This window comes from Pristiophorus japonicus, chromosome 20, assembly GCF_044704955.1.
Source record: "Pristiophorus japonicus isolate sPriJap1 chromosome 20, sPriJap1.hap1, whole genome shotgun sequence".
NCBI lineage: Eukaryota > Metazoa > Chordata > Chondrichthyes > Pristiophoridae > Pristiophorus > Pristiophorus japonicus.
Genome location: NC_091996.1, coordinates 76218088 through 76290176, shown reverse-complemented (window position 1 = coordinate 76290176; position 72089 = coordinate 76218088). Strand labels below are relative to the sequence as shown.

Below are 72089 nucleotides of genomic sequence, written 5' to 3'. Positions count from 1 at the left end.
CTCTTTCTAATTAAATTCTCACTGTGTTCCCCTAAATTCCCCAGTCCTCTATTTCTAATTAAATACTCACTATGTTCCCCTAAATTCCCCAGTCCTCTATTTCTAATTAAATACTCACTGTGTTCACCTAAATTCCCCAGTCCTCTCTTTCTAATTAAATACTCACTATGTTCCCCTAAATTCCCCAGTCCTCTATTTCTAATTAAATACTCACTGTGTTCCCTGTAAATTCCCCAGTCCTCTATTTCTAATTAAACTCTTACTGTGTTCCCCTAAATTCCCCAGTTCTCAATTTCTAATTAAACTGTCACTGTGTTCCCCTAAATTCCCCAGTTCTCTATTTCTAATGAAACTCTCACTGTGTTCCCCTAAATTCCCCAGTCCTCTATTTCTAATCAAACTCTCACTGTGTTCACCTAAATTCCCCAGTCCTCTATTTCTAATTAAATACTCACTGTGTTCCCCTAAATTCCCCAGTCCTCTATTTCTAATTAAATACTCACTGTGTTCCCCTAAATTCCCCAGTCCTCTCTTTCTAATTAAATACTCACTGTGTTCCCCTAAATTCCCCAGTCCTCTCTTTCAAATTAAATACTCACTGTGTTCCCCGAAATTCCCCAGTCCTCTATTTCTAATTAAACTCTCACTGTGTTCCCCTAAATTCCCCAGTCCTCTCTTTCTAATTAAACACTCACTGTGTTCACCTCAATTCCCCAGTCCTCTATTTCTAATTAAATACTCACTGTGTTCCCCTAATTTCCCCAGTCCTCTATTTCTAATTAAATACTCACTGTGTTCCCCTAAATTCCCCAGTCCTCCATTTCTAATTAAATACTCACTGTGTTCCCCTAAATTCCCCAGTCCTCTCTTTCTAATCAAACACTCACTATGTTCCCCTAAATTCCCCAGTGCTCTCTATAATTAAACTCTCACTGTGTTTCCCTAAATTCCCCAGTCCTCTATTTCTAATTAAATACTCAATTTGTTCCCCTAAATTCCCCAGTCCTCTATTTCTAATTAAATACTCACTGTGTTCCTCTAAATTCCCCAGACCTCTCTTTCTAATGAAATACTCACTGTGTTCCCCTAAATTCCCCAGTCCTCTCTTTCGAATTAAACTCTCACTGTGTTCCCCTAAACTCCCCAGTTCTCTATTTCTAATTAAACACTCAGTGTTCCCCTAAATTCCCCAGTCCTCTATTTGTAATTAAACTCTCACTGTGCTCCCCTAAATTCCCCAGTTCTCTATTTCTAATTAAACTCTCACTGTGTTCCCCTAAATTCCCCGGTTCTCTATTTCTAATTAAACAGTCATCGTGTTCCCCTATATTCCCCAGTCATCTCTTTCTAATTAAACTCTCACTGTGTTCCCCTAAATTCCCCAGTCCTCTCTTTCTAATTAAACACTCATTGTGTTCCCCTAAATTCCCCAGTCCTCTCTTTCTAATTGAATACTCACTGTGTTCCCCTAAATTCCCCAGTTCTCTATTTCTAATTAAACTCTCACTGTGTTCCCCTAAATTCCCCAGTCCTCTCTTTCTAATTAAACTCTCACTGTGTTCCCCTAAATTACCCAGTCCTCTATTTGTAATTAAACTCTCACTGTGTTCACCTAAATTCCCCCGTTCTCTATTTCTAATTAAACTCTCACTGTGTTCCCCTAAATTCCCCAGTCCTCTCTTTCTAATTAAACACTCACTGTGTTCCCCTAAATTCACCAGTTCTCTATTTCTAATTAAACTCTCACTGTGTTCCCCTAAATTCCCCAGTCCTCTCTATCTAATTAAACACTCACTGTGTTCCCCTAAATTCCCCAGTCCTCCCTTACTAATTAAACACTCACTGTGTTCCCCTAAATTCCCCAGTTCTCTATTTCCAATTAAATACTCACTGCGTTCCCCTAAATTCCCCAGTCCTCTATTTCTAATTAAACACTCACTTTGTTCCCCTAAATTCCCCAGTCCTCTATTTCTAATTAAACACTCACTGTGTTCCCCTAAATTCCCCAGTCCTCTCTTTCTAATTAAACACTCACTGTGTTCACCTAAATTCCCCAGTCCTCTAATTCTAATTAAATACTCACTGTGTTCCCCTAAATTCCCCAGTCCTCTAGTTCTAATTAAATACTCACTGTGTTCCCCTAAATTCCCCAGTCCTCTATTTCTAATTAAATACTCACTGTGTTCCCTGTAAATTCCCCAGTCCTCTATTTCTAATTAAACTCTCACTGTGTTCCCCTAAATTCCCCAGTTCTCAATTTCTAATTAAACTGTCACTGTGTTCCCCTAAATTCCCCAGTTCTCTATTTCTAATGAAACTCTCACTGTGTTCCCCTAAATTCCCCAGTCCTCTATTTCTAATCAAACTCTCACTGTGTTCACCTAAATTCCCCAGTCCTCTATTTCTAATTAAATACTCACTGTGTTCCCCTAAATTCCCCAGTCCTCTATTTCTAATTAAATACTCACTGTGTTCCCCTAAATTCCCCAGTCCTCTCTTTCTAATTAAATACTCACTGTGTTCCCCTAAATTCCCCAGTCCTCTCTTTCAAATTAAATACTCACTGTGTTCCCCTAAATTCCCCAGTCCTCTCTTTCAAATTAAATACTCACTGTGTTCCCCTAAATTCCCCAGTCCTCTATTTCTAATTAAACACTCACTGTGTTCACCTCAATTCCCCAGTCCTCTATTTCTAATTAAATACTCACTGTGTTCCCCTAATTTCCCCAGTCCTCTATTTCTAATTAAATACTCACTGTGTTCCCCTAAATTCCCCAGTCCTCTATTTCTAATTAAATACTCACTGTGTTCCCCTAAATTCCCCAGTCCTCTCTTTCTAATTAAACTCTCACTGTGCTCCCCTAAATTCCCCAGTCCTCTATTTCTAATTAAATTCTCACTGTGTTCCCCTAAATTCCCCAGTCCTCTATTTCTAATTAAATACTCACTATGTTCCCCTAAATTCCCCAGTCCTCTATTTCGAATTAAATACTCACTGTGTTCCCCTAAATTCCCCAGTCCTCTCTTTCTAATTAAATTCTCACTGTGTTCCCCTAAATTCCCCAGTCCTCTATTTCTAATTAAATACTCACTATGTTCCCCGAAATTCCCCAGTCCTCTATTTCTAATTTAATACTCACTGTGTTCCCTGTAAATTCCCCAGTCCTCTATTTCTAATTAAACTCTCACTGTGTTCCCCTAAATTCCCCAGTCCTCAATTTCTAATTAAACTGTCACTGTGTTCCCCTAAATTCCCCAGTCCTCTATTTCTAATTAAATACTCACTGTGTTCCCCTAAATTCCCCAGTCCTCTATTTCTAATTAAATACTCACTGTGTTCCCCTAAATTCCCCAGTCCTCTCTTTCTAATTAAACTCTCACTGTGCTCCCCTAAATTCCCCAGTCCTCTATTTCTAATTAAATTCTCACTGTGTTCCCCTAAATTCCCCAGTCCTCTATTTCTAATTAAATACTCACTATGTTCCCCTAAATTCCCCAGTCCTCTATTTCGAATTAAATACTCACTGTGTTCCCCTAAATTCCCCAGTCCTCTCTTTCTAATTAAATTCTCACTGTGTTCCCCTAAATTCCCCAGTCCTCTCTTTCTAATTAAATACTCACTATGTTCCCCTAAATTCCCCAGTCCTCTATTTCTAATTAAATACTCACTGTGTTCCCTGTAAATTCCCCAGTCCTCTATTCCTAATTAAACTCTCACTGTGTTCCCCTAAATTCCCCAGTTCTCAATTTCTAATTAAACTGTCACTGTGTTCCCCTAAATTCCCCAGTTCTCTATTTCTAATGAAAATCTCACTGTGTTCCCCTAAATTCCCCAGTCCTCTATTTCTAATCAAACTCTCACTGTGTTCACCTAAATTCCCCAGTCCTCTATTTCTAATTAAATACTCACTGTGTTCCCCTAAATTCCCCAGTCCTCTATTTCTAATTAAATACTCACTGTGTTCCCCTAAATTCCCCAGTCCTCTCTTTCTAATTAAATACTCACTGTGTTCCCCTAAATTCCCCAGTCCTCTCTTTCAAATTAAATACTCACTGTGTTCCCCTAAATTCCCCAGTCCTCTATTTCTAATTAAACTCTCACTGTGTTCCCCTAAATTCCCCAGTCCTCTCTTTCTAATTAAACACTCACTGTGTTCACCTCAATTCCCCAGTCCTCTATTTCTAATTAAATACTCACTGTGTTCCCCTAAATTTCCCAGTCCTCTATTTCTAATTAAATACTCACTGTGTTCCCCTAAATTCCCCAGTCCTCTCTTTCTAATTAAACTCTCACTGTGTTCCCCTAAATTCCCCAGTCCTCCCTTTCTCATTAAACACTCACTGTGTTCCCCTAAATTCCCCAGTTCTCTATTTCCAATTAAATACTCACTGTGTTCCCCTAAATTCCCCAGTCCTCTCTCTCTCATTAAACTCTCACTGTGTTCCCCTAAATTCCCCAGTCCTCCCTTTCTAATTAAACACTCACTGTGTTCCCCTAAATTCCCCAGTCCTCTCTTTCTAATTAAATACTCACTGTGTTCCCCTAAATTCCCCAGTTCTCTATTTCCAATTAAATACTCACTGTGTTCCCCTAAATTCCCCAGTCCTCTCTTTCTAATTAAACTCTCACTGTGTTCCCCTAAATTCCCCAGTCCTCCCTTTCTAATTAAACACTCACTGTGTTCACCTCAATTCCCCAGTCCTCTATTTCTAATTAAATACTCACTGTGTTCCCCTAAACTCCCCAGTTCTCTATTTCTAATTAAACACTCAGTGTTCCCCTAAATTCCACAGTCCTCTATTTGTAATTAAACTCTCACTGTGCTCCCCTGAATTCCCCAGTTCTCTATTTCTAATTAAACACTCACTGTGTTCCCCTAAATTCCCAAGTTCTCTATTTCTAATTAAACACTCACTGTGTTCCCCTAAATTCCCCGGTTCTCTATTTCTAATTAAACAGTCATCGTGTTCCCCTAAATTCCCCAGTTATCTCTTTCTAATTAAACTCTCACTGTGTTCCCCAAAATTCCGCAGTTCTCTATTTCTAATTAAACTCTCACTGTGTTCCCCTAAATTCCCCAGTCCTCTTTTTCTAATTAAACACTCACTGTGTTCACCTAAATTCCCCCGTTCTCTATTTCTAATTAAACTCTCACTGTGTTCCCCTAAATTCCCCAGTCCTCTCTTTCTAATTAAACACTCACTGTGTTCCCCTAAATTCCCCAGTCCTCCCTTACTAATTAAACACTCACTGTGTTCCCCTAAATTCCCCAGTTCTCTATTTCCAATTAAATACTCACTGTGTTCCCCTAAATTCCCCAGTCCTCAATTTCTAATCAAACTCTCACTGTGTTCCCCTAAATTCCCCAGTCCTCTATTACTAATTACACTCACTGTGTTCCCCTAAATTCCCCTGTCCTCTATTTCTAATTAAATACTCACTGTGTTCCCCTAAATTCCCCAGTCCTCTCTTTCTAATTAAATACTCACTGTGTTCCCCTAAATTCCCCAGTCCTCTCTTTCAAATTAAATACTCACTGTGTTCCCCTACATTCCCCAGTCCTCTCTTTCTAATTAAACTCTCACTGTGTTCCCCTAAACTCCCCAGTTCTCTATTTCTAATTAAACACTCAGTGTTCCCCTAAATTCCACAGTCCTCTATTTGTAATTAAATTCTCACTGTGCTCCCCTAAATTCCCCAGTTCTCTATTTCTAATTAAACACTCACTGTGTTCCCCTAAATTACCAAGTTCTCTATTTCTAATTAAACTCTCACTGTGTTCCCCTAAATTCCCCGGTTCTCTATTTCTAATTAAACAGTCATCGCGTTCCCCTATATTCCCCAGTCATCTCTTTCTAATTAAACTCTCACTGTGTTCCCCAAAATTCCGCAGTTCTCTATTTCTAATTAAACTCTCACTGTGTTCCCCTAAATTCCCCAGTCCTCTTTTTCTAATTAAACACTCACTGTGTTCCCCTAAATTCCCCAGTCCTCTATTTCTAATGAAACACTCACTGTGTTCCCCTAAATTCCCCAGTCCTCTATTTCTAATTAAATACTCACTATGTTCCCCTAAATTCCCCAGTCCTCTATTTCTAATTAAATACTCACTATGTTCCCCTAAATTCCCCAGTCCTCTATTTCTAATTAAATACTCACTGTGTTCACCTAAATTCCCCAGTCCTCTCTTTCTAATTAAATACTCACTATGTTCCCCTAAATTCCCCAGTCCTCTATTTCTAATTAAATACTCACTGTGTTCCCTGTAAATTCCCCAGTCCTCTATTTCTAATTAAACTCTTACTGTGTTCCCCTAAATTCCCCAGTTCTCAATTTCTAATTAAACTGTCACTGTGTTCCCCTAAATTCCCCAGTTCTCTATTTCTAATGAAACTCTCACTGTGTTCCCCTAAATTCCCCAGTCCTCTATTTCTAATCAAACTCTCACTGTGTTCACCTAAATTCCCCAGTCCTCTATTTCTAATTAAATACTCACTGTGTTCCCCTAAATTCCCCAGTCCTCTATTTCTAATTAAATACTCACTGTGTTCCCCTAAATTCCCCAGTCCTCTCTTTCTAATTAAATACTCACTGTGTTCCCCTAAATTCCCCAGTCCTCTCTTTCAAATTAAATACTCACTGTGTTCCCCGAAATTCCCCAGTCCTCTATTTCTAATTAAACTCTCACTGTGTTCCCCTAAATTCCCCAGTCCTCTCTTTCTAATTAAACACTCACTGTGTTCACCTCAATTCCCCAGTCCTCTATTTCTAATTAAATACTCACTGTGTTCCCCTAATTTCCCCAGTCCTCTATTTCTAATTAAATACTCACTGTGTTCCCCTAAATTCCCCAGTCCTCCATTTCTAATTAAATACTCACTGTGTTCCCCTAAATTCCCCAGTCCTCTCTTTCTAATCAAACACTCACTATGTTCCCCTAAATTCCCCAGTGCTCTCTATAATTAAACTCTCACTGTGTTTCCCTAAATTCCCCAGTCCTCTATTTCTAATTAAATACTCAATTTGTTCCCCTAAATTCCCCAGTCCTCTATTTCTAATTAAATACTCACTGTGTTCCTCTAAATTCCCCAGACCTCTCTTTCTAATGAAATACTCACTGTGTTCCCCTAAATTCCCCAGTCCTCTCTTTCGAATTAAACTCTCACTGTGTTCCCCTAAACTCCCCAGTTCTCTATTTCTAATTAAACACTCAGTGTTCCCCTAAATTCCCCAGTCCTCTATTTGTAATTAAACTCTCACTGTGCTCCCCTAAATTCCCCAGTTCTCTATTTCTAATTAAACTCTCACTGTGTTCCCCTAAATTCCCCGGTTCTCTATTTCTAATTAAACAGTCATCGTGTTCCCCTATATTCCCCAGTCATCTCTTTCTAATTAAACTCTCACTGTGTTCCCCTAAATTCCCCAGTTCTCTATTTCTAATTAAACTCTCACTGTGTTCCCCTAAATTCCCCAGTCCTCTCTTTCTAATTAAACTCTCACTGTGTTCCCCTAAATTACCCAGTCCTCTATTTGTAATTAAACTCTCACTGTGTTCACCTAAATTCCCCCGTTCTCTATTTCTAATTAAACTCTCACTGTGTTCCCCTAAATTCCCCAGTCCTCTCTTTCTAATTAAACACTCACTGTGTTCCCCTAAATTCACCAGTTCTCTATTTCTAATTAAACTCTCACTGTGTTCCCCTAAATTCCCCAGTCCTCTCTTTCTAATTAAACACTCACTGTGTTCCCCTAAATTCCCCAGTCCTCCCTTACTAATTAAACACTCACTGTGTTCCCCTAAATTCCCCAGTTCTCTATTTCCAATTAAATACTCACTGCGTTCCCCTAAATTCCCCAGTCCTCTATTTCTAATTAAACACTCACTTTGTTCCCCTAAATTCCCCAGTCCTCTATTTCTAATTAAACACTCACTGTGTTCCCCTAAATTCCCCAGTCCTCTCTTTCTAATTAAACACTCACTGTGTTCACCTAAATTCCCCAGTCCTCTAATTCTAATTAAATACTCACTGTGTTCCCCTAAATTCCCCAGTCCTCTAGTTCTAATTAAATACTCACTGTGTTCCCCTAAATTCCCCAGTCCTCTATTTCTAATTAAATACTCACTGTGTTCCCTGTAAATTCCCCAGTCCTCTATTTCTAATTAAACTCTCACTGTGTTCCCCTAAATTCCCCAGTTCTCAATTTCTAATTAAACTGTCACTGTGTTCCCCTAAATTCCCCAGTCCTCTCTTTCTAATTAAACACTCACTGTGTTCACCTAAATTCCCCAGTCCTCTAATTCTAATTAAATACTCACTGTGTTCCCCTAAATTCCCCAGTCCTCTAGTTCTAATTAAATACTCACTGTGTTCCCCTAAATTCCCCAGTCCTCTATTTCTAATTAAATACTCACTGTGTTCCCTGTAAATTCCCCAGTCCTCTATTTCTAATTAAACTCTCACTGTGTTCCCCTAAATTCCCCAGTTCTCAATTTCTAATGAAACTCTCACTGTGTTCCCCTAAATTCCCCAGTCCTCTATTTCTAATCAAACTCTCACTGTGTTCACCTAAATTCCCCAGTCCTCTATTTCTAATTAAATACTCACTGTGTTCCCCTAAATTCCCCAGTCCTCTATTTCTAATTAAATACTCACTGTGTTCCCCTAAATTCCCCAGTCCTCTCTTTCTAATTAAATACTCACTGTGTTCCCCTAAATTCCCCAGTCCTCTCTTTCAAATTAAATACTCACTGTGTTCCCCTAAATTCCCCAGTCCTCTCTTTCAAATTAAATACTCACTGTGTTCCCCTAAATTCCCCAGTCCTCTATTTCTAATTAAACACTCACTGTGTTCACCTCAATTCCCCAGTCCTCTATTTCTAATTAAATACTCACTGTGTTCCCCTAATTTCCCCAGTCCTCTATTTCTAATTAAATACTCACTGTGTTCCCCTAAATTCCCCAGTCCTCTATTTCTAATTAAATACTCACTGTGTTCCCCTAAATTCCCCAGTCCTCTCTTTCTAATTAAACTCTCACTGTGCTCCCCTAAATTCCCCAGTCCTCTATTTCTAATTAAATTCTCACTGTGTTCCCCTAAATTCCCCAGTCCTCTATTTCTAATTAAATACTCACTATGTTCCCCTAAATTCCCCAGTCCTCTATTTCGAATTAAATACTCACTGTGTTCACCTAAATTCCCCAGTCCTCTCTTTCTACTTAAATACTCACTATGTTCCCCTAAATTCCCCAGTCCTCTATTTCTAATTAAATACTCACTGTGTTCCCTGTAAATTCCCCAGTCCTCTATTTCTAATTAAACTCTCACTGTGTTCCCCTAAATTCCCCAGTTCTCTATTTCTAATTAAACTGTCACTGTGTTCCCCTAAATTCCGCAGTTCTCTATTTCTAATTAAATACTCAGTGTTCCCCTAAATTCCCCAGTCCTCTATTTCTAATTAAGTACTCACTGTGTTCCCCTAAATTCCCCAGTCCTCTCTTTCTAATTATACTCTCACTGTGTTTCCCGAAATTCCCCAGTCCTCTATTTCTAATTAAACTCTCACTATGTTCGCCTAAATTCCCCAGTCCTCTATTTCTAATTACACTCACAGTGTTCCCCTAAATTCCCCAGTCCTCTATTTCTAATTAAATACTCACTGTGTTCCCCTAAATTCCCCAGTCCTCTATTTCTAATTAAACTCTCACTGTGTTTCCCTAAATTCCCCAGTCCTCTATTTCTAATTAAATACTCACTGTGCTCCCCTAAAGTCCCCAGTCCTCTATTTCTAATTAAATACTCACTGTGTTCCTCTAAATTCCCCAGACCTCTCTTTCTAATTAAATACTCACTGTGTTCCCCTAAATTCCCCTGTCCTCTCTTTCTAATTAAATACTCACTGTGTTCCCCTAAATTCCCCAGTCCTCTCTTTCCAATTAAATACTCACTGTGTTCCCCTAAATTCCCCAGTCCTCTCTTTCTAATTAAACTCTCACTGTGTTCCCCTAAACTCCCCAGTTCTCTATTTCTAATTAAACACTCAGTGTTCCCCTCAATTCCCCAGTCCTCTATTTCTAATTAAATACTCACTATGTTCCCCTAAATTCCCCAGTCCTCTATTTCTAATTAAATACTCACTGTGTTCACCAAAATTCCCCAGTCCTCACTTTGTACTTAAATACTCACTATGTTCCCCTAAATTCCCCAGTTCTCTATTTCTAATTAAATACTCACTGTGTTCCCTGTAAATTCCCCAGTCCTCTATTTCTAATTAAACTCTCACTGTGTTCCCCTAAATTCCCCAGTTCTCTATTTCTAATTAAACTGTCACTGTGTTCCCCTAAATTCCCCAGTCCTCTATTTCTAATTAAATACTCACTGTGTTCCCCTAAATTCCCCAGTCCTCTATTTCTAATTACACTCACAGTGTTCCCCTAAATTCCCCAGTCCTCTATTTCTAATTAAATACTCACTGTGTTCCCCTAAATTCCCCAGTCCTCTATTTCTAATTAAATACTCACTGTGTTCCTCTAAATTCCCCAGACCTCTCTTTCTAATTAAATACTCACTGTGTTCCCCTAAATTCCCCTGTCCTCTCTTTCTAATTAAATACTCACTGTGTTCCCCTAAATTCCCCAGTCCTCTCTTTCCAATTAAATACTCACTGTGTTCCCCTAAATTCCCCAGTCCTCTCTTTCTAATTAAACAGTCATCGTGTTCCCCTATATTCCCCAGTCATCTCTTTCTAATTAAACTCTCACTGTGTTCCCCAAAATTCCGCAGTTCTCTATATCAAATTAAACTCTCACTGTGCTCCCCTAAATTCCCCAGTTCTCCATTTCTAATTAAACACTCACTTTGTTCCCCTAAATTCCCCAGTCCTCTATTTCTAATTAAAAACTCACTGTGTTCACCTAAATTCCCCAGTCCTCTCTTTCTAATTAAACACTCACTGTGTTCCCCTAAATTCCCCAGTTCTCTATTTCCAATTAAATACTCACTGTGTTCCCTGTAAATTCCCCAGTTCTCCATTTCTAATTAAACTGTCACTGTGTTCCCCTAAATTCCACAGTCCTCTATTTCTAATTAAACACTCACTGTGTTCCCCTAAATTCCCCAGTCCTCTCTTTCTAATTAAATACTCACTGTGTTCCCCTAAATTCCCCAGTCCTCTCTTTCCAATTAAATACTCACTGTGTTCCCCTAAATTCCCCAGTTCTCTATTTCTAATTAAACACTCAGTGTTCCCCTAAATTCCCCAGTCCTCTATTTCTAATTAAACAGTCATCGTGTTCCCCTATATTCCCCAGTCATCTCTTTCTAATTAAACTCTCACTGTGTTCCCCAAAATTCCGCAGTTCTCTATTTCAAATTAAACTCTCACTGTGCTCCCCTAAATTCCCCAGTTCTCCATTTCTAATTAAACACTCACTTTGTTCCCCTAAATTCCCCAGTCCTCTATTTCTAATTAAACACTCACTGTGTTCACCTAAATTCCCCAGTCCTCTCTTTCTAATTAAACACTCACTGTGTTCCCCTAAATTCCCCAGTTCTCTATTTCCAATTAAATACTCACTGTGTTCCCTGTAAATTCCCCAGTTCTCCATTTCTAATTAAACTGTCACTGTGTTCCCCTAAATTCCCCAGTCCTCTATTTCTAATTAAAGACTCACTGTGTTCCCCTAAATTCCCCAGTCCTCTCTTTCTAATTAAACACTCATTGTGTTCCCCTAAATTCCCCAGTCCTCTCTTTCTAATTGAATACTCACTGTGTTCCCCTAAATTCCCCAGTTCTCTATTTCTAATTAAACTCTCACTGTGTTCCCCTAAATTCCCCAGTCCTCTCTTTCTAATTAAACTCTCACTGTGTTCTCCTAAATTACCCAGTCCTCTATTTGTAATTAAACTCTCACTGTGTTCCCCTAAATTACCCAGTCCTCTATTTCCAATTAAATACTCACTGCGTTCCCCTAAATTCCCCAGTTCTCTATTTCCAATTAAACACTCACTGTATTCCCCTAAATTCCCCAGTCCTCTATTTCCAATTAAATACTCACTGTGTTCCCCTAAATTCCCCAGTTCTCTATTTCTAATTAAACACTCACTGTGTTCCCCTAAATTCCCCAGTCCTCTCTTTCTAATTAAATACTCACTGTGTTCCCCTAAATTCCCCAGTTCTCTATTTCTAATCAAACTCTCACTGTGTTCCCCTAAATTCCCCAGTCCTCTATTTCTAATTAAATACTGACTGTGTTCCCTGTAAATTCCCCAGTCCTCTATTTCTAATTAAACTCTCACTGTGTTCCCCTAAATTCCCCAGTTCTCTATTTCTAATTAAACTGTCACTGTGTTCCCCTAAATTCCCCAGTTCTCTATTTCTAATTAAATACTCACTGTGTTCCCCTAAATTCTCCAGTCCTCTATTTCTAATTAAATACTCACTGTGTTCCCCTAAATTCCCCAGTCCTCTCTTTCTAATTATACTCTCACTGTGTTTCCCTAAATTCCCCAGTCCTCTATTTCTTATTAAACTCTCACTATGTTCGCCTAAATTCCCCAGTCCTCTATTTCTAATTACACTCACAGTGTTCCCCTAAATTCCCCAGTCCTCTATTTCTAATTAAATACTCACTGTGTTCCCCTAAATTCCCCAGTCCTCTCTTTCTAATCAAACTCTCACTGTGTTCCCCTAAATTCCCCAGTCCTCTATTTCTAATTAAATACTCACTGTGTTCCCCTAAATTCCCCAGTCCTCTATTTCTAATTAAATACTCACTGTGTTCCCCTAAATTCCCCAGACCTCTCTTTCTAATTAAACTCTCACTGTGTTTCCCTAAATTCCCCAGTCCTCTATTTCTAATTAAATACTCACTGTGTTCCCCTAAATTCCCCAGTCCTCTATTTCTAATTAAATACTCACTGTGTTCCTCTAAATTCCCCAGACCTCTCTTTCTAATTAAATACTCACTGTGTTCCCCTAAATTCCCCAGTCCTCTCTTTCTAATTAAATACTCACTGTGTTCCCCTAAACTCCCCAGTTCTCTATTTCTAATTAAACACTCAATGTTCCCCTAAATTCCACAGTCCTCTATTTCTAATGAAACTCTCACTGTGTTCCCTGTAAATTCCCCAGTTCTCCATTTCTAATTAAACTGTCACTGTGTTCCCCTAAATTCCCCGGTTCTCTATTTCTAATTAAACAGTCATCGTGTTCCCCTAAATTCCCCAGTCCTCTCTTTCTAATTAAACTCTCACTGTGTTCCCCTAAATTCCCCAGTCCTCCCTTTCTAATTAAACACTCACTGTGTTCCGCTAAATTCCCCAGTTCTCTATTTCCAATTAAATACTCACTGCGTTCCCCTAAATTCCCCAGTCCTCTCTTTCTAATTAAACACTCACTGTGTTCCCCTAAATTCCCCAGTTCTCTATTTCCAATTAAATACTCACTGTGTTCCCCTAAATTCCCCAGTCCTCTCTTTCTAATTAAACACTCATTGTGTTCCCCTAAATTCCCCAGTTCTCCATTTCTAATTAAACTGTCACTCTGTTCCCCTAAATTCCCCAGTTCTCTATTTCTAATTAAACACTCACTGTGTTCCCCTAAATTCCCCAGTCCTCTCTTTCTAATTAAACACTCATTGTGTTCCCCTAAATTCCCCAGTTCTCTATTTTTAATTAAACTCTCACTGTGTTCCCCTAAATTCCCCAGTCCTCCCTTTCTAATTAAACACTCACTGTGTTCCCTAAATTCCCCAGTTCTCTATTTCCAATTAAATACTCACTGCGTTCGCCTAAATTCCCCAGACCTCTATTTCTAACTAAACACTCACTTTGTTCCCCTAAATTCCCCAGTCCTCTATTTCTAATTAAACACTCACTGTGTTCACCTAAATTCCCCAGTCCTCTCTTTCTAATTAAACACTCACTGTGTTCCCCTAAATTCCCCAGTTCTCTATTTCCAATTAAATACTCACTGTGTTCCCCTAAATTCCCCAGTCTTCTATTTCTAATTAAACACTCACTGTGTTCCCCTAAATTCAACCAGTCCTCTCTTTCTAATCAAACACTCACTATGTTCCCCTAAATTCCCCAGTCCTCTCTCTAATTAAACTCTCACTGTGTTTCCCTAAATTCCCCAGTCCTCTATTTCTAATTAAACACTCAGTGTTCCCCTAAATTCCACATTCCCTATTTGTAATTAAACTCTCACTGTGCTCCACTAAATTCCCCAGTTCTCTATTTCTAATTAAACACTCACTGTGTTCCCCTAAATTCCCAATTTCTCTATTTCTAATTAAACTCTCACTGTGTTCCCCTAAATTCCCCGGTTCTCTATTTCTAATTAAACAGTCATCGTGTTCCCCTATATTCCCCAGTCATCTCTTTCTAATTAAACTCTCACTGTGTTCCCCAAAATTCCGCAGTTCTCTATTTCTAATTAAACTCACACTGTGTTCCCCTAAATTCCCCAGTCCTCTTTTTCTAATTAAACACTCAGTGTTCCCCTAAATTCCCCAGTCCTCTATTTCTAATGAAACACTCACTGTGTTCCCCTAAATTCCCCAGTCCTCTTTTTCTAATTAAACTCTCACTGTGTTCCCCTAAATTCCCCAGTTCTCCATTTCTAATTAAACACTCACTGTGTTCCCCTAAATTCCCCAGTCCTCTTTTTCTAATTAAACACTCACTGTGTTCCCCTAAATTCCCCAGTCCTCTCTTTCTAATTAAACACTCATTGTGTTCCCCTAAATTCCCCAGTCCTCTCTTTCTAATTGAATACTCACTGTGTTCCCCGAAATTCCCCAGTTCTCTATTTCTAATTAAACTCTCACTGTGTTCCCCTAAATTCCCCAGTCCTCTCTTTCTAATTAAACTCTCACTGTGTTCACCTAAATTCCCCCGTTCTCTATTTCTAATTAAACTCTCACTGTGTTCCCCTAAATTCCCCAGTCCTCTCTTTCTAATTAAACACTCACTGTGTTCCCCTAAATTCACCAGTTCTCTATTTCTAATTAAACTCTCACTGTGTTCCCCTAAATTCCCCAGTCCTCTCTTTCTAATTAAACACTCACTGTGTTCCCCTAAATTCCCCAGTCCTCCCTTACTAATTAAACACTCACTGTGTTCCCCTAAATTCCCCAGTTCTCTATTTCCAATTAAATACTCACTGCGTTCCCCTAAATTCCCCAGTCCTCTATTTCTAATTAAACACTCACTTTGTTCCCCTAAATTCCCCAGTCCTCTATTTCTAATTAAACACTCACTGTGTTCCCCTAAATTCCCCAGTCCTCTCTTTCTAATTAAACACTCACTGTGTTCACCTAAATTCCCCAGTCCTCTAATTCTAATTAAATACTCACTGTGTTCCCCTAAATTCCCCAGTCCTCTAGTTCTAATTAAATACTCACTGTGTTCCCCTAAATTCCCCAGTCCTCTATTTCTAATTAAATACTCACTGTGTTCCCTGTAAATTCCCCAGTCCTCTATTTCTAATTAAACTCTCACTGTGTTCCCCTAAATTCCCCAGTTCTCAATTTCTAATTAAACTGTCACTGTGTTCCCCTAAATTCCCCAGTTCTCTATTTCTAATGAAACTCTCACTGTGTTCCCCTAAATTCCCCAGTCCTCTATTTCTAATCAAACTCTCACTGTGTTCCCCTAAATTCCCCAGTCCTCTCTTTCAAATTAAATACTCACTGTGTTCCCCTAAATTCCCCAGTCCTCTCTTTCAAATTAAATACTCACTGTGTTCCCCTAAATTCCCCAGTTCTCTATTTCTAATTAAACACTCACTGTGTTCACCTCAATTCCCCAGTCCTCTATTTCTAATTAAATACTCACTGTGTTCCCCTAATTTCCCCAGTCCTCTATTTCTAATTAAATACTCACTGTGTTCCCCTAAATTCCCCAGTCCTCTATTTCTAATTAAATACTCACTGTGTTCCCCTAAATTCCCCAGTCCTCTCTTTCTAATTAAACTCTCACTGTGCTCCCCTAAATTCCCCAGTCCTCTATTTCTAATTAAATTCTCACTGTGTTCCCCTAAATTCCCCAGTCCTCTATTTCTAATTAAATACTCACTATGTTCCCCTAAATTCCCCAGTCCTCTATTTCGAATTAAATACTCACTGTGTTCACCTAAATTCCCCAGTCCTCTCTTTCTACTTAAATACTCACTATGTTCCCCTAAATTCCCCAGTCCTCTATTTCTAATTAAATACTCACTGTGTTCCCTGTAAATTCCCCAGTCCTCTATTTCTAATTAAACTCTCACTGTGTTCCCCTAAATTCCCCAGTTCTCTATTTCTAATTAAACTGTCACTGTGTTCCCCTAAATTCCGCAGTTCTCTATTTCTAATTAAATACTCAGTGTTCCCCTAAATTCCCCAGTCCTCTATTTCTAATCAAACTCTCACTGTGTTCCCCTAAATTCCCCAGTCCTCTCTTTCAAATTAAATACTCACTGTGTTCCCCTAAATTCCCCAGTCCTCTCTTTCAAATTAAATACTCACTGTGTTCCCCTAAATTCCCCAGTTCTCTATTTCTAATTAAACACTCACTGTGTTCACCTCAATTCCCCAGTCCTCTATTTCTAATTAAATACTCACTGTGTTCCCCTAATTTCCCCAGTCCTCTATTTCTAATTAAATACTCACTGTGTTCCCCTAAATTCCCCAGTCCTCTATTTCTAATTAAATACTCACTGTGTTCCCCTAAATTCCCCAGTCCTCTCTTTCTAATTAAACTCTCACTGTGCTCCCCTAAATTCCCCAGTCCTCTATTTCTAATTAAATTCTCACTGTGTTCCCCTAAATTCCCCAGTCCTCTATTTCTAATTAAATACTCACTATGTTCCCCTAAATTCCCCAGTCCTCTATTTCGAATTAAATACTCACTGTGTTCACCTAAATTCCCCAGTCCTCTCTTTCTACTTAAATACTCACTATGTTCCCCTAAATTCCCCAGTCCTCTATTTCTAATTAAATACTCACTGTGTTCCCTGTAAATTCCCCAGTCCTCTATTTCTAATTAAACTCTCACTGTGTTCCCCTAAATTCCCCAGTTCTCTATTTCTAATTAAACTGTCACTGTGTTCCCCTAAATTCCGCAGTTCTCTATTTCTAATTAAATACTCAGTGTTCCCCTAAATTCCCCAGTCCTCTATTTCTAATTAAGTACTCACTGTGTTCCCCTAAATTCCCCAGTCCTCTCTTTCTAATTATACTCTCACTGTGTTTCCCGAAATTCCCCAGTCCTCTATTTCTAATTAAACTCTCACTATGTTCGCCTAAATTCCCCAGTCCTCTATTTCTAATTAAATACTCACTGTGTTCCCCTAAATTCCCCAGTCCTCTATTTCTAATTAAACTCTCACTGTGTTTCCCTAAATTCCCCAGTCCTCTATTTCTAATTAAATACTCACTGTGCTCCCCTAAAGTCCCCAGTCCTCTATTTCTAATTAAATACTCACTGTGTTCCTCTAAATTCCCCAGACCTCTCTTTCTAATTAAATACTCACTGTGTTCCCCTAAATTCCCCTGTCCTCTCTTTCTAATTAAATACTCACTGTGTTCCCCTAAATTCCCCAGTCCTCTCTTTCCAATTAAATACTCACTGTGTTCCCCTAAATTCCCCAGTCCTCTCTTTCTAATTAAACTCTCACTGTGTTCCCCTAAACTCCCCAGTTCTCTATTTCTAATTAAACACTCAGTGTTCCCCTAAATTCCCCAGTCCTCTATTTCTAATTAAATACTCACTATGTTCCCCTAAATTCCCCAGTCCTCTATTTCTAATTAAATACTCACTGTGTTCACCAAAATTCCCCAGTCCTCACTTTGTACTTAAATACTCACTATGTTCCCCTAAATTCCCCAGTTCTCTATTTCTAATTAAATACTCACTGTGTTCCCTGTAAATTCCCCAGTCCTCTATTTCTAATTAAACTCTCACTGTGTTCCCCTAAATTCCCCAGTTCTCTATTTCTAATTAAACTGTCACTGTGTTCCCCTAAATTCCCCAGTCCTCTATTTCTAATTAAATACTCACTGTGTTCCCCTAAATTCCCCAGTCCTCTATTTCTAATTACACTCACAGTGTTCCCCTAAATTCCCCAGTCCTCTATTTCTAATTAAATACTCACTGTGTTCCCCTAAATTCCCCAGTCCTCTCTTTCTAATTAAACTCTCACTGTGTTCCCCTAAATTCCCCAGTCCTCCCTTTCTAATTAAACACTCACTGTGTTCCGCTAAATTCCCCAGTTCTCTATTTCCAATTAAATACTCACTGCGTTCCCCTAAATTCCCCAGTCCTCTCTTTCTAATTAAACACTCACTGTGTTCCCCTAAATTCCCCAGTTCTCTATTTCCAATTAAATACTCAGTGTTCCCCTAAATTCCCCAGTCCTCTCTTTCTAATTAAACACTCATTGTGTTCCCCTAAATTCCCCAGTTCTCCATTTCTAATTAAACTGTCACTCTGTTCCCCTAAATTCCCCAGTTCTCTATTTCTAATTAAACACTCACTGTGTTCCCCTAAATTCCCCAGTCCTCTCTTTCTAATTAAACACTCATTGTGTTCCCCTAAATTCCCCAGTTCTCTATTTTTAATTAAACTCTCACTGTGTTCCCCTAAATTCCCCAGTCCTCCCTTTCTAATTAAACACTCACTGTGTTCCCCTAAATTCCCCAGTTCTCTATTTCTAATTAAACTCTCACTGTGTTCCCCTAAATTCCCCAGTCCTCTCTTTCTAATTAAACTCTCACTGTGTTCCCCTAAATTACCCAGTCCTCTCTTTCTAATTAAACACTCACTGTGTTCCCCTAAATTCCCCAGTCCTCCCTTTCTAATTAAACACTCACTGTGTTCCCTAAATTCCCCAGTTCTCTATTTCCAATTAAATACTCACTGCGTTCCCCTAAATTCCCCAGACCTCTATTTCTAACTAAACACTCACTTTGTTCCCCTAAATTCCCCAGTCCTCTATTTCTAATTAAACACTCACTGTGTTCACCTAAATTCCCCAGTCCTCTCTTTCTAATTAAACACTCACTGTGTTCCCCTAAATTCCCCAGTTCTCTATTTCCAATTAAATACTCACTGTGTTCCCCTAAATTCCCCAGTCTTCTATTTCTAATTAAACACTCACTGTGTTCCCCTAAATTCAACCAGTCCTCTCTTTCTAATCAAACACTCACTATGTTCCCCTAAATTCCCCAGTCCTCTCTCTAATTAAACTCTCACTGTGTTTCCCTAAATTCCCCAGTCCTCTATTTCTAATTAAACACTCAGTGTTCCCCTAAATTCCACATTCCCTATTTGTAATTAAACTCTCACTGTGCTCCACTAAATTCCCCAGTTCTCTATTTCTAATTAAACACTCACTGTGTTCCCCTAAATTCCCAATTTCTCTATTTCTAATTAAACTCTCACTGTGTTCCCCTAAATTCCCCGGTTCTCTATTTCTAATTAAACAGTCATCGTGTTCCCCTATATTCCCCAGTCATCTCTTTCTAATTAAACTCTCACTGTGTTCCCCAAAATTCCGCAGTTCTCTATTTCTAATTAAACTCACACTGTGTTCCCCTAAATTCCCCAGTCCTCTTTTTCTAATTAAACACTCAGTGTTCCCCTAAATTCCCCAGTCCTCTATTTCTAATGAAACACTCACTGTGTTCCCCTAAATTCCCCAGTCCTCTTTTTCTAATTAAACTCTCACTGTGTTCCCCTAAATTCCCCAGTTCTCCATTTCTAATTAAACACTCACTGTGTTCCCCTAAATTCCCCAGTCCTCTTTTTCTAATTAAACACTCACTGTGTTCCCCTAAATTCCCCAGTCCTCTCTTTCTAATTAAACACTCATTGTGTTCCCCTAAATTCCCCAGTCCTCTCTTTCTAATTGAATACTCACTGTGTTCCCCGAAATTCCCCAGTTCTCTATTTCTAATTAAACTCTCACTGTGTTCCCCTAAATTCCCCAGTCCTCTCTTTCTAATTAAACTCTCACTGTGTTCACCTAAATTCCCCCGTTCTCTATTTCTAATTAAACTCTCACTGTGTTCCCCTAAATTCCCCAGTCCTCTCTTTCTAATTAAACACTCATTGTGTTCCCCTAAATTCCCCAGTCCTCTCTTTCTAATTGAATACTCACTGTGTTCCCCTAAATTCCCCAGTCCTCTCTTTCTAATTAAACTCTCACTGTGTTCCCCTAAATTACCCAGTCCTCTATTTGTAATTAAACTCTCACTGTGTTCACCTAAATTCCCCCGTTCTCTATTTCTAATTAAACTCTCACTGTGTTCCCCTAAATTCCCCAGTCCTCTCTTTCTAATTAAACACTCACTGTGTTCCCCTAAATTCACCAGTTCTCTATTTCTAATTAAACTCTCACTGTGTTCCCCTAAATTCCCCAGTCCTCTCTTTCTAATTAAACACTCACTGTGTTCCCCTAAATTCCCCAGTCCTCCCTTACTAATTAAACACTCACTGTGTTCCCCTAAATTCCCCAGTTCTCTATTTCCAATTAAATACTCACTGCGTTCCCCTAAATTCCCCAGTCCTCTATTTCTAATTAAACACTCACTTTGTTCCCCTAAATTCCCCAGTCCTCTATTTCTAATTAAACACTCACTGTGTTCCCCTAAATTCCCCAGTCCTCTCTTTCTAATTAAACACTCACTGTGTTCACCTAAATTCCCCAGTCCTCTAATTCTAATTAAATACTCACTGTGTTCCCCTAAATTCCCCAGTCCTCTAGTTCTAATTAAATACTCACTGTGTTCCCCTAAATTCCCCAGTCCTCTATTTCTAATTAAATACTCACTGTGTTCCCTGTAAATTCCCCAGTCCTCTATTTCTAATTAAACTCTCACTGTGTTCCCCTAAATTCCCCAGTTCTCAATTTCTAATTAAACTGTCACTGTGTTCCCCTAAATTCCCCAGTTCTCTATTTCTAATGAAACTCTCACTGTGTTCCCCTAAATTCCCCAGTCCTCTATTTCTAATCAAACTCTCACTGTGTTCACCTAAATTCCCCAGTCCTCTATTTCTAATTAAATACTCACTGTGTTCCCCTAAATTCCCCAGTCCTCTATTTCTAATTAAATACTCACTGTGTTCCCCTAAATTCCCCAGTCCTCTCTTTCTAATTAAATACTCACTGTGTTCCCCTAAATTCCCCAGTCCTCTCTTTCAAATTAAATACTCACTGTGTTCCCCTAAATTCCCCAGTCCTCTCTTTCAAATTAAATACTCACTGTGTTCCCCTAAATTCCCCAGTCCTCTATTTCTAATTAAACACTCACTGTGTTCACCTCAATTCCCCAGTCCTCTATTTCTAATTAAATACTCACTGTGTTCCCCTAATTTCCCCAGTCCTCTATTTCTAATTAAATACTCACTGTGTTCCCCTAAATTCCCCAGTCCTCTATTTCTAATTAAATACTCACTGTGTTCCCCTAAATTCCCCAGTCCTCTCTTTCTAATTAAACTCTCACTGTGCTCCCCTAAATTCCCCAGTCCTCTATTTCTAATTAAATTCTCACTGTGTTCCCCTAAATTCCCCAGTCCTCTATTTCTAATTAAATACTCACTATGTTCCCCTAAATTCCCCAGTCCTCTATTTCGAATTAAATACTCACTGTGTTCACCTAAATTCCCCAGTCCTCTCTTTCTACTTAAATACTCACTATGTTCCCCTAAATTCCCCAGTCCTCTATTTCTAATTAAATACTCACTGTGTTCCCCTAAATTCCCCAGTTCTCTATTTCTAATTAAACTCTCACTGTGTTCCCCTAAATTCCCCAGTCCTCTCTTTCTAATTAAACTCTCACTGTGTTCTCCTAAATTACCCAGTCCTCTATTTGTAATTAAACTCTCACTGTGTTCCCCTAAATTACCCAGTCCTCTATTTCCAATTAAATACTCACTGCGTTCCCCTAAATTCCCCAGTTCTCTATTTCCAATTAAACACTCACTGTATTCCCCTAAATTCCCCAGTCCTCTATTTCCAATTAAATACTCACTGTGTTCCCCTAAATTCCCCAGTTCTCTATTTCTAATTAAACACTCACTGTGTTCCCCTAAATTCCCCAGTCCTCTCTTTCTAATTAAATACTCACTGTGTTCCCCTAAATTCCCCAGTTCTCTATTTCTAATCAAACTCTCACTGTGTTCCCCTAAATTCCCCAGTCCTCTATTTCTAATTAAATACTGACTGTGTTCCCTGTAAATTCCCCAGTCCTCTATTTCTAATTAAACTCTCACTGTGTTCCCCTAAATTCCCCAGTTCTCTATTTCTAATTAAACTGTCACTGTGTTCCCCTAAATTCCCCAGTTCTCTATTTCTAATTAAATACTCACTGTGTTCCCCTAAATTCTCCAGTCCTCTATTTCTAATTAAATACTCACTGTGTTCCCCTAAATTCCCCAGTCCTCTCTTTCTAATTATACTCTCACTGTGTTTCCCTAAATTCCCCAGTCCTCTATTTCTTATTAAACTCTCACTATGTTCGCCTAAATTCCCCAGTCCTCTATTTCTAATTACACTCACAGTGTTCCCCTAAATTCCCCAGTCCTCTATTTCTAATTAAATACTCACTGTGTTCCCCTAAATTCCCCAGTCCTCTCTTTCTAATCAAACTCTCACTGTGTTCCCCTAAATTCCCCAGTCCTCTATTTCTAATTAAATACTCACTGTGTTCCCCTAAATTCCCCAGTCCTCTATTTCTAATTAAATACTCACTGTGTTCCCCTAAATTCCCCAGACCTCTCTTTCTAATTAAACTCTCACTGTGTTTCCCTAAATTCCCCAGTCCTCTATTTCTAATTAAATACTCACTGTGTTCCCCTAAATTCCCCAGTCCTCTATTTCTAATTAAATACTCACTGTGTTCCTCTAAATTCCCCAGACCTCTCTTTCTAATTAAATACTCACTGTGTTCCCCTAAATTCCCCAGTCCTCTCTTTCTAATTAAATACTCACTGTGTTCCCCTAAACTCCCCAGTTCTCTATTTCTAATTAAACACTCAATGTTCCCCTAAATTCCACAGTCCTCTATTTCTAATGAAACTCTCACTGTGTTCCCTGTAAATTCCCCAGTTCTCCATTTCTAATTAAACTGTCACTGTGTTCCCCTAAATTCCCCGGTTCTCTATTTCTAATTAAACAGTCATCGTGTTCCCCTAAATTCCCCAGTCCTCTCTTTCTAATTAAACTCTCACTGTGTTCCCCTAAATTCCCCAGTCCTCCCTTTCTAATTAAACACTCACTGTGTTCCGCTAAATTCCCCAGTTCTCTATTTCCAATTAAATACTCACTGCGTTCCCCTAAATTCCCCAGTCCTCTCTTTCTAATTAAACACTCACTGTGTTCCCCTAAATTCCCCAGTTCTCTATTTCCAATTAAATACTCACTGTGTTCCCCTAAATTCCCCAGTCCTCTCTTTCTAATTAAACACTCATTGTGTTCCCCTAAATTCCCCAGTTCTCCATTTCTAATTAAACTGTCACTCTGTTCCCCTAAATTCCCCAGTTCTCTATTTCTAATTAAACACTCACTGTGTTCCCCTAAATTCCCCAGTCCTCTCTTTCTAATTAAACACTCATTGTGTTCCCCTAAATTCCCCAGTTCTCTATTTTTAATTAAACTCTCACTGTGTTCCCCTAAATTCCCCAGTCCTCCCTTTCTAATTAAACACTCACTGTGTTCCCCTAAATTCCCCAGTTCTCTATTTCTAATTAAACTCTCACTGTGTTCCCCTAAATTCCCCAGTCCTCTCTTTCTAATTAAACTCTCACTGTGTTCCCCTAAATTACCCAGTCCTCTCTTTCTAATTAAACACTCACTGTGTTCCCCTAAATTCCCCAGTCCTCCCTTTCTAATTAAACACTCACTGTGTTCCCTAAATTCCCCAGTTCTCTATTTCCAATTAAATACTCACTGCGTTCCCCTAAATTCCCCAGACCTCTATTTCTAACTAAACACTCACTTTGTTCCCCTAAATTCCCCAGTCCTCTATTTCTAATTAAACACTCACTGTGTTCACCTAAATTCCCCAGTCCTCTCTTTCTAATTAAACACTCACTGTGTTCCCCTAAATTCCCCAGTTCTCTATTTCCAATTAAATACTCACTGTGTTCCCCTAAATTCCCCAGTCTTCTATTTCTAATTAAACACTCACTGTGTTCCCCTAAATTCAACCAGTCCTCTCTTTCTAATCAAACACTCACTATGTTCCCCTAAATTCCCCAGTCCTCTCTCTAATTAAACTCTCACTGTGTTTCCCTAAATTCCCCAGTCCTCTATTTCTAATTAAACACTCAGTGTTCCCCTAAATTCCACATTCCCTATTTGTAATTAAACTCTCACTGTGCTCCACTAAATTCCCCAGTTCTCTATTTCTAATTAAACACTCACTGTGTTCCCCTAAATTCCCAATTTCTCTATTTCTAATTAAACTCTCACTGTGTTCCCCTAAATTCCCCGGTTCTCTATTTCTAATTAAACAGTCATCGTGTTCCCCTATATTCCCCAGTCATCTCTTTCTAATTAAACTCTCACTGTGTTCCCCAAAATTCCGCAGTTCTCTATTTCTAATTAAACTCACACTGTGTTCCCCTAAATTCCCCAGTCCTCTTTTTCTAATTAAACACTCAGTGTTCCCCTAAATTCCCCAGTCCTCTATTTCTAATGAAACACTCACTGTGTTCCCCTAAATTCCCCAGTCCTCTTTTTCTAATTAAACTCTCACTGTGTTCCCCTAAATTCCCCAGTTCTCCATTTCTAATTAAACACTCACTGTGTTCCCCTAAATTCCCCAGTCCTCTTTTTCTAATTAAACACTCACTGTGTTCCCCTAAATTCCCCAGTCCTCTCTTTCTAATTAAACACTCATTGTGTTCCCCTAAATTCCCCAGTCCTCTCTTTCTAATTGAATACTCACTGTGTTCCCCGAAATTCCCCAGTTCTCTATTTCTAATTAAACTCTCACTGTGTTCCCCTAAATTCCCCAGTCCTCTCTTTCTAATTAAACTCTCACTGTGTTCCCCTAAATTACCCAGTCCTCTATTTGTAATTAAACTCTCACTGTGTTCACCTAAATTCCCCCGTTCTCTATTTCTAATTAAACTCTCACTGTGTTCCCCTAAATTCCCCAGTCCTCTCTTTCTAATTAAACACTCACTGTGTTCCCCTAAATTCCCCAGTTCTCTATTTCTAATTAAACTCTCACTGTGTTCCCCTAAATTCCCCAGTCCTCTCTTTCTAATTAAACACTCACTGTGTTCCCCTAAATTCCCCAGTCCTCCCTTACTAATTAAACACTCACTGTGTTCCCCTAAATTCCCCAGTTCTCTATTTCCAATTAAATACTCACTGCGTTCCCCTAAATTCCTCAGTCCTCTATTTCTAATTAAACACTCACTTTGTTCCCCTAAATTCCCCAGTCATCTATTTCTAATTAAATACTCACTGTGTTCCCCTAAATTCCCCAGTCCTCTCTTTCTAATTAAATACTCACTGTATTCACCTAAATTCCCCAGTCCTCTCTTTCTACTTAAATACTCACTATGTTCCCCTAAATTCCCCAGTCATCTATTTCTAATTAAATACTCACTGTGCTCCCTGTAAATTCCCCAGTCCTCTTGTTCTAATTAAATACTCACTGTGTTCCCCTAAATTCCCCAGTCCTCTATTTCTAATTAAATACTCACTGTGTTCCCCTAAATTCCCCAGTCCTCTCTTTCTAATTAAACTGTCACTGTGTTCCCCTAAATTCCCCAGTCCTCTATTTCTAATTAAATACTCACTGTGTTCCCCTAAATTCCCCAGTCCTCTATTTCTAATTAAATACTCACTGTGTTCACCTAAATTCCCCAGTCCTCTCTTTCTAATTAAATTCTCACTGTGTTCCCCTAAATTCCCCAGTCCTCTATTTCTAATTAAATACTCACTGTGTTCACCTAAATTCCCCAGTCCTCTCTTTCTAATTAAATACTCACTATGTTCCCCTAAATTCCCCAGTCCTCTATTTCTAATTAAATTCTCACTGTGTTCCCCTAAATTCCCCTGTCCTCTATTTCTAATTAAATACTCACTATGTTCCCCTAAATTCCCCAGTCCTCTATTTCTAATTAAATACTCACTGTGTTCACCTAAATTCCCCAGTCCTCTCTTTCTAATTAAATACTCACTGTGTTCCCTGTAAATTCCCCAGTCCTCTATTTCTAATTAAACTCTCACTGTGTTCCCCTAAATTCCCCAGTCCTCTATTTCTAATTAAACTCTCACTGTGTTCCCCTAAATTCCCCAGTTCTCTATTTCTAATTAAACTGTCACTGTGTTCCCCTAAATTCCCCAGTTCTCTATTTCCAATTAAATACTCACTGTGTTCACCTAAATTCCCCAGTCCTCTCTTTCTAATTAAACTCTCACTGTGTTCCCCTAAATTCCCCAGTCCTCTATTTCTAATCAAACTCTCACTGTGTTCACCTAAATTCCCCAGTCCTCTATTACTAATTAAATACTCACTGTGTTCCCCTAAATTCCCCAGTCCTCTATTTCTAATTAAATACTCACTGTGTTCCCCTAAATTCCCCAGTCCTCTCTTTCTAATTAAACTCTCACTGTGTTCCCCTAAATTCCCCAGTCCTCTATTTCTAATCAAACTCTCACTGTGTTCACCTAAATTCCCCAGTCCTCTATTACTAATTAAATACTCACTGTGTTCCCCGAAATTCCCCAGTCCTCTATTTCTAATTAAATACTCTGTGTTCCCCTAAATTCCCCAGTCCTCTCTTTCTAATTATACTCTCACTGTGTTTCCCTGAATGCCCCAGTCCTCTATTTCTAATTAAACTCTCACTATGTTCGCCTAAATTCCCCAGTCCTCTATTTCTAATTACACTCACTGTGTTCCCCTAAATTCCCCTGTCCTCTATTTCTAATTAAATACTCACTGTGTTCCCCTAAATTCCCCAGTCCTCTCTTTCGAATTAAATACTCACTGTGTTCCCCTAAATTCCCCAGTCCTCTCTTTCTAATTACACTCTCACTGTGTTCCCCTAAATTCCCCAGTCCTCTCTTTCTAATTAAATACTCACTATGTTCCCCTAAATTCCCCAGTCCTCTATTTCTAATTAAATACTCACTATGTTCCCCTAAATTCCCCAGTCCTCTATTTCTAATTAAATACTCACTGTGTTCACCTAAATTCCCCAGTCCTCTCTTTCTACTTAAATACTCACGCTGTTCCCCTAAATTCCCCAGTCCTCTATTTCTAATTAAATACTCACTGTGTTCCCTGTAAATTCCCCAGTCCTCTAGTTCTAATTAAATACTCATTGTATTCCCCTGAATTCCCCAGTCCTCTATTTCTAATTAAATACTCACTGTGTTCCCCTAAATTCCCCAGTCCTCTCTTTCTAATTAAACTCTCACTGTGTTCCCCTAAATTCCCCAGTCCTCTATTTCTAATTAAATACTCACTGTGTTCCCCTAAATTCCCCAGTCCTCTATTTCTAATTAAATACTCACTGTGTTCACCTAAATTCCCCAGTCCTCTCTTTCTAATTAAATTCTCACTGTGTTCCCCTAAATTCCCCAGTCCTCTATTTCTAATTAAATACTCACTATGTTCCCCTAAATTCCCCAGTCCTCTATTTCTAATTAAATACTCAGTGTTCACCTAAATTCCCCAGTCCTCTCTTTCTAATTAAATACTCACTATGTTCCCCTAAATTCCCCAGTCCTCTATTTCTAATTAAATACTCACTGTGTTCCATGTAAATTCCCCAGTCCTCTATTTCTAATGAAACACTCACTGTGTTCCCCTAAATTCCCCAGTCCTCTTTTTCTAATTAAACTTTCACTGTGTTCCCCTAAATTCCCCAGTTCTCTATTTCTAATGAAACTCTCACTGTGTTCCCCTAAATTCCCCAGTCCTCTCTTTCTAATTAAACACTCACTGTGTTCCCCTAAATTCCCCAGTCCTCCCTTACTAATTAAACACTCACTGTGTTCCCCTAAATTCCCCAGTCCTCTCTTTCTAATTGAATACTCACTGTGTTCCCCTAAATTCCCAAGTTCTCTATTTCTAATTAAACTCTCACTGTGTTCCCCTAAATTCCCCAGTCCTCTATTTCTTATTAAACTCTCACTGTGTTCCCCTAAATTACCCAGTCCTCTATTTGTAATTAAAGTCTCACTGTGTTCCCCTAAATTCCCCAGTTCTCTATTTCTAATTAAACTCTCACTGTGTTCCCCTAAATTCCCCAGTCCTCCCTTTCTAATTAAACACTCACTGTGTTCCCCGAAATTCCCCAGTTCTCTATTTCCAATTAAATACTCACTGCATTTCCCCTAAATTCCCCAGTCCTCTCTTTCTAATTAAACACTCACTGTGTTCCCATAAATTCCCCAGTTCTCTATTTCCAATTAAATGCTCACTGTGTTCCCCTAAATTCCCCAGTCCTCTCTTTCTAATTAAACACTCATTGTGTTCCCCTAAATTCCCCAGTTCTCTATTTCTAATTAAACTGTCACTCTGTTCCCCTAAATTCCCCAGTTCTCTATTTCTAATTAAACACTCACTGTGTTCCCCTAAATTCCCCAGTCCTCTCTTTCTAATTAAACACTCATTGTGTTCCCCTAAATTCCCCAGTTCTCTATTTCTAATTAAACTCTCACTGTGTTCCCGTAAATTCCCCAGTCCTCCCTTTCTAATTAAACACTCACTGTGTTCCCCTAAATTCCCCAGTTCTCTATTTCTAATTAAACTCTCACTGTGTTCCCCTAAATTCCCCAGTCCTCTCTTTCTAATTAAACTCTCACTGTGTTCCCCTAAATTCCCCAGTCCTCTCTTTCTAATTAAATACTCACTGTGTTCCCCTAAATTCCCCAGTCCTCTATTTCTAATTAAATACTCACTGTGTTCCCCTAAATTCCCCAGTCCTCTCTTTCTAATTAAACTCTCACTGTGTTCCCCTACATTCCCCAGTCCTCTATTTCTAATCAAACTCTCACTGTGTTCACCTAAATTCCCCAGTCCTCTATTACTAATTAAATACTCACTGTGTTCCCCGAAATTCCCCAGTCCTCTATTTCTAATTAAATACTCACTGTGTTCCCCTAAATTCCCCAGTCCTCTCTTTCTAATTATACTCCCACTGTGTTTCCCTGAATGCCCCAGTCCTCTATTTCTAATTAAACTCTCACTATGTTCGCCTAAATTCCCCAGTCCTCTATTTCTAATTAAACACTCACTGTGTTCTCCTAAATTCCCCTGTCCTCCATTTCTAATTAAATACTCACTGTGTTCCCCTAAATTCCCCAGTCCTCTCTTTCTAATTAAATACTCACTGTGTTCCCCTAAATTCCCCAGTCCTCTCTTTCAAATTAAATACTCACTGTGTTCCCCTAATTTCCCCAGTCCTCTATTTCTAATTAAATACTCACTGTGTTCACCTAAATTCCCCAGTCCTCTCTTTCTAATTAAATACTCACTATGTTCCCCTAAATTCCCCAGTCCTCTATTTCTAATTAAATACTCACTGTGTTCCCTGTAAATTCCCCAGTCCTCTATTTCTAATTAAACTCTCACTGTGTTCCCCTAAATTCCCCAGTCCTCTATTTCTAATTAAACTCTCACTGTGTTCCCCTAAATTACCCATTCCTCTATTTGTAATTAAACTCTCACTGTGTTCCCCTAAATTCCCCAGTTCTCTATTTCTAATTAAACTCTCACTGTGTTCCCCTAAATTCCCCAGTCCTCCCTTTCTAATTAAACACTCACTGTGTTCCCCGAAATTCCCCAGTTCTCTATTTCCAATTAAATATTCACTGCATTTCCCCTAAATTCCCCAGTCCTCTCTTTCTCATTAAACACTCACTGTGTTCCCCTAAATTCCCCAGTTCTCTATTTCCAATTAAATACTCACTGTGTTCCCCTAAATTCCCCAGTCCTCTCTTTCTAATTAAACACTCATTGTGTTCCCCTAAATTCCCCAGTTCTCTATTTCTAATTAAACTGTCACTCTGTTCCCCTAAATTCCCCAGTTCTCTATTTCTAATTAAACACTCACTGTGTTCCCCTAAATTCCCCAGTCCTCTCTTTCTAATTAAACACTCATTGTGTTCCCCTAAATTCCCCAGTTCTCTATTTCTAATTAAACTCTCACTGTGTTCCCCTAAATTCCCCAGTCCTCCCTTTCTAATTAAACACTCACTGTGTTCCCCTAAATTCCCCAGTTCTCTACTTCTAATTAAACTCTCACTGTGTTCCCCTAAATTCCCCAGTACTCTCTTTCTAATTAAACTCTCACTGTGTTCCCCTAAATTACCCAGTCCTCTCTTTCTAATTAAACTCTCACTATGTTCGCCTAAATTCCCCAGTCCTCTATTTCTAATTAAACACTCACTGTGTTCTCCTAAATTCCCCAGTCCTCCCTTTCTAATTAAACACTCACTGTGTTCCCCTAAATTCCCCAGTCCTCTCTTTCTAATTAAATACTCACTGTGTTCCCCTAAATTCCCCAGTCCTCTCTTTCAAATTAAATACTCACTGTGTTCCCCTAAATTCCCCAGTCCTCTCTTTCTAATTAAACTCTCACTGTGTTCCCCTAAATTCCCCAGTCCTCTCTTTCTAATTAAACACTCACTGTGTTCACCTAAATTCCCCAGTCCTCTATTTCTAATTAAATACTCACTGTGTTCCCCTAAATTCCCCAGTCCTCTAGTTCTAATTAAACTCTCACTGTGTTCCCCTAAATTCCCCAGTCCTCTATTTCTAATTAAATACTCACTGTGTTCCCCTAAATTCCCCAGTCCTCTATTTCTAATTAAATACTCACTGTGTTCACCTAAATTCCCCAGTCCTCTCTTTCTAATTAAATTCTCACTGTGTTCCCCTAAATTCCCCAGTCCTCTATTTCTAATTAAATACTCACTATGTTCCCCTAAATTCCCCAGTCCTCTATTTCTAATTAAATACTCACTGTGTTCACCTAAATTCCCCAGTCCTCTCTTTCTAATTAAATACTCACTATGTTCCCCTAAATTCCCCAGACCTCTATTTCTAATTAAATACTCACTGTGTTCCCTGTAAATTCCCCAGTCCTCTCTTTCCAATTAAATACTCTCTGTGTTCCCCTAAATTCCCCAGTCCTCTCTTTCTAATTAAACTCTCACTGTGTTCCCCTAAACACCCCAGTTCTCTATTTCTAATTAAACACTCACTGTGTTCCCCTAAATTCCCAAGTTCTCTATTTCTAATTAAACTCTCACTGTGTTCCCCTAAATTCCCCGGTTCTCTATTTCTAATTAAACAGTCATCGTGTTCCCCTATATTCCCCAGTCATCTCTTTCTAATTAAACTCTCACTGTGTTCCCCAAAATTCCGCAGTTCTCTATTTATAATTAAACTCACACTGTGTTCCCCTAAATTCCCCAGTCCTCTTTTTCAAATTAAACACTCACTGTGTTCCCCTTAATTCCCCAGTCCTCTATTTCTAATGAAACACTCACTGTGTTCCCCTAAATTCCCCAGTCCTCTTTTTCTAATTAAACTCTCACTGTGTTCCCCTAAATTCCCAATCCTCTATTTCTAATTAAACACTCACTGTGTTCACCTAAATTCCCCAGTCCTCTCTTTCTAATTAAATACTCACTGTGTTCCCCGAAATTCACCAGTCCTCTATTTCTAATTAAATACTCACTGTGTTCCCCTAAATTCCCCAGTCCTCTCTTTCTAATTATATTCTCACTGTGTTTCCCTAAATTCCCCAGTCCTCTCTTTCTAATTAAACTCTCACTGTGTTCCCCTAAATTCCCCAGTCCTCACTTTCTAATTTAACACTCACTGTGTTCACCTAAATTCCCCAGTCCTCTCTTTCTAATTAAATACTCACTGTGTTCCCCTAAATTCCCCAGTCCTCTAGTTCTAATTAAATACTCACTGTGTTCCCCTAAATTCCCCAGTCCTCTATTTCTAATTAAATACTCACTGTGTTCCCCTAAATTCCCCAGTCCTCTCTTTCTAATTAAACTCTCACTGTGTTCCCCTAAATTCCCCAGTCCTCTATTTCTAATTAAATACTCACTGTGTTCCCCTAAATTCCCCAGTCCTCTATTTCTAATTAAATACTCACTGTGTTCACCTGAATTCCCCAGTCCTCTCTTTCTAATTAAATTCTCACTGTGTTCCCCTAAATTCCCCAGTCCTCTATTTCTAATTAAATACTCACTATGTTCCCCTAAATTCCCCAGTCCTCTATTTCTAATTAAATACTCACTGTGTTCACCTAAATTCCCCAGTCATCTCTTTCTAATTAAATACTCACTATGTTCCCCTAAATTCCCCAGTCCTCTATTTCTAATTAAATACTCACTGTGTTCCCTGTAAATTCCCCAGTCCTCTATTTCTAATTAAACTCTCACTGTGTTCCCCTAAATTCCCCAGTTCTCTATTTCTAATTAAACTGTCACTGTGTTCCCCTAAATTCCCCAGATCTCTATTTCTAATGAAACTCTCACTGTGTTCCCCTAAATTCCCCAGTCCTCTCTTTCTAATTAAACACTCACTGTGTTCCCCTAAATTCCCCAGTCCTCCCTTACTAATTAAACACTCACTGTGTTCCCCTAAATTCCCCAGTTCTCTATTTCCAATTAAATACTCACTGCGTTCCCCTAAATTCCCCAGTCCTCTATTTCTAATTAAACACTCACTTTGTTCCCCTAAATTCCCCAGTCCTCTATTTCTAATTAAACACTCACTGTGTTCACCTAAATTCCCCAGTCCTCTATTTCTAATTAAACTCTCACTGTGTTCCCCTAAATTCCCCAGTCCTCTTTTTCTAATTAAACACTCACTGTGTTCCCCTAAATTCCCCAGTCCTCTATTTCTAATGAAACACTCACTGTGTTCCCCTAAATTCCCCAGTCCTCTTTTTCTAATTAAACTCTCACTGTGTTCCCCTAAATTCCCCAGTTCTCCATTTCTAATTAAACACTCACTGTGTTCCCCTAAATTCCCCAGTCCTCTCTTTCTAATTAAATACTCACTGTGTTCCCCTAAATTCCCCAGTCCTCTCTTTCAAATTAAATACTCACTGTGTTCCCCTAAATTCCCCAGTCCTCTCTTTCTAATTAAACTCTCACTGTGTTCCCCTAAATTCCCCAGTCCTCTCTTTCTAATTAAACACTCACTGTGTTCACCTAAATTCTCCAGTCCTCTATTTCTAATTAAATACTAACTGTGTTCCCCTAAATTCCCCAGTCCTCTCTTTCTAATTAAATACTCACTGTGTTCCCCTAAATTCCCCAGTCCTCTCTTTCAAATTAAATACTCACTGTGTTCCCCTAAATTCCCCAGTCCTCTCTTTCTAATTAAACTCTCACTGTGTTCCCCTAAATTCCCCAGTCCTCTCTTTCTAATTCAACTCTCACTGTGTTCACCTAAATTCCCCAGTCCTCTATTTCTAATTAAATACTCACTGTGTTCCCCTAAATTCCCCAGTCCTCTATTTCTAATTAAATACTCACTGTGTTCCCCTAAATTCCCCAGTCCTCTATTTCTAATTAAATACTCACTGTGTTCCCCTAAATTCCCCAGTCCTCTATTTCTAATTAAATACTCACTGTGTTCCCCTAAATTCCCCAGTCCTCTCTTTCTAATTAAACTCTCACTGTGTTCCCCTAAATTCCCCAGTCCTCTATTTCTAATTAAATACTCACTGTGTTCCCCTAAATTCCCCAGTCCACTATTTCTAATTAAATACTCACTGTGTTCCCCTAAATTCCCCAGTCCTCTCTTTCTAATTAAATTCTCACTGTGTTCCCCTAAATTCCCCAGTCCTCTATTTCTAATTAAATACTCACTATGTTCCCCTAAATTCCCCAGTCGTCTATTTCTAATTAAATACTCACTGTGTTCACCTAAATTCCCCAGTCCTCTCTTTCTAATTGAATACTCACTATGTTCCCCTAAATTCCCCAGTCCTCTATTTCTAATTAAATACTCACTGTGTTCCCTGTAAATTCCCCAGTCCTCTATTTCTAATTAAACTCTCACTGTGTTCCCCTAAATTCCCCAGTTCTCTATTTCTAATTAAACTGTCACTGTGTTCCCCTAAATTCCCCAGTTCTCTATTTCTAATGAAACTCTCACTGTGTTCCCCTAAATTCCCCAGTCCTCTCTTTCTAATTAAACACTCACTGTGTTCCCCTAAATTCCCCAGTCCTCCCTTACTAATTAAACACTCACTGTGTTCCCCTAAATTCCCCAGTCCTCTATTTCTAATGAAACACTCACTGTGTTCCCCTAAATTCCCCAGTCCTCTATTTCTAATTAAATACTCACTATGTTCCCCTAAATTCCCCAGTCCTCTATTTCTAATTAAATACTCACTGTGTTCACCTAAATTCCCCAGTCCTCTCTTTCTAATTGAATACTCACTATGTTCCCCTAAATTCCCCAGTCCTCTATTTCTAATTAAACACTCACTGTGTTCCCCTAAATTCCCCAGTTCTCTATTTCTAATTAAACTGTCACTGTGTTCCCCTAAATTCCCCAGTTCTCTATTTCTAATGAAACTCTCACTGTGTTCCCCTAAATTCCCCAGTCCTCTCTTTCTAATTAAACACTCACTGTGTTCCCCTAAATTCCCCAGTCCTCCCTTACTATGAAGAATAACATGCCATTTGCCATCTTCACTGTCTGTTGTTACCTGCATGCCAACTTTCAATGACTGCTGTACCATGACACCCAGGACTCATTCCACCTCCCATTTTCCTAATATGTCACCATTCAGATAATATTCTGCCTTCCTGTTTTTGCCACTAAAGTGGATAACCTCACATTTATCTACATTATATTGCATCTGCCATGTATTTGACAACTCACCTAACCTATCCAAGTCACCCTGCAGCCTCTTGAAGTTGTTGAAGTCTGCCCTTGTTGGCAGTAGTCTCACGAGGTATGGAAAATGGTCCACGTTGTCCAAAGCCTCGTGATGGATCTTGACAACGGGGGGGCAGTGCTGTGTGTTGGGGGCAGGTTGGTATTGGATCTTTATCCTACGGATGTTTAGTGTAAGGCCCATGCTCTCGTACACCTCGGTGATGGTGTTGATGATGGCTTCGTGTTCGGCCAACAAATATGCACAGACACGGGCGTCAGCGTCGTACTGTCATCCCATGAAGGAGGTTGGAATGAACTTGCCTCTGCCGGGAGACGGCTGATGTTGAACAGATTCCCGTTTGTCCTGTAATTTAGCGCCTCTCCAGAGGGGAGCTTGCTGAATGTGAGATGGAGCATAGCAGCAAGGACGATCTAGAAGAGCGTGGTGTGATGACACAGTCTTGCTTGACCACGGTCCGTAGGTGGAATGGTTCTGTGGTGGATGCCTTGATCTGGAGCACGGCTAGCATTTCATCCTGCAGAAGGCGGAGCATGGTGACAAACCTTTAAGTGCAGCCGAATCAGAGGAGGACGTTCCATAATCCCTCAGGGTCGACAGTGTTGGAGGCCTTCATGAGATCAAAGAAGGCGATGCACAAATGTTGGTGTTATTCCATGCATTTCTCTTGTATCTGCCGCTTGGTGAAGATCCATTGTACCAATTAGTGGGCAGAATCCGCATTGGGAATCTGGGAGGAGTTCTTCAGCCACAGGGAGAAGGTGCTGGAGGAGAATTATTGCGATTACTTTGCCGTTGGACGAGGGCAGCAAGATTCCTCTGTAGTCGGACTCGTCACCTTTCTTCAAAATAATCACAATTAAAGCTATTCTGAGATCTCCTGGCAAGACCTCCTCCTTCCAGATAAGACAGATGAGGTCATGAATCCGTGCCAGTAGTGCTTCACCGCTAAGCTTCAGTACTTCCGAGGGGATTCCATCTGCTCCTGAGGCCTTGTTGTTTTTAGTTGTCGGATGGCCTTTTCAAACTCGTGCCGAGCTGTGGTTGTGCCAAGGAGGTGATGGGTAGCATGCTGTGGGATGCAGTCAACGACACTCACATCGAAGACAGATTGTTGGTGGCAAAGATCCTCGAAGTGTTCTTTCCAGCGGGCACTGACAGCCTCACTTCCCTTGATCAGCACCTTTTAGTGGATTAGGACCTTGGGCCACAGGTTCTACCGCACTGAAAAATCTACCCACGTGATTGTCGGGTAGATGCTAAATCTCCTGCGCTATTAATTATCTACTAGTTGCAGTTTCTTTATTAAATTCACGTTCTCTATTAGTATGAGGTTCTATAATACTTTGGGGGGCTGTATTAATTTGAGTTCCTCTAATAGTTTGAGATGGATTATTTTAGGTGTCTGTATTTGTTTGAGGTTCTCATATTGGTTTGAGTTTCTCTCATAGCTTAAGGTTCTATTTTAGCTTGAGTTTCGCTAAATGGTTGTAAGTGTTATATCATTTTACGCTGCTGTATTTATTTGAGATTCTGTATTAATTTAAGGGTTTTTATCAGTTTGAGGGGCTATAGTAATTGGAGGTTCTCTAGTAGTTTGCGGTTATCTATTAGTTTGAGGATCTTTATTGTTTTAGGGGCTGTATTTGTTTCACGTTCTCTGTTAGTTCTAGGGGCTGTATCAGTTTGAGAGGATATTTTATCGGAAATGCTGTGTTAGTTGCAATGGCTGTATGAATATAACTGGCTGTGTGTGGTGAAGTTGCTGTATTAGTTTTAGATCCTCTACTAGCTTGAGGATCTCTGCTAGTTTTACGTTCTCTATTTATTGTATTACTTTGAGGTTCTCTATTAATTTTAGGATCCGCATTAATTCGAATTTCTGTATTAGTTTGAGGAGCTGTATTAGTTTGAGGTTTTGTATCAGTTTGAGGTCCTGTCGTGGATTGAGATTCTCTATTAGTTTGCGGTTCTCTGTCAGTTTGATAGGCTGTAATATTTTGAGCTTCTCTGTAAGTTATATGTTCTCAATTAGTTTGAGTTTCTCTATTAGTTTGAGGTTATCCAATAGTTTATGGATCTCTGTTATTTGATGGGCTGCACTAGTTTGAGGGGCTGTATTAGTTTGAGGTTCTCTATTAATTTGAGGAAATATATTAATTTGAGTTTCTCAAAGTTTGTATTGTTGTTCTATTTTAAGCGGCTGCAATTGCCTTGGGTCCTCTACGGGTATTAGGATATCTATTAATTTGAGGTTCTTTATTAGTTTGAGGGGATGTATTAGTTTGAGGGGCTGTATTAGTTTGAGGGGATGTATTAGTTTGAGGGGCTGTATTAGTTTGAGGGGATGTATTAGTTTGAGGGGATGTATTAGTTTGAGGGGCTGTATTAGTTTGAGGGGATGTATTAGTTTGAGGGGATGTATTAGTTTGAGGGGCTGTATTAGTTTGAGGGGATATATTAGTTTGAGGGACTGTATTAGTTTGAGGGGATGAATTAGTTTGAGGGGCTGTATTAGTTTGAGGGGATGTATTAGTTTGAGGGGATGTATTAGTTTGAGGGGCTGTATTAGTTTGAGGGTCTGTATTAGTTTGAGGGGATGTATTAGTTTGAGGGGATGTATTAGTTTGAGGGGATGTATTAGTTAGAGGGTCTGTATTAGTTTGAGGGGATGTATTAGTTTGAGGGATGTATTAGTTTGAGGGGATGGATTAGTTAGAGGGGATGTATTAGTTTGAGGGGATGTATTAGTTTGAGGGGATGGATTAGTTTGAGGGAATATATTATTTTGAGGGGATGTATTAGTTTGAGGGGCTGTATTAGTTTGAGGGGATGGATTAGTTTGAGGGGATGGATTAGTTAGAGGGGATGTATTAGTTTGAGGGGCTGTATTAGTTAGAAGGTCTGTATTAGTTTGAGGGGATGTATTAGTTTGAGGGTCTGTATTAGTTTGAGGGGATGTATTAGTTTGAGGGGCTGTATTAGTTTGAGGGGCTGTATTAGTTTGAGGGGATGTATTAGTTTGAGGGGCTGTATTAGTTTGAGGGGCTGTATTAGTTTGAGGGGCTGTATTAGTTTGAGGGGATGTATTAGTTTGAGGGGATGTATTAGTTTGAGGGGATGTATTAGTTTGAGGGGATGTATTAGTTAGAGGGTCTGTATTAGTTTGACATTTTCCGTTACAAGGCTGGGGGGAGGCACTGTCGTACCTTTGATCCAAGGGACACGGGCGAGTTCAAGACCCTATGGATAGGGTTGGACATGAGTTGGAAGCAGGCGGGTGTCTTCAAGAAGCAGGTACTCTTGGCAGGAACTGTGAGAAATTGTGGAGGGACGCGATCGGGGCCCAGAGGAAGCGTGAGTTCGGGGCCAGGGGCCCAGGGGCAGCACGGGCCAGCCCACACTGCAACATGTGTGCGCACTGCGTCCATGCAGCAGAGCAGGTCTCCAGTTGTCTTGGGTAATCCTTGCCACTGGACCCAAACCTACCTCTGTCAAGCCCATGTGGTGGCTGGTGTGCAATGGCCAATACACGTTAAAAAATCCACGCACAGGCGTCTTCCACCCTTGAGGATGAAGTTCGGGTTTTTCAGTCGAAACCTGTGAACTCGGCCTTTTTTTTGACGTGGAAGCAAGTCATCCTCGTTTCGAGGGACTGCCTATGATGCTATTAGTTTGAGTTTCTCTAATAGTTTAAGGGAGTGCATTAGATTGATGGGCTGTATTAGGTTAAATTTCTCTGTTAGTCTAAGGGGCTGTCTTTGATTGGGCTGTATTATTTTGACGTTTGGTATTAGTTTCATGTTCTTTATTACTTTGAGGGGCTGTATTAGTTTGATTTTCTCTATTAGTTTGAGTGGATTATTTTGAGGGTCCCTATTATTTTGAGTTTATTGGTTTCAGGTTCTCTCTTGGTTTGAATTTCAATATTAGTGTGAGTTTCTTTAATAATTTGAGTGTCTCTGTTAGTTTGAGGGTCTGTATTAGTTTTAATTTCTTTATTATGTTGAGGGTCCATATTATTTTGAGGTTCACTATAGATTTATTAATTAGTTTGATATTCTTTATTAGTTTGAGGCTCTCTATTACTTTGAGGTTCTCTTTTAGTTTGAGGTTATCTTTTAGTTTGAGGGGTTGTATTGGTTTTAGTTTTAGTTTGAGGTACTTTGTAATATTAAAGGGTTGTTTTAGTTTGAGGTTCTCTTGGTTTGAGGGGCTGTACTAGTTTGAGGTTCTCTATTACTTTGATGTGCTGTATGATTTTGAGTGTCTGTATGATGAGAAGTGCTGTATTAGTTTGCATTGTTTTTGCTGTATGAGTTTGATGTGTTGTATTGCTTTTAGGTAATCTACGAGTATGAGGCATCACATGTGTATGAGGTGCTGTATGGGTATGAGAGGCTTAATGAATATGAGGGCCTGTATTAGTTTGAGGACTATCATAGACATTCCCCACTTTAATTGTTTAACTGGATTTCCGTAGTTAAAGAGATCAGCCACTTCCTAGACCACAGTAGAACAGCCTTGAGAAGGACATTCTAACATTTGTAATTAAGTACTGAATGACTGCATTTAAAAGGGCAGCCCCGACCCCCTTTGTAGTACAGCAGTCTTGAGAGGGAAACTCTAACATTGGGAATGTAATTACTGAATAGCTACAGTTAAAGAAGGCAGCCACGTCACAGAGTGCAGTAGAGCAGCCCTGAGAGGGAAATTCTAACATTGGGAATGTAATTACTGAATGGCCACAGCAGAGTAAAGGACATCACCTGAAACAATATGCGATCTCCAGTTTGGCCTGATGGTTTTTGAAACAACAACCCAATTGCTGGGAGAATAAACCTGGAAACTTTCATGCGTTAATTAATGTGAGCAGAATTGTCAGTCTTTGGGGTTTCCAATTTGAATCTCTGCAGTAAATATATTTGTTCACAACAGGGACTTAAATCGGCTGTCGTAATCTGTTTGTTCAAGTTTAAAAGTAACTATTTTGATCGATGTTGCAACCTCAATGTCCCCGTGGAGAGACCGCAGAGTATAACTTAAAGGCGCTGGACTTGTACCGCCTCAGAGTATAATTCAGGGAGATTGCCTGCAGTACGAAGGGGCACATTATTTCACACAGAATATGCTTCCAATTCAATATGCCCAGAGAATATGCTACATGATCATTGCCATCATTGGTGTTCCTGGTAAGTGACTATATCCATTGAAATTGTGAAAATCTGTGTGTGAGCTGGTCTCTGGTTTTGCTCTGTGACTGATAATGTTACATCCTGGACTAGTGCTCACCGGTATAGATACCTGATTGGTGATATCATTGCGTTCAGTCAAATGGCCTGAATTACCACTACGGTTGATTCCATTTATACATCTGAACATAAACTTGCGTTTGTAACTAACAGGCTGATTGAATTATCAAGCTAATGTCTTTCATGGAATAGTGTATGCTTTTGAAACAGTCCTTACTCCGCGCAAATGTCTGAGAGAAGGTATTAGTGGGAGTGTGTGTCACTGTAGGATATACTGTGTGTGGGTCACTAACCGGTGTGGAACACTGTACCCCAGTGACCATGTATTACTGGGAGAGTGTGTCACTGTAGGATATACTGAGTGTGGGGCACTAACCGGTGTGGAACACTGTACCCCAGTGACCATATACTACTGGTCGTGTCTGTTACTGTAGGATATACTCAATGTGGGTCACTAACCGGTGTGGAACACTGTACCCCAGTGACCATGTATTATTGGGAGTGTCTGTCACTGTAGGATATACTGAGTGTGGGTCACTAACCGGTGTGGAACACCATACCCCGGTGACTATGTATTACTGGGAGTGTCTGTCACTGTAGGATATACTGAGTGTGGGTCACTAACCATTGGGGAAACTGTACCCCAGTGACCATGTATTACTGGGAGTGCGTGTCACTGTAGCATACACTGAGTATGGGTCACTAACCGGTGTGGAACACTGTACCCCAGTGACCATGTATTATTGGGAGTGTCTGTCACTGTAGCATACACTGAGTGTATGGGTCACTAACCGGTGTGGAACACTGTATTCCAGTGACCATGTATTATTGGGAGTGTCTGTCACTGTAGGATATATTGAGTGTGGATCACTAACCGGTGTGGAGCATCATACACCAGTGACTATGTATTACTGGGAGTGTGTGTCACTGTAGGATATACTGAGTGTGTGCCACTAACCAGTGTGGAACACTGTACCCCAGTGACCATGTATTACTGGGAGTGTCTGTCACTGTAGGAAATACTCAGTGTGGGTCACTAACCAGTGTGGAACACTGTACCCCAGTGACCATGTATTACTGGGAGTGTCTGTCACTGTAGGATATACTGAGTGTGGGTCACTAACTGGTGTGGAACACTGTACCCCAGTGACCATGTATTACTGGGACTGTGGGCCACTGTAGGAAATAAATCAGTGTGGGTCACTATTTCTTCTACTTCCGCTTCTGAGGCATACCCTCGGAATCGAGGGTGACTCGAATCCACACTAAAAATTATTTCACAGAGTGCTGAAGAGTCCATTGCATGACCTACATCCTCTGTCACAGGTGGGGCAGACGGTGCTTGAATGAACGGGAGTGTGGGGTGCCTGAGTTTCTGCGCGCTCCTTCCGCTATCTACGCATGGCTTCAGCTTGCTCTGGGGGATAAGACTCGAGGTGCTCTGTGCTGTGCGGATGCTTTTCCTCCACTTTGTGCTGGCTTGGACCAAGGTTGCCAGGTGTAGGTGGGGACGTTGCAATTCTTCAAGGAGGTTTGAGTGTGTCATGGTACATTTCCTCTGCCCTCCTGTGACTCGCTTGCAATAATGAATCACCGAGCAGACCGTTTGATTTTTGAATCTCATGTCAGGCATGCCGACAATGTGGCCGGACAATGGAGCTGATCAACTGTGGTCAATGCTTCGATGCTGGGGATGTTGGACTGACCGAGAACACTGATGTTGGTGCGCCACTCCGGCCAATTAATTTGCTGGAAATTGCGGAGGCAGCATTGGTACTTCTCCAGTGCTTTGAGGTGCTTGCTGTAAATATTCCATATCTCTGAAGCATATAGGAGGGCGGGTATCACTACTGCCCTGTGGACCATGAGCTAGGTCCGGGCTTTGAGATCCTTGTCTGCAAACACTTCCTTCCTCAGGCGTCTGAAGGCTGCACTGACACACTGAAGGCAGTGTTGGAATTTGCCATCAAAGTCTGCCCTTGTTGACAGTCGGCTCCAGAGGTATGGAAACTGCTCCTCATTGCACAGTGTATAACCCACTAAACCCGAGCTCCCCTGAAACGCGCAGCAGATGGTGAGTGTCCCTCCACCTATCCCTGCTGATTCTGAGTCCCCCATTTACAATTTAATGCACTCGCCATTCACTCTGGAAGTCCTCTCGCCCTCACCGGCTTTGGGCTGGGAATGAAAACCCTTGCCGGTTGCTGATCCTGATCCTGACCCCAGTGCACTGCCCCTGCTGAAAGTACAAATGCTGGACCTCTGGTCTGAACAATGTTCTATCCCCACACTCCAATGGTGCCGGGATGGGAGTTCGGATGGTTCCTAGCTATGCTGCCTTTTCTTGGGATACAGGGAACCTTCGATGTTCCAATTCTACTCCGGTCCCCTCCTTCACATATTGTTCAGGTACATTGATAACTGTGTTCGCGCAATTTCCTTTTCTAGCCATGAACTGGAAAAAGTCCTAACTCGCACAAAGTCATGGGGATCACCTTACCCCTATGCTTTCTGACCTATATTGGCTCCCGGTTAAAGAACGCTTCGATTTTGAAAATTCTCATCCTGGTTTACAAATCTCTCCATGGCCTTGTACCTCCCTACCTCTGTAATCTTTTTCAGCCTCATAACCCATCAAAGAGTACTTAAGAGTACTTAAGGAGGTGGCCTTGGAAATAGTGGATGCATTGACAGTCATTTTCCAACATTCCATTGACTCTGGATCAGTTCCTATGGAGTGGAGGGTAGCCAATGTAACCCCACTTTTTAAAAAAGGAGGGAGAGAGAAAACAGGGAATTATAGACCGGTCAGCCTGACATCGGTAGTGGGTAAAATGATGGAATCAATTATTAAGGATGTCATAGCAGTGCATTTGGAAAGAGGTAATATGATAGGTCCAAGTCAGCATGGATTTGTGAAAGGGAAATCATGCTTGACAAATCTTCTGGAATTTTTTGAGGATGTTTCCAGTAGAGTGGACAAGGGAGAACCAGTTGATGTGGTATATTTGGACTTTCAGAAGGCTTTCGACAAGGTCCCACACAAGAGATTAATGTGCAAAGTTAAAGCACATGGGATTGGGGGTAGTGTGCTGACATGGATTGAGAACTGGTTGTCAGACAGGAAGCAAAGAGTAGGAGTAAATGGGGACTTTTCAGAATGGCAGGCAGTGACTAGTGGGGTACCGCAAGGTTCTGTGCTGGGGCCCCAGCTGTTTACACTGTACATTAATGATTTAGACAAGGGGATTAAATGTAGTATCTCCAAATTTGCGGATGACACTAAGTTGGGTGGCAGTGTGAGCTGCAAGGAGGATTCTATGAGGCTGCAGAGCGACTTGGATAGGTTAGGTGAGTGGGCAAATGCATGGCAGATGAAGTATAATGTGGATAAATGTGAGGTTATCCACTTTGGTGGTAAAAACAGAGAGACAGACTATTATCTGAATGGTGACAGATTAGGAAAAGGGGAGGTGCAAAGAGAGCTGGGTGTCATGGTACATCAGTCATTGAAGGTTGGCATGCAGGTACAGCAGGCGGTTAAGAAAGCAAATGGCATGTTGGCCTTCATAGCGAGGGGATTTGAGTACAGGGGCAGGGGCAGGGAGGTGTTGCTACAGTTGTACAGGGCCTTGGTGAGGCCACACCTGGAGTATTGTGTACAGTTTTGGTCTCCTAACCTGAGGAAGGACATTCTTGCTATTGAGGGATGGTGGGACTGACCTATCAAGAAAGACTGGATCAACTGGGCTTGTATTCACTGGAGTTCAGAAGAATGAGAGGGGACCTCATAGAAACATTTAAAATTCTGACGGGGTTCGACAGGTTAGATGCAGGAAGAATGTTCCCAATGTTGGGGAAGTCCAGAACCAGGGGACACAGTCTAAGGATAAGGGGGAAGCCATTTAGGACCGAGATGAGGAGGAATTTCTTCACCCAGAGAGTGGTGAACCTGTGGAATTCTCCACCACAGAAAGTTGTTGAGGCCAATTCACTAAATATATTCAAAAAGGAGTTAGATGAAGTCCTTACTACTAGGGGAATCAAGGGGTATGGTGAGAAAGCAGGAATGGGGTACTGAAGTTGCATGTTCAGCCATGAACTCATTGAATGGCGGTGCAGGCTAGAAGGGCCGAATGGCCTACTCCTGCACCTATTTTCTATGTTTCTATGTTTCTAAAATATCTCCGCTCATCAAATTCTGCCCTCTCGAAAATTCTTCATTATACTACTCAACTATCGGTGGCCTTACCTTCAGCCGTTTGGGCCCTAAACCCGGGAAGTCCCTCTCTAAACCTCTCTGCTTCTCTAACCATCTTTCCATTTTAAAGATATCCTGAAAATCAACCTCTTTTACCAAGCTTTTGGTCATATGCCTTAATTTCTTCTTTTTTATCTCGGTGTCATATGTTCTCCTGTTAACACTGCTTTGAAGCACCTTGGGACGTTTAACTACATTAAAGGCTTGATATAAATAAAAGTTATTGTTATTATCATTAATAATATTAGTTATTATTAATATTATTAATAATTATTATTATAATTATAATGATGTAGTTAACCTTGCTTCTAATTTACACCCCTCTCTTTCCTTCATATGCTCCGTCTGACACTACCCTTCCCTTCCTCGACATCTCTAAGTCCATTTCCGAGGATAGGCTCTCTACAAATAGCGACCATAATCTGGCCGACTCCTACAGCTAGCTTGATTATATGACCTCACACCCAGCTTGCTGGAAGAACTCGATTACATTCTGAGTGTCGCTGGCTGCGTTGCATCTGTTCCGATGATGCCACCTCCCACACCAGTGCTTACAACATGTCTTCCTTTTTCTGAGCTGAGGATACCCGTCCTCTGTGGTTCTGATCCTGTGGGCCTGTAACCTCGTGTGGAGTGGGTAGGAGATGAGGGACGAGGCAGTGTCATGAAGACAGTGACTAGTTGTGTCAATAACTCGGGCTGAGAGGCTACAGTAGTGGGGTGGTTCCCCGGTCCCCGACCCCCTCTGGTTGATTATCTTCCTGCAGTGACCATGCCCTGTTCAGAGAAGGTTCACCAGACTGGTTCCTGAGATGAAGGTGTTGTCTTATGAGGAAATGTTGAGCAAGCTGGGCCTATAATCGTTGGAGTTTAGAAGAATCAGCGGTGATCTTATTGAAACGTATAAGATTCTGAGGCGGCTCGACAGGGTAGATGCAGAGAGGGTGTTGCCCCTTGTGGGGGAATCTAGAACTAGGGAACATAGTTTCAGAATGTTCCCGATGTTGGGGAAGTCCAGAACCAGGGGACACAGTCTAAGGATAAGGGGTAAGCCATTTAGGACCAAGATGAGGAGAAACTTTTTCTCTCAGAGAGTTATTAACCTGTGGCATTCCCTGCCGCAGAGAGTTGTTGATGCCAGTTCATTGGATATATTTAAGAGGGATATGGCCCTTACGGCTAAAGGGATCAAGGGGTATGGCGAGAAAGCAGGAATGGGGTACTGAGGGAATGATCAGGCATGATCTTATTGAATGGTGGTGCAGGCTCGAAGGGCCGGATGGCTTACTCCTGCACCTATTTTCTATGTTTCTATGTTTCTATTAATATTGCCCACCCGCCCGCTGGGATGGCTCGGCTTCCCTCCCACTGCCCCGTCTCTGCTAAACTGGGAAGCAGCGGGTTGGAGGTAGGTTGGGTTGGGATGATATACTTTACATGTTAACCCCTGACCCGACGTCCACCCGGCTGTTTTTGTGCTAAATGACAGGCCTTACTGTCTGAGCTCAGTCACCGACAATGTGTGACCAATAATTGACTGTCTCTTTTCCCTTCTGTTTATTGCAGTGAATTTAGTGGCGATTGTGATCCTGTCCCGGGGAAAGTGCGGGCTGTCCACCTGCACCACTCGTTACCTGGTGGCCATGGCAGCAGCGGATCTACTGGTTGTCGTCATTGAGATCATACTGCGGCGGATCAGTCGGTATTATTTCCCGGAATCTTTCCTGGATATCACCTCTGTGTGTCGTGTTATATATGTCCTGATGCGTGTAGCCACAAACTGTTCTGTCTGGTTCACCGTCACTTTCTCCTTTGATCGATTTGTGGCCATTTGTTGCCAGAAGCTGAAAACCAAATATTGCACCGGGAGAACTGCGGCTGTGGTTCTGGCAACAAGCTGCATTCTGCTCTCTTTAAAAAACGTTCCCTTCTACTTTGCATTGCGATCTGGGAAGAAAATCGACAATGTTCCTTGGGGCTGTTACACAATCCCAGGCTATTATACTGAGCCCGGATGGGTGGGATTTGACTGGTTTGATAAGGTTTTAACACCACTGCTCCCATTCGCTGTAATTTTGTTGCTCAACGCTCTGACAGTCAGACACATTTTAGTGGCCAGTCGAGTCCGGAAGGGACTGAGGGGTGAGAGCAAGGGGGAGAAGGGCAGTGACCCAGAGATGGAGAGCAGGAGGAAGTCTGTGATTTTACTCTTCACCATATCCGGCAGCTTCATACTGCTGTGGCTGGTAACTGTTATGGAATTCTTATATTATAACATTGCAGGAACAAGTCCCGTTGATTACAATTATTCTTTATTTACCTTTCGACAAGTCGGATTTATACTGCAGAATTTAAGTTGCTGCACAAACACATTTATTTACGGGGTGACCCAGTCCAAGTTCAGAGAGCAGTTGAAGAGCGCGGTGAAATATCCGGTGACCTCAATTATACAAATAATTAATAACAGAACAACTGAGCGCAGCCCAGAGGCGGGTCCCAGTGTTTCCAGTCTAGGAATATAATATTTAGCCACAGACTTCCATCCACTGAATTACACCAGGAATGGCTGGTGATCTGATAATACACCCAGCGATGTGTTTAGGACACGGCACTATTTCTGATTGACATTTCCCACCTTGTCTTTCTGGACAGCACCACGAGCTTGATGCACTCTGTCCGAGCTCTTGTGTAAAGGGTCACTACAGCTATTTAGTGAAGGAATTCATTGCAGCTTCCAGAGTGAGAGGCTCGTCAATAAGTCAGTCGGCAGAGTGGAGCTGTAGTTCAGAGGATTACATTACATAGAATATACAGCACAGACAAATACAGTTCGGCCCTACTGGTCTGTGCTGGTGTTTATGCTCCAGACCAGACTCCTCCCATTGCAAATACTTCGTCTCAGCCTCTCAGCATATCTTTCTATTTCATTTTCTCTCATTTACTCGTCTAGTTTCCTTTGACAGCATCTGAGCTATGTATCTCAAACACTTCCTGTCGTAGGGAATTCCATATTCTAACCACTCTCTCAGTAAAGAAATTGTTCTTTATTTCCCTATTGGTGTTATTTGTGATTATCTTGCATTTATAGCTCCATAGATTTGGATGCTCCCACGAGTATAAACTTTTCTCTCCCCATCGACCCGGTCCAAAACAATCATAATTTACAAGACTTCTATCAGGACTCCTCTATGTTCTCCGTCTTCTACAGGAACCAAGCACAACCTGTTCATTCGTTCCTGATAACTGTTATCTTTCAGTTCTGGTGCCGTCCAACCAAAAATCTGTGAGACCGTACTAGTGGCCCCCGTCACCATCTCCATTGCCCTAGCCACCGGCTCCATCCCTCTCCCTGTCACCAGTCTAATGCTGAACGCAGCCGTTAGCAACCTTGGTGTCTTATTTGAGCGGGAGATGGTCTTCCGACCCAATATCCACTCCATCACCAGGGCGGCATCTTTGTGCCTCTGTTACATCGCCTGACTCCGTTCATTTGCTGCTCAAACCTTAATCCTGCCTTTACTAGCTCTAGATATGACTCCTCCAAAGTTCTCCTGGGCGGCTTCCAATCTCCCACATCCATATACTTGAGCTCATCCAAAACTCTGCTGCCTGTGTCCTAACTTGCACCTTATCGCAATACCCCATCACACCTGTGCTCGCTGACCTACATTGTCTCCCTTTCCGACAGCGCCTGAATTTAAAAATGATCATTCTTGTTTTCAAATCACTTCACGGCCTCTGTAACCTGCACCGGCACTTAGACCTCCTGAGATCTCTGCGCTGCTCCAAATCTAGCAGATTGCACATCCCCGATTTAAACTGCTCCACCAATGGCAGCCTGGCTTTCAGCTACCTAGGTCCCAAGCTCTGGGATTCCTCCCTAAACCTCTCCACCTCGTGAACTCTCCTCCTCCTTCAGCTGCCTAGGTCCCAAGCTCTGGGATTCCTCCCTAAACCTCTCCACCTCGCGAACTCTCCTCCTCCTTCAGCTGCCTGGGTCCCAAGCTCTGAGATTCTCTCCCTAAACCTCTCCACATCCCCGCCCACTCCCCATAACCCCTTATCTCCTTATCGCTCATGAAACTGTCTACCTCTGTCTTAAGTGTATTCAATGTCCCAGCTTCCACAGCTCTCCGAGGCAGAAAATTCCATAGATTTACAACCCTCTGAGAGAAGAAGTTCCTCCTCATCTCTGTTTTAAATGGGGGGCACCTTATTCTAAGATCATGCCCCCTAGTTCTAGTCTCCCGCATCAGTGGAAACATCCTCTCTGCATCCACCTTGTCAAGATCCTCATAATCTTATGTATTTCGATAAGATCACCTCTCATTCTTCTGAACTCCAATGAATAGAAGCCCAACCTAATCAACCTTTCCTCATAAGTCTACTACCCCATCCCCGGAATCAACCTAGTGAACCTTCTCTGAACTGCCTCAAAAGCAAGTATAGCCTTTTATAAATAGCGAAACCAAAACTGCAAGCAGTATTCCAGGTGTGGCCTCACCAATACGTTGTCCAACTGTAGCAAGACTTCCCTGCTTTTATACTCCATCCCCTTTGCAATAAAGGCCAAGATACCATTGGCCTTCCTGATAAATATCTGTACCTGCATACTATTCTTTTGTGTTTCATGCGCAAGTACCCCAAGTTCCTGCTGTACTGCGGCACTTTGCAAACTTTCTCCATTAAATAATAATTTTGATTTTTTTTCTGCCAAAGTGCATGACCTCACACTTTCCAACATTATACTCCATCTGCCAATTTTTTGTCCACTCACTTAGCCTGTCTATGTCCTTTTGAAGATTTTATGTGTCCTCCTCACACATTGCTTTTCCTTCCATCTTTGTATCGTCAGCGAACTTGGCTATGTTATACTTGGTCCCTTCTTCCAAGTCGTTGGTATACATTGTAAATAGTTGGGGTCCCAGCACTGATCCCTGCGGCACCCCACTAGTTACTGATTGTCAACCAAGAAATGAACCATTTATCCCGACTCTCTGTTTTCTGTTAGTTAGCCAATCCTCTATCCATGATAAACTATTACCCCCAACCCCGTGAACTTTTATCTTGTGCAGTAACTTTTTATGTGGCTCCTTGTCAAATGTCTTCTGGGATTCGAAATACACCACATCCACTGCTTCCCCTTTATCTACCCTATTCGTTACATTCTCAAAGACCTCCAGCAAATTTGTCAAACATGACTTCCCCTTCATAAATCCATGCTGACTCTGCCTGACCGAATTTTGCTTTTCCAAATGTCCTGCTGCTGCTTCTTTAATAATGGGCTCCAACATTTTCCCAAGCACAAATGTTAGGCTAACTAGTCTATAGTTTCCTGCTTTTTGTTTGCCTCCTTTATTAAATAGGGGTGTTACATTTGCAGTTTTCCAATCTGCAGGGACCTCCCCAGAATCCAGGGAATTATTGTAAATTCGAACCAATACATCCACAATCCCTGCCACTACTTCTCTTAAGACCCGAGGATGCGAGCCATCAGCTCCAAGGGATTTACCTGCCTTTTGTCCCATTATCTTACTGAGAACCACCTCCTTAGTGATTTTGATTGTGTTAAGTTCCTCCCCCGCTATAGCCCCATGACTATCCACTGTCGGAATATTGTTAGTATGCACTACCGTAAATACTGATACAAAATAATTGTTCAGAGTTTCTGCCATCTCCATGTTCCCCATTACTAGTTCCCCGGTCTCGTCCTCCAAGGGACCAACATTTACTTCAGCCACTTTTTTCATTTGATATACCTATAGAAACTCTTAACCATCTCTGTCAAATCAGAACAACACCAGCTTCTCCAGTCAATCCATATAACTGATGTCCCCATTCCTGGTACCATTCTGATCAATCTGCCCTTAACATCCTCTGTTCTAAGGAGAAGAATCCCAGTTCTCCAGTGTCTCCACGTAACTGAAGAGCCTCACCAATGGAATCACTCAAGAATTTCTCTTCTATACATGCTCCAATGCCTTGACATTTTTCCCAACTTGAGGTGCCCTGAAATGAACACCATACCCCAGCTGAAGCCTAAACAGTGTTTTATAATATCTCAACATAACTTCCTTGCTTTTGTGCTCTATTGCTCTATCAATGGAGCATATGGCACATGATTATATTTAGCATCCTTTTCAACTTGCCCGGCAGCCTTCAAAGATTTGTGTAAATACACCCCCAGGTCTCCATGTCCTTGCTCTCCCTTTAAATTGTACAATTTAGTTCATATTGCCTCTCCTCAATCTTCCTACCAACATACCTACTTCACAATTCTCTGTGTTAAATTTAATCTGCCATGTGTCTGCCCATTTGAATCAGAGTTAGGGTTATGTTGTAAGCAAAGGGTTTGGATTTGGATTGAAACGCCATCCTGGAAGTGTGGGATCAGGTCATGGACTTCTCTGTGGCTCTCAAGCCCTCCAGCCTGAATATAGTTGCTGGGCATTTAGGGCCTGTTTTAGGCTCCACTGATTATGTTATTCGATTAATGCAAAATTGGTACGTAGCTTTTCTTTTTTCTTTTCTCGATCAGTAAGTAACATTTAGCATTGTTGTTGCCAAATTAAGTTTATCTAAGAGTTAAGTCATGGCAGGAGAGCTCGGACACTTGTTATGCTCCTCCTGTACTATGTGGGAAGTCAGGGACGCTTCCGGTGTCCCTGACGACTACGTGTGCAGGAAGCGTATCCACCTCCAGCTTCTGACAGACTGCATTGCGGCACTGGAGCAGTGGGTGAATTCACCCTGGAGCATCCACAATGCTGAGAATGACGTGAATAGCACGTTTAGTTAGTTGGTCTTACCGCAGGTAAATGGGTACACAGCCAGATAGTAAATGGGTAACCAGCAGGAAGAGTAGTGCAAGGAAGGTATGCAGGGGCCCCCTGCGGTCAACCCCCTGCAAAACAAATACACCACTTTGGGTACTGTTGAGAGGGATGACTCATCAGGGGGAGCAGTAGCAGCCAAGAAGACACCTTGGGTGGCTCTGCTGCACAGGAGGGCAGGAAAAAGAGTGGGAGAGCTATAGTGATAGGGGATTCAACTGAGACTCCAGGATGATATGTTGCCTCCCTGGTGCAAGGGTCAAGGATGTCTCGGAGCGGGTGCAGGACATTCTGAAAAGGGAGGGTGAACAGCAAGTTGTCGTGGTGCTTATAGGTACCAACAATATAGGTAAAAAACGGGATGAGGTCCTACGAGATGAATTTAGGGAGCTAGAAGCTAAATTAAAAAGTAGGACCTCAAAGGTAGTAATCTCAGGATTGCTATCAGTGCCACGTGCGAGTCAGAGTAGGAATCGCAGGATAGCTCAGATGAATACGTGGCTTGAGGAGTGGTGCAAGAGGGAGGGATTCAAATTCCTGGGACACTGGAACAGGTTCTGGGGGAGGTGGGACCAGTACAAACCGGACGGTCTGCACCTGGGCAGGGCCGGAACCAATGTCCTCGGGGGAGTGCTTGCTAGTGCTGTTGGGGAGGAGTTAAACTAACATGGCAGGGGGATGGGAACCTATGCAGGGAGACAGAGGGAAATAAAATGGAAGCAGAAGCAAAAGATAGAAAGGAGAATAGTAAAAGTGGAGGGCAGAGAAAGCTAAGGCAAAAAACAAAAAGGGTCACATTACAGCAAAATTCTAAAGGGGCAAAGTGTGTTCAAAAGACAAGCCTGAAGGCTCTGTACCTCAATGCAAGGAGTATTCGGAATAAGGTGGACGAATTAACTGTGCAGATAGTAGTTAACGGATATGAAGTAATTGGCATCACGGAGACATGGCTCCAGGGTGACCAAGGCTGGGAACTCAACTTCCAGGGATATTCAACATTTAGAAAGGCTAGGCAGAGAGGAAAAGGAGGCGGGATGGCGTTGCTGGTTAAAGAGGAAATTAATGCAATAGTAAGGAGGGACATTAGCCTGGATGATGTGGAATCGGTATGGGTGGAGCTGCGGAATACCAAAGGGCAGAAAACGTTAGTGGGAGTTGGGCACAGACCAACAAACAGTAGTAGTGAGGTTGGGGACAGCATCAAACAAGAAATAAGGGATGTGTGCAGTACAGACACAGCAATTATCATGGGCGACTTTAATCTACATATTGATTGGGCTAACCAAACTGGTAGCAATGCAGTGGAGGAGGATTTCCTAGAGTGTATTAGGGATGGTTTTCAAGACCAATATGTCGAGGAACCAACTAGAGAGCTGGCCATCCTAGACTGGGTGATGTGTAATGAGAAGGGAATAATTAGCAATCTTGTTGTGCGAGGCCCCTTGGGGAAGAGTGACCATAATATGGTAGAATTCTTTATTAAGATGGAGAGTGACACAGTTAATTCAGAAACTAGGGTCCTGAACTTAAGGAAAGGGAACTTCAACGGTATGTGGCATGAATTGGCTAGAATAGACTGGCGAGTGATACTTAAAGGGTTGACGGTGCATAACCAATGGCAAACATTTAAAGATCACATTGGTGAACTTCTGCAATTGTATATCCCTGTCTGGAGTAAAAATAAAACGGGGAAGGTGGCTCAACCGTGGCTAACAAGGGAAATTAAGGATCGTGTTAAAGCCACGGAAGAGGCATATAAATTGGCTAGAAAAAGCAACAAACCTGAGGACTGGGAGAAATTGAGAATTCAACAGAGGAGGACTAAGGGTTTAATTAAGAGGGGGAAAATAGAGTACGAGAGGAAGCTTGCAGGGAACATAAAAACTGACTGCAAAAGCTTCTATAAATATGTGAAGGGAAAAAGATTAGTGAAGACAAATGTAGGTCCCTTGCAGTCGGATTCAGGTGAATTTATAATGGTGAACAAAGAAATGACAGAACAATTGAACAAATACTTCGGTTCTGTCTTCACAAAGGAAGACACGAATGTACTAAGGGACAGTTGGTCTTGTGATGAGAAGGAACTGAAGGATATCCTTATTAGGTGGGAAATTGTGTTAGGGAAATTGATGGGATTGAAGGCCGATAAATCCCGGGGGCCTGATAGTGTGCATCCCAGAGTACTTAAGGAAGTGACCCTAGAAATAGTGGATGCATTGGTGATCATGTTCCAACAGTCTATCGACACTGGATCAGTTCCTATGTACTGGAGGGTAGCTAATGTAACACCACTTTTTAAAAAAGGAGGGAGAGAGAAAACGGGTAATTATAGACCGGTTAGCCTGACATCAGTAGTGGGGAAAATGTTGGAATCAATCATTAAGGATGAAATAGCAGCGCATTTGCAAAGCAGTGACAGAATCGGTCCAAGTCAGCATGGATTTATGAAAGGGAAATCATGCTTGATGAATCGTCTGGAATTTTTTTGAGGATGTAACTAGCAGAGTGGACAAAAAAGAACCAGTGGATGTGGTGTATTTGGACTTTCAAAAGGCTTTTGACAAGGTCCCACACAAGAAATTGGTGTGCAAAATCAAAGCACATAGTATTCGGGGTAATGTACTGAGGTCAACAGAGAACTGGTTGGTAGACAGGAAGCAGAGAGTCGGGTTAAATGGGTCCTTTTCAGAATGGCAGGCAGTGACTAGTGGAGTGCCGCAGGGCTCAGTGCTGGGACCCCAGCTCTTTACAATATACCTTAACGATTTAGATGAAGGAATTGAGTGTAATATCTCCAAGTTTGCAGATGACACTAAACTGGGTGATGGTGTGAGCTGTGAGGAGGACACTAATAGGCTGCAGGGTCACTTGGACAGGTTAGGTGAGTGGGCAAATGCATAGCAGATGTAGTATAATGTGGATAAATGTGAGGTTATCCATTTTCGGGGCAAAAACACGAAGGCAGAATATTATCTGAATGGCGGCAGATTAGGAAAAGGGGTGGTGCAATGAGACCTGGGTGTCATGGTTCATCAGTCACTTAAAGTGGGCATGCAGGTACAGCAGGCGGTGAAGGCGGCAAATGGTATGTTGGCCTTCATAGCTAGGGGATTTGAGTATCGGAGTAGGGAGATCTTACTGCAGTTGCACAGGGCCTTAGTGAGGCCTCACCTGAAATATTGTGTTCAGTTTTGTTCTCCTAATCTGAGGAAGGACGTTCTTGCTGTTGAGGGAGTGCAGCGAAGGTTCACCAGACTGATTCCAGGGATGGCTGGACTGTCATATGAGGAGAGACTGGATCAACTGGGCCTTTATTCACTGGAGTTTTGAAGGATGAGAGGAGATCTCATAGAAATATAGAAGATTCTGACGGGACTGGACAGGTTAGCTGTGGGAAGAATGTCCCCGATGTTGGGGAAGTCCAGAACCAGGAGACATAGTCTTAGGTTAAGGGGTAGGCCATTTAGGACTGAGATGAGGAGAAATTTCAACACTCAGAGAGTTGTTAACCTGTGGAATTCCCTGCCGCAGAGAGTTGTTGATGCCAGTTCATTGGATATATTCAAGAGGGAGGTAGATATGGCCCTTACGGCTAAAGCAATCAAGGGGTATGGAGAGAAAGCAGGAAAGGGATACTGAGGGAATGATTAGCCATTATCTTATTGAATGGTGGTGCAGGCTCGAAGGGCTGAATGGCCTACTCCTGCACCTATTTTCTATGTTTCTATGTAGCATTTAACTGAGTGAGCAGATAACTTGATATTCAGGAATCAGAGTTAGTTGGAAAATGTTAAATCATTGTCCTTCTTACCGATGATCAGCCTAAACTTTCTCATGTTCACCAGTCAGTCTGTACCCTCCTGAAAACTATTACTATTGTCCTCATTGTGTACTGCACTTTGTCATCTTGTATCATCTACAAACTATAAAATGATACCATATATACCCAGATCTAGGGTGCATGAATATATATCAAAAAGAGCAGTCCTCCTAATACGACTGGAGGGAGCAGTATAGCTCCCTCCAGTCTGAACAACAACCAGTCATCAATGCTCTCTGTTATCTGTCTCTGAGCTATTGTCATGTCCATGCTGCCCTGACCATTTAATCCCATGGGTTAGAATTTTATCCATAACAGTTAAGTGGTAGTTTGTCAAACGCCCTTCGAAAGTCTGTATACACATCATCAAAAACCATATATATATACATATATATAGATCTGGATTCCCAACAAAGTTATCACCTCGCATTCATCTACATTAAAGTTCACTTGCCACAACTGCACAGTCTGCATGTATTCTAATGTCTATTGTGAATCTCCTTTAGAGATATAGAATGGGGAGCCTCTGTTTATTCAATAAAAACAACAATAATTAATAACGGCAGCCACCCACAGATGTGTGCGGTGTGGGAATTTGATCAGTAATTCCAAAGCTTAAATAGCGGAGCAGGCTCGAGGAGCCAAATGGCCCACTCCTGCTCCTATTCCTTACGTTATGTCACTGGGTACCACTGCTTTTCATTAAAGTTGGTGAAGATATTATTAATTACAAATAAAAGAACCGCTGCCCTCTTAACATCAGCCTCATTTTGTGTCAATCCATATCTAAAAATGCACCCAATATCCTCAGACCCTCCCCACACACCCAATATCCTCAGCTCCTCCCCACCCACCCAATATCCTCAGACCACCCCACTCCACCCAATATCCTCAGACCCCCCCCAATCTACCCAATATCCTCAGACCCCCCCCACCCCACCCAATATCCTCAGCTCCTCCCCACCCACCCAATATCCTCAGACCACCCCACTCCACCCAATATCCTCAGACCCCCCCAATCTACCCAATATCCTCAGACCCCCCCCACCCCACCCAATATCCTCAGCTCCTCACCACTCCACCCAATATCCTCAGACCCTCCCCACCCCACCCAATATCCTCCGCTCCTGCCCAGCCACCCAATATCCTCAGACCCTCCCCACCCCACCCAATATCCTCAGACCCTCCCCACCCCACCCAATATCCTCAGCTCCTCCCCACTCCACCCAATATCCTCAGACCCTCCCCACCCCACCCAATATCCTCCATTCCTCCCCACCCACCCAATATCCTCAGACCCCCCCCACTCCACCCAATATCCTCAGACCCCCCCCAATCTACCCAATATCCTCAGACCCCCCCCCACCCCACCCAATATCCTCAGCTCCTCCCCACTCCACTCAATATCCTCAGCTCCTCCCCACTCCACTGAATATCCTCAGACCCTCCCCACCCCACCCAATATCCTCCGCTCCTGCCCACCCACCCAATATCCTCCGCTCCTCCCCACCCCACCCAATATCCTCCGCTCCTCCCCACCCACCCAATATCCTCAGACCCTCCCCACCCTACCCCACCCAATATCCTCCGCTCCTCCCCACCCACCCAATATCCTCAAACCCTCCCCACCCCACCCAATATCCTCAGCTCCTCCCCACCCCACCCAATATCCTCAGCTCCTCCCCACCCCACCCAATATCCTCCGCTCCTGCCCACCCACCCAATATCCTCCGCTCCTCCCCACCCACCCAATATCCTCAAACCCTCCCCACCCCACCCAATATCCTCCGCTCCTCCCCACCCACCCAATATCCTCAGACCCTCCCCACCCCACCCAATATCCTCCGCTCCTCCCCACCCACCCAATATCCTCAGACCCTCCCCACCCTACCCCACCCAATATCCTCCGCTCCTCCCCACCCACCCAATATCCTCAAACCCTCCCCACCCCACCCAATATCCTCAGCTCCTCCCCACCCCACCCAATATCCTCAGCTCCTCCCCACCCCACCCAATATCCTCAGCTCCTCCCCACCCACCCAATATTCTCAGACCCTCCCCACCCCACCCAATATCTTCAGACTCCCCCCATCCCACCCAATATCCTCAGCTCCTCCCCACCCAACCAATATCCTCAGACCCTCCCCACCCCACCCAATATCTTCAGCTCCTCCTACCCACCCAATATTCTCAGACCCCCCCACCCCACCCAATATCCTCAGCTCCTCCCCGCCCCACCCAATATCCTCAGACTCCCCCCAACCCACCCAATATCCTCAGACCCCCCCCCACCCACCCAATATCCTCAGACCCTCCCCACCCCACCCAATATCCTCAGACCCCCCCCACCCACCCAATATCCTCAGACCCTCCCCACTCCACCCAATATCCTGAGCCTCCCCACCCCACCCAATATCCTCAGCTCCTCCCCACCCCACCCAATATCCTCAGACCCTCCCCACCCCACCCAATATCCTTAGCTCCTCCCCACTCCACCCAATATCCTCAGACCCCCCCCAACCCCACCCAATATCCTCAGACCCTCCCCACCCACCCAATATCCTCAGACCCCCCCGACCCCACCCAATATCCTCAGACCCTCCCCACCCCACCCAATATCCTCAGACCCTCCCCACCCACCCAATATCCTCAGACCTCCCCCACCCCACCCAATATCCTCAGACCCTCCCCACCCACCCAATATCCTCAGACCCTCCCCACCCCACCCAATATCCTCAGACCCCCCCCACCCCACATCCTCAGACCCTCCCCACCCCACCCAATATCCTCAGACCCCCCCCACCCCACATCCTCAAACCCTCCCCACCCCACCCAATATCCTCAGACCCTCCCCATTCACCCAATATCCTCAGACCCCCCCCACCCCACCCAATATCCTCAGACCCCCCCACCCCACCCAATATCCTCAGACCCTCCCCACCCCACCCAATATCCTCAGACCCCCCCCCCACTCCACCCAATATCCTCCGCTCCTCCCCACCCCACCCAATATCCTCAGACCCCCCCCACCTCACCCAATATCCTCAGACCCTCCCCACGCCACCCAATATCCTCCGCTCCTCCCCACCCCACCCAATATCCTCAGACCCCCCCCACCTCACCCAATATCCTCAGACCCTCCCCACCCCACCCAATATCCTCCGCTCCTCCCCACCAATGTTGCCTCTAATTGTTTGTGCTGAGTGGGCCAGAAACTCCTTTTAGCGCGACCTTTTCAACTCTGGGCAAAGTTTACAACAACATTATTTACAACAACTTTACAACAACAACAGCAGCAGCAACCACTTGAAATCATATATAGAGTTATTCCATTTTGGCAGCTCACCATCTCAGGTCATTAGACAATCAGACAAGGTTAGATACAGGGTTTACATAACTTGTCTGCTGTTTAATTATAATCCTCTATAAATGATCTCCAGTGCTTCATTTGCACTTGTATGGCCTTATTATCGTCCATTGCTACATTTAGTGACTTGTTTATCTGTACCCAGAGATCCCTTTGCACTTCTACCCCATTTGTTCTCTTAGTTTCCAAGGGTAGGTTGGGTCCTTATCTCTCCTACCAAAATGCACCAACTCACACTGATCCATCTTGTAAATCGTTTGCTATTTACATGACCATTATGCACGTTGTTTACGATAGAATTAATTAAAAGTTTTTCGTTCGTCATGTACAAAATCTACTAAAAAAAGATAACTGATCACAAATGAGTGGGATATAAAGGAACTACATAATAATGCATTTACACTACATAACCATCACTCAGTTACACGGTTATGCATCGACTAACAAGCCAAAAGGCCAAGGTGAGCTGAAAGAGGAATATATATTCGTGCAATTTGTATTAATTTTAAAGTTGTCAACCTATTAGCCGCATCTCATGTGACCATAGCAATGGCAGCACAAGCAGCAGGATCAGTGACTTTCCTAGGCTGCTGATATCCTGCATGTCCACAGAAGTAATTAGAATATTAATCATAATACAAACAGGCAACCAGCACATAAAATTACTGCAATTCTTTAGTTCAGGGTATAAAAAAGAATTAAACAAAATGGACCGCAATTTCCAACTGCAGTCACTTCCATTAATAAATGTGGCCTGCTTGTACCAGCACCACCCCATGTAACATGTCAGAAATGAGACACTTATTCACAAGTGCAGAAAAACACATACACACTGTGCGTCACCGAATTAAAAACCAAATGCAGGGAGAGCTATGATTTAACAGAAATAAACATTCATCTTTTTCCTGGATAGGAAAACCAATCTGTCTGACTTGGAAATGTTTACTAATATGGTGAATTAAAGATGTTAAAATACAAATTTTGCTTCTAATGTTTTTCTCTCAAACATTCGGCACTATATTAATCCCTGCTCTTATTACCAAAAGTGTTGAATTAGTTTAGGTACTTCCCAATTATATAGTGGGAAACAAATCTCATTGTACTGTCAATTTTTATTCTCCAATTTCAAACATATGTACCAAATCTAAATTGTACCTTGTCAATTTAATCAAAGTATTTTCTGTGTAGCTCTCAAAAAACAAATAGTGGTTTCTTCTAAACTCACTTCCTGCTATTTTATACATCATTACATAACTCTTGTTTCAATTAACATTCCATAAAACGTTTAGGAGGAAATCTATAATTACATGTTTCCTGAGACTTGTTTGGACTGTAGAACGACAGACAAAATAAAATAGTTCATAAGAGCAATAAACAGCGGATGCTGGAATCTGAAACTAAAACAGAAAATGCTGGAACTACTCAGAAGGTCAGGCAGCTTCTGTGGACAGAGAAACGAAGGTAACCATTTAGGTCTATGAGCTTTCGGTCAGAACTGGAAGAAGTTAGAGATGTAACAGATTTTAACCAGGTGCAGAGGCAGGATTTAACCTCTCCTGTCTTCCACCATAACACAGACCTTTCCTTTTGTTCTTTCCTCCCCTCCCAACTTTCTCTGCCTCTGCACCTGGTTTAAATCTGTTACATCTCTAACATTTTACAGTTCTGAAAGTTGACAGACCTGAAACATTAACTCTGTTTCTCTCTCCACAGTTACTGCCTGACCTGCTGAGTATTTCCTGCAATTTCTGTTTTTATGTTATATAAAATAAAAAGGTTTGTGTTTTTACCTCTTTTTTGCTTCTCTTCCTAAACGGCTTAATGATACTTTTTAATGTCAATAAAAAGTAACGTGTAAGTCCTACACATCCTCCCCTGCCCTCCCCTCCTCAACAGCATGGGGTGCGTGTTTGTGTAAAACAGCTCACTTTATTCAATCGCTCAACATCAAATATTGAAGACCATCAATTTTAAACGTGTTAAGCAATTCGGAGCCTCTTTAGAAGCGTTTGGATTTCAAGACCAGGTTGGGACTTGTTTAGAGGAGGGGAAAACTGATTTTTGCCTGTTTCTTCCGAAATCATCTTTGAAACTTAGGGGGAAACATGTTTTCAATGCTCGTTTTTTGTGAAAGGTTAATTAAAATGCTTTAAACTGTTTCTAGTCTCGTTGTAGCATTGTGAGACTAATTTGCTCCAAGTTTCTCTGTCCCACTTCAATGCTGTCGTTAAACACTCAACAAGAATAATAAAATAAACGGATTCCAAACGGAGCTCAAATAAGAGGGTGAATAAAGTGGTGAAACTTCCTAAGAAGGCAGTGAGCTGATCTACCCTCAGACTTGGCGAGGAGTTGGGATCAGTTTTGGAGAAGTTGTTTTCTCTTTGTCTGCTGCCGTTCCCTCCGTCTCTCACAGACTCTGAGGTACAAACGGGTCCACAAACCTTATCCCGTCTCTCGTAACATGATTTGAATAACCCGGAGAAACACTTTCAAAAAGGATGACCAAAACCTCGCAAAATGTAACTGGACCTGAGCTGGGGACTCCGTGAGCCTCAGGATTGTTGTCTTTAGCCTCCTCCCAGCAGCCACGGAACATGTGCTGCACCTCCACCTGTGTTATTCCAGATGAGCAGAAATTTTCTCCAATTGAAGATTGGAAAGACTGAAGCCATTGTTTTCGGTCCCCGCCACAAACTCCGTTCCCTAGCTACTGACTCCATCCCTTTCCTCATCTGAGACTGAGACTGAACCAGGCTGTTCGCAACCTTGCTGTTTATAATGGGGGAACAAAGCAATGGCAGACCAGTTGAACAAATACTTTGGTTCTGTCTTCACGAAGGAAGACACAAATAACCTTCCGGAAATACTAGGGGATCGAGGGTCTAGTGAAAAGGAAGAACTGAAGGATATCCTTATTAGTCAGGAAATTGTGTTGGGGAAATTGATGGGATTGAAGGCTGATAAATCCCCGGGGCCTGATAGTCTGCATCCCAGAGTACTTAAGGAAGTGGCCCGAGAAATAGTGGATGCATTGGTGATCATTTTCCAACAGTGTATCGACTCTGGATCAGTTCCTATGGACTGGAGGGTAGCTAATGTAACACCACTGTTTAAACAGGGAGGGAGAGAGAAAACAGGTAATTATAGACCGGTTAGTCTGACATCAGTAGTGGGGAAAATGTTGGAATCAATTATTAAAGATGTAATAGCAGCACATTTGGAAAGCAGGGACAGGATCGATCCAAGTCAGCATGGATTTATGAAGGGGAAATCATGCTTGACAAATCTTCCAGAATTTTTTGAGGATGTAACTAGCAGAGTGGACAAGGGGGAACCAGTGGATGTGGTGTATTTGGACTTTCAAAAGACTTTTGACAAGGTCCCACACAAGAGATTGGTGTGTAAAATTAAAGCACATGGTATTGGGGGTAATGTACTGACGTGGATAGAGAACTGGTTGGCAGACAGGAAGCAGAGAGTTCGGGATAAACGGGTCCTTTTCAGAATGGCAGGCAGTGACTAGTGGAGTGCCGCAGGGCTCAGTGCTGGGACCCCAGCTATTTCCATCTCCGTAACATCGCCCGTCACTACCCATCCAGGTACATCACTGACCTCACTCATACTGTCACTACCCATCCAGGTACATCACTGGCCTCACTAATACTGTCACTACCCATCCAGGTACATCACTGAGCTCACTCATACTGTCACTACCCATCCAGATATATCACTGACCGCACTCATACTGTCACTACCCATCCAGATACATTACTGACCTCACTCATACTGTCCCAACCATCTAGATACATCACTGACCTCACTCATACTGTCACTACCCATCCAGATACATCACTGACCTCACTCATACTGTCACTACCCATCCAGATATATCACTGACCTCACTCATACTGTCACTACCCATCCAGATATATCACTGACCTCACTCATACTATCACTACCCATCCAGATACATCACTGACCTCAATCATACTGTCACTACCCATCCAGATACATCACTGATCTCACTCATACTGTCACTACCCATCCAGGTACATCACTGACCTCACTCATACTGTCACTACCCATCCAGATGCATCGCTGACCTCACTCATACTGTCACTACCCATCCAGATACATCACTGATCTCACTCATACTGTCACTACCCATCCAGGTACATCACTGACCTCACTCATACTGTCACTACCCATCCAGATACATCGCTGACCTCACTCATACAGTCACTACCCATCCAGATACATCGCTGACCTCACTCATACTGTCACTACCCATCCAGATACATCACTGATGTCACTCATACTGTCACTACCCATCCAGATACCTCACTGACCTCACTCATACTGTCACTACCAATCCAGACACATCACTGACCTCACTCATACTGTCAATACCAATCCAGATACATCACTGACCTCACTCATACTGTCACTACCCATCCAGACACATCACTGACCTCACTCATAATGTCACTACCCATCCAGATACCTCACTGACCTCACTCATACTGTCACTACCAATCCAGACACATCACTGACCTCACTCATACTGTCACTACCCATCCAGATACATCACTGACCGCACTCATACTGTCACTACCCATCCAGATACATCACTGACCTCACTCATACTGTCACTACCCATCCAGATACATCACTGACCTCACTCATACTGTCACTACCCATCCAGATACATCACTGACCTCACTCATACTGTCACTACACATCCAGATACATCACTGACCTCACTCATACTGTCACTAACCATCCAGATACATCACTGATCTCACTCATACTGTCACTACCCATCCAGATACAATACTAATCTCACTCATACTGTCACTACCAATCCAGACACATCACTGACCTCACTCATACTGTCACTACCCATCCAGGTACATCACTGACCTCACTCATACTGTCACTACCCATCCAGATACATCACTGATCTCACTCATACTGTCACTACCCATCGAGATACATCACTGATCTCACTCATACTGTCACTACCCATCCAGACACATCACTGACCTCACTCATACTGTCACTACCCATCCAGATACATCACTGACCTCACTCATACTGTCACTACCCATCCAGATACATCACTGACCTCGCTCATACTCTCACTACCCATCCAGGTACATCACTGACCTCACTCATACTCTCACTACCCATCCAGATACATCACTGACCGCACTCATACTCTCACTACCCATCCAGATATATCACTGACCTCACTCATACTGTCACTACCCATCCAGATAAATCACTGACCTCACTCATACTGTCACTACCCATCCAGATACATCACTGACCTCACTCATACTGTCACTACCCATCCAGATACATCACTGACATCACTCATACTCTCACTACCATCCAGATACATCACTGACCTCATCTCATACTGTCACTACCCATCCAGATACATCACTGACCTCACTCATACTCTCACTACCCATCCAGATACATCACTGATCTCACTCATACTGTCACTACCCATCCAGATACATCACTGACCTCACTCATACTGTCACTACCCATCCAGGTACATCACTGACCTCACTCATACTGTCACTACACATCCAGATACATCACTGACCTCACTCATACTGTCACTACCCATCCAGATACATCACTGACCTCACTCATACTGTCACTACCCATCCAGATACATCACTGACCTCACTCATACTGTCACTACCCATCCAGATACCTCACTGATCTCACTCATACTGTCACTACCAATCCAGACACATCACTGACCTCACTCATACTGTCACTACCCATCCAGATACATCACTGACCTCACTCATACTGTCACTACCCATCCAGATACATTACTGACCTCACTCATACTGTCACTACCCATCCAGGTATATCACTGATCTCACTCATACCGTCATTACCCATCCAGATACATCACTGAACTCACTCATACTCTCATTACCCATCCAGATATATCACTGACCTCAATCATACTGTCACTACCCATCCAGATACATCACTGACCTCACTCATACTGTCACTACCCACCCAGTTACATCACTGATCTCACTCATAATGTCACTACCCATCCAGATACATCACTGACCTCACTCATACTGTCACTACCCATCCAGATACATCACTGGCCTCACTCATACTGTCACTACCCATCCAGATAAATCACTGACCTCACTCATACTGTCACTACCCATCCAGATACATCACTGACCTCACTCATACTGTCACTACCCATCCAGATACATCACTGACATCACTCATACTCTCACTACCATCCAGATACATCACTGACCTCACTCATACTGTCACTACCCATCCAGATACATCACTGACCTCACTCATACTCTCACTACCCATCCAGATACATCACTGATCTCACTCATACTGTCACTACCCATCCAGATACATCACTGACCTCACTCATACTGTCACTACCCATCCAGATACATCACTGACCTCACTCATACTCTCACTACCCATCCAGGTACATCACTGACCTCACTCATACTGTCACTACCCATCCAGATACATCACTGACCTCACTCATACTGTCACTATCCATCCAGATACATCACTGACCTCACTCATACTGTCACTACCCATCCAGATACATCACTGACCTCACTCATACTGTCACTACCCATCCAGATACATCACTGACCTCACTCATACTGTCACTACGCATCCAGATACATCACTGACCTCACTCATACTGTCACTACCCATCCAGGTACATCACTGACCTCACTCATACTGTCACTACCCATCCAGATACATCACTGACCTCACTCATACTGTCACTATCCATCCAGGTACATCACTGAGCTCACTCATACTGTCACTACCCATCCAGATACATCACTGGCCTCACACATACTGTCACTACCCATCCAGGTACTTCACTGAGCTCACTCATACTGTCACTACCCATCCAGATATATCACTGACCGCACTCATACTGTCACTACCCATCCAGATACATTACTGACCTCACTCATACTGTCACTACCCATCCAGATACATTACTGACCTCACTCATACTGTCACTACCCATCCAGGTATATCACTGATCTCACTCATACCGTCATTACCCATCCAGATACATCACTGAACTCACTCATACTCTCATTACCCATCCAGATATATCACTGACCTCAATCATACTGTCACTACCCATCCAGATACATCACTGACCTCACTGATACTGTCACTACCCACCCAGTTACATCACTGATCTCACTCATACTGTCACTACCCATCCAGATACATCACTGACCTCACTCATACTGTCACTACCCATCCAGATACATCACTGGCCTCACTCATACTGTCACTACCCATCCAGATACATCGCTGACCTCACTTATACTGTCACTACCCATCCAGATACATCACTGATCTCACTCATACTGTCACTCCCCATCCAGATATATCACTGACCTCACTCATACTCTCACTACCCATCCAGATACATCACTGACCTCACTCATACTGTCACTACCCATCCAGATACATCACTGATCTCACTCATACTGTCACTACCCATCCAGGTACATCACTGACCTCACTCATACTGTCACTACCCATCCAGATGCATCGCTGACCTCACTCATACTGTCACTACCCATCCAGATACATCACTGATCTCACTCATACTGTCACTACCCATCCAGGTACATCACTGACCTCACTCATACTGTCACTACCCATCCAGATACATCGCTGACCTCACTCATACAGTCACTACCCATCCAGATACATCGCTGACCTCACTCATACTGTCACTACCCATCCAGATACATCACTGATGTCACTCATACTGTCACTACCCATCCAGATACCTCACTGACCTCACTCATACTGTCACTACCAATCCAGACACATCACTGACCTCACTCATACTGTCAATACCAATCCAGATACATCACTGACCTCACTCATACTGTCACTACCCATCCAGACACATCACTGACCTCACTCATAATGTCACTACCCATCCAGATACCTCACTGACCTCACTCATACTGTCACTACCAATCCAGACACATCACTGACCTCACTCATACTGTCACTACCCATCCAGATACATCACTGACCGCACTCATACTGTCACTACCCATCCAGATACATCACTGACCTCACTCATACTGTCACTACCCATCCAGATACATCACTGACCTCACTCATACTGTCACTACCCATCCAGATACATCACTGACCTCACTCATACTGTCACTACACATCCAGATACATCACTGACCTCACTCATACTGTCACTAACCATCCAGATACATCACTGATCTCACTCATACTGTCACTACCCATCCAGATACAATACTAATCTCACTCATACTGTCACTACCAATCCAGACACATCACTGACCTCACTCATACTGTCACTACCCATCCAGGTACATCACTGACCTCACTCATACTGTCACTACCCATCCAGATACATCACTGATCTCACTCATACTGTCACTACCCATCGAGATACATCACTGATCTCACTCATACTGTCACTACCCATCCAGACACATCACTGACCTCACTCATACTGTCACTACCCATCCAGATACATCACTGACCTCACTCATACTGTCACTACCCATCCAGATACATCACTGACCTCGCTCATACTCTCACTACCCATCCAGGTACATCACTGACCTCACTCATACTCTCACTACCCATCCAGATACATCACTGACCGCACTCATACTCTCACTACCCATCCAGATATATCACTGACCTCACTCATACTGTCACTACCCATCCAGATAAATCACTGACCTCACTCATACTGTCACTACCCATCCAGATACATCACTGACCTCACTCATACTGTCACTACCCATCCAGATACATCACTGACATCACTCATACTCTCACTACCATCCAGATACATCACTGACCTCATCTCATACTGTCACTACCCATCCAGATACATCACTGACCTCACTCATACTCTCACTACCCATCCAGATACATCACTGATCTCACTCATACTGTCACTACCCATCCAGATACATCACTGACCTCACTCATACTGTCACTACCCATCCAGGTACATCACTGACCTCACTCATACTGTCACTACACATCCAGATACATCACTGACCTCACTCATACTGTCACTACCCATCCAGATACATCACTGACCTCACTCATACTGTCACTACCCATCCAGATACATCACTGACCTCACTCATACTGTCACTACCCATCCAGATACCTCACTGATCTCACTCATACTGTCACTACCAATCCAGACACATCACTGACCTCACTCATACTGTCACTACCCATCCAGATACATCACTGACCTCACTCATACTGTCACTACCCATCCAGATACATTACTGACCTCACTCATACTGTCACTACCCATCCAGGTATATCACTGATCTCACTCATACCGTCATTACCCATCCAGATACATCACTGAACTCACTCATACTCTCATTACCCATCCAGATATATCACTGACCTCAATCATACTGTCACTACCCATCCAGATACATCACTGACCTCACTCATACTGTCACTACCCACCCAGTTACATCACTGATCTCACTCATAATGTCACTACCCATCCAGATACATCACTGACCTCACTCATACTGTCACTACCCATCCAGATACATCACTGGCCTCACTCATACTGTCACTACCCATCCAGATAAATCACTGACCTCACTCATACTGTCACTACCCATCCAGATACATCACTGACCTCACTCATACTGTCACTACCCATCCAGATACATCACTGACATCACTCATACTCTCACTACCATCCAGATACATCACTGACCTCACTCATACTGTCACTACCCATCCAGATACATCACTGACCTCACTCATACTCTCACTACCCATCCAGATACATCACTGATCTCACTCATACTGTCACTACCCATCCAGATACATCACTGACCTCACTCATACTGTCACTACCCATCCAGATACATCACTGACCTCACTCATACTCTCACTACCCATCCAGGTACATCACTGACCTCACTCATACTGTCACTACCCATCCAGATACATCACTGACCTCACTCATACTGTCACTATCCATCCAGATACATCACTGACCTCACTCATACTGTCACTACCCATCCAGATACATCACTGACCTCACTCATACTGTCACTACCCATCCAGATACATCACTGACCTCACTCATACTGTCACTACGCATCCAGATACATCACTGACCTCACTCATACTGTCACTACCCATCCAGGTACATCACTGACCTCACTCATACTGTCACTACCCATCCAGATACATCACTGACCTCACTCATACTGTCACTATCCATCCAGGTACATCACTGAGCTCACTCATACTGTCACTACCCATCCAGATACATCACTGGCCTCACACATACTGTCACTACCCATCCAGGTACTTCACTGAGCTCACTCATACTGTCACTACCCATCCAGATATATCACTGACCGCACTCATACTGTCACTACCCATCCAGATACATTACTGACCTCACTCATACTGTCACTACCCATCCAGATACATTACTGACCTCACTCATACTGTCACTACCCATCCAGGTATATCACTGATCTCACTCATACCGTCATTACCCATCCAGATACATCACTGAACTCACTCATACTCTCATTACCCATCCAGATATATCACTGACCTCAATCATACTGTCACTACCCATCCAGATACATCACTGACCTCACTGATACTGTCACTACCCACCCAGTTACATCACTGATCTCACTCATACTGTCACTACCCATCCAGATACATCACTGACCTCACTCATACTGTCACTACCCATCCAGATACATCACTGGCCTCACTCATACTGTCACTACCCATCCAGATACATCGCTGACCTCACTTATACTGTCACTACCCATCCAGATACATCACTGATCTCACTCATACTGTCACTCCCCATCCAGATATATCACTGACCTCACTCATACTCTCACTACCCATCCAGATACATCACTGACCTCACTCATACTCACTACCCATCCAGACACATCACTGACCTCACTCATACTGTCACTACCCATCCAGATACATCACTGATCTCACTCATACTGTCACTACCCATCGAGATACATCACTGATCTCACTCATACTGTCACTACCCATCCAGATATATCACTGACCTCACTCATACTGTCACTACCCATCCAGATACATCACTGATCTCACTCATACTGTCACTACCCATCCAGACACATCACTGACCTCACTCATACTGTCACTACCCATCCAGACACATCACTGATCTCACTCATACTGTCACTACCCATCCAGACACATCACTGACCTCACTCATACTGTCACTGCCCATCCAGATACATCGCTGACCTCACTCATACTGTCACTACCCATCCAGGTACATCACTGACCTCACTCATACTGTCACTACCCATCCGGATACATCGCTGACCTCACTCATACTGTCACTACCCATCCAGATACCTCACTGATCTCACTCATACTGTCACTACCCATCCAGGTACATCACTGACCTCACTCATACTGTCACTACCCATCCAGATACATCACTGACCTCACTCATACTGTCACTACCCATCCAGACACATCACTGACCTCACTCATACTGTCACTACCCATCCAGATACATCACTGTGACTGCGGGGTCAGCACTGAAACAGCCGAAGGGACTCCGTAGCTGGCATCGAACCAGCCGAAGCGATTCAATTTTGAAACTTTTAAAGTTGTTAAACAATTCTGGAAAACTTTTAAATTTTAATCAACTTGGAGAACTTTTTTTTCTATAACTTTTAATCAACTATTGATCTATTTATTAAATCTTCAATCAACTTGTGTGACTTAAAAAAAAATATAATTCAGAAATTCTTTTAAACTCTTAAACATTTAAACAACTACCCCAGCGGACAGCTGACCTTCCCAATGCCTGCCCCCTCACAAATCCTCAGGCCACATACCATCAATGGCGCTACCCGGCACTGAGCTTGCGGCTAACAACTCGCCGTAGGTAATTAGGCCTATACAGCAGTGCCTGGTCTCCAGTCGCGTTGGTTCCCTTTGCCACTGGACCAAGACCTTGCTCAGCTAAGTCTGTGTGGTTGCCGGTGTGCAGCTGCCACCCCACATTAAACATTAAAAGAACTCACGCACAGGCAACTTTCACTTCGCTAATATGACGTTCGGGACCTGGACCGTCTGGACCATCATGGACAATTCTAACAGCAACAGGCCGGAACGCTGCACCACCATAGTTGCCCGGGAACTTAGAAATTTTGACATTGACATCGCCAACCTAAGCGAGAGCTGGCGGGCATGGGAATACCAGCTCAAGGAACATGGTGTAGGTTACACCTTTTTCTGGAAAGGAAAACCAGAGGAAAAACGCCGCCTTCATGGATTCGGCTTTGCCATCAAAAATTAACTGGTCGACCACCTCAAAGACACCTTAAAGAACGCCTCATAATGCTTCACCTTACCCTATCCCGGAACTAATGCGCCATAGTCATGAGTGCATAAGCCCCAACGCTTGATTCAACAAATGAGGCTAAAGAGGGTTTTTATTCCAACCGCGAGACATCACTGCCCCATGTCCCCATGGGTGACAAATTGATCCTCATAGGTGACTTTATTGCCAGGGTCAGAAACGAAACAGCACTCTGGGGAGGCATGATTGGCAGAGAGGGGGTAGTGAAAGCCAACTCCAGTGGTACCCTACTCCTGACAAAATATCTTGAATACGAACTCATCACCAACACTCTGTTCCGCCAGAGTGATAAATGCAAGGCATCGTGGCAACACCCTCGCTCCAAACACTGGCAACTGCTTGACTACATCATCCCTCTGAGCGAGAGATCGCAAGGATGTGCACATCACCCACGCCATGACAGGAGCTGATGACTGTTGGATGGACTATCGCCTAATCGGATCCAATATCGATATTAACATAGCCGCAAAGCAGAGGGGATAGCAGAAGCAGTATCGCATAAAGATTATTGCCGGGGCACTTAAAGACCCAGTTAAGAGAGTCCTATACAGCCAACGCCTCACACCTAATCTAGCGTGCCTTGATGACCCTGAGATGCTGACTGCCCATAGCACTTGGTCTGCCCTCCAGGTCTCCATAACCAGTGCCTGTGAAGAGACACTTGTTTACTCAACCAGAAACCACTCGGACTACTTTGATGAAAGTGATCAGGAGATCCAAGAACTAATAGCTCGTAAGCGCAGAGCATTTTGAGCCTCAAGCAACAGCCCAACTTTGTTGTTGCAAAGCAACATGACAGACAGATCAAGGCTGAGGTTGAACAAAAAACCCGGCACCTAAAGAACAGGTGGTGGGTAGAGAAAGCACAGGAGATACAACAACTGGCCGACAGCCACGATATGCGAGGATTCTTCATTGCAGTCAAGACCACCTATGGTCCTAACTCCCAAGGCCCCTCCTCACTCCTAGCCAAGAACGGGGAAACACTCATCAAGGACACCAAGGCTGTCAGGGCCCGCTGGAAGGAGCACTTCAAGATCTCCTCAATCGAGACTCTGCCTTTGACTCGAGTGTTCTCGCCTCCGTCCCGCAGCATGCGACCCACTACCACCTCA

At 42.4% G+C, this 72089-nt stretch overlaps 1 protein-coding gene across 1 annotated transcript; it reads left to right on the top strand.

Moving 5' to 3' along the window:
- The first annotated feature begins 40037 nt into the window (after positions 1-40037).
- LOC139232778 (probable G-protein coupled receptor 139) lies at positions 40038-46944 on the top strand. Its single transcript, XM_070863276.1, has 2 exons — positions 40038-40101; positions 45989-46944. The coding sequence occupies exons 1-2, from the start codon at positions 40038-40040 to the stop codon at positions 46942-46944; spliced, it is 1020 nt and encodes a 339-aa protein (XP_070719377.1).
- The last annotated feature ends 25145 nt before the right edge of the window (positions 46945-72089 follow it).

What these genes read in the sequence shown, in the direction of transcription:
- LOC139232778 (XM_070863276.1), top strand. Translation starts at nt 40,038, where the DNA reads ATGCTTCCAATTCAATATGCCCAGAGAATATGCTACATGATCATTGCC. An exon ending in TGCCATCATTGGTGTTCCTG is followed by an intron (nt 40,102 to 45,988) that starts GTAAGTGACTAT and finishes TGTTTATTGCAG; the next exon opens with TGAATTTAGTGGCGATTGTG.